This window comes from Daucus carota, chromosome 7 (assembly GCF_001625215.2).
Source record: "Daucus carota subsp. sativus chromosome 7, DH1 v3.0, whole genome shotgun sequence".
NCBI lineage: Eukaryota > Viridiplantae > Streptophyta > Magnoliopsida > Apiales > Apiaceae > Daucus > Daucus carota.
In genome coordinates, this window is record NC_030387.2 from 6,249,354 (window position 1) to 6,318,390 (window position 69,037).

At 34.4% G+C, this 69,037-nt stretch overlaps 8 protein-coding genes across 8 annotated transcripts; 6 read left to right on the forward strand and 2 right to left on the reverse strand.

Annotated features, from left to right (window-relative positions):
• Positions 1-5,170: 5,170 nt before the first annotated feature.
• Positions 5,171-15,364, forward strand: LOC108194478 (inositol phosphorylceramide glucuronosyltransferase 1). Its single transcript, XM_017361426.2, has 10 exons — positions 5,171-5,662; positions 7,600-7,720; positions 8,957-9,142; positions 10,130-10,293; positions 11,703-11,810; positions 12,001-12,138; positions 12,215-12,322; positions 12,545-12,830; positions 12,928-13,048; positions 15,043-15,364. Exons 1-10 carry the CDS (start codon positions 5,423-5,425, stop codon positions 15,185-15,187), a joined length of 1,617 nt encoding a protein of 538 aa, XP_017216915.1. The 5' UTR covers positions 5,171-5,422; the 3' UTR covers positions 15,188-15,364.
• Positions 15,365-15,592: 228 nt separating this feature from the next.
• On the reverse strand, positions 15,593-16,352 carry LOC108194503 (ethylene-responsive transcription factor 1B). Its single transcript, XM_017361468.2, has one exon. It carries the CDS (start codon positions 16,282-16,284, stop codon positions 15,739-15,741), a length of 546 nt encoding a protein of 181 aa, XP_017216957.1. The 5' UTR covers positions 16,285-16,352; the 3' UTR covers positions 15,593-15,738.
• Positions 16,353-20,701: 4,349 nt separating this feature from the next.
• On the forward strand, positions 20,702-21,178 carry LOC108194548 (protein LIGHT-DEPENDENT SHORT HYPOCOTYLS 1). The gene has a single exon (XM_017361509.1). The coding sequence runs from the start codon at positions 20,702-20,704 to the stop codon at positions 21,176-21,178; it is 477 nt and encodes a 158-aa protein (XP_017216998.1).
• A 5,029-nt stretch (positions 21,179-26,207) lies between these two features.
• LOC108194476 (uncharacterized) lies at positions 26,208-28,692 on the forward strand. Its single transcript, XM_064080764.1, has 4 exons — positions 26,208-26,550; positions 26,656-26,705; positions 26,888-28,416; positions 28,504-28,692. Exons 1-4 carry the CDS (start codon positions 26,464-26,466, stop codon positions 28,515-28,517), a joined length of 1,680 nt encoding a protein of 559 aa, XP_063936834.1. The 5' UTR covers positions 26,208-26,463; the 3' UTR covers positions 28,518-28,692.
• A 4,158-nt stretch (positions 28,693-32,850) lies between these two features.
• On the reverse strand, positions 32,851-33,908 carry LOC108194549 (protein PELPK1). Its single transcript, XM_017361510.1, has 3 exons — positions 33,723-33,908; positions 33,453-33,635; positions 32,851-33,330 (listed from the first exon to the last, which is right to left on the reverse strand). Exons 1-3 carry the CDS (start codon positions 33,906-33,908, stop codon positions 32,851-32,853), a joined length of 849 nt encoding a protein of 282 aa, XP_017216999.1.
• Positions 33,909-38,634: 4,726 nt separating this feature from the next.
• On the forward strand, positions 38,635-42,741 carry LOC108194550 (DNA-(apurinic or apyrimidinic site) endonuclease). Its single transcript, XM_017361511.2, has 7 exons — positions 38,635-38,790; positions 40,048-40,249; positions 40,834-40,912; positions 41,548-41,609; positions 41,745-41,831; positions 42,068-42,171; positions 42,495-42,741. Exons 1-7 carry the CDS (start codon positions 38,643-38,645, stop codon positions 42,566-42,568), a joined length of 756 nt encoding a protein of 251 aa, XP_017217000.2. The 5' UTR covers positions 38,635-38,642; the 3' UTR covers positions 42,569-42,741.
• Positions 42,742-49,812: 7,071 nt separating this feature from the next.
• On the forward strand, positions 49,813-54,099 carry LOC108194551 (lysine-specific demethylase REF6). Its single transcript, XM_064081901.1, is given in 8 exon segments — positions 49,813-50,942; positions 51,312-51,390; positions 51,506-51,573; positions 51,659-51,809; positions 52,127-52,431; positions 52,434-52,538; positions 52,797-53,036; positions 53,549-54,099. Coding segments are annotated over 8 exon segments (2,379 nt in total). The 5' UTR covers positions 49,813-50,062.
• Positions 54,100-59,117: 5,018 nt separating this feature from the next.
• LOC108194552 (lysine-specific demethylase REF6) lies at positions 59,118-60,162 on the forward strand. The gene has a single exon (XM_017361514.2). The coding sequence runs from the start codon at positions 59,263-59,265 to the stop codon at positions 60,160-60,162; it is 900 nt and encodes a 299-aa protein (XP_017217003.2). The 5' UTR covers positions 59,118-59,262.
• The last annotated feature ends 8,875 nt before the right edge of the window (positions 60,163-69,037 follow it).

A 69,037-nucleotide genomic window follows, 5' to 3' on the forward strand; every position in this document is an offset into this window, starting at 1 on the left:
AAAAATCTAATGCGAGTGTTGCCATCCCTAATTTTTACATAAAGTTGGTTGAAGGTCATGGCAAAAAAGATGTTCTATTATCGAAGCGGGTCCTCCATGAATTACGACAGAAGTTGGATACTGACAATGCTTCGGAGAAGGACTCGCATTAGGTTCTTGTAAACAACGCCTATGTTCCTTATTCCAAGAAGATACGCGACATCTTCTTCAAGTATTTGGCCCTGAATGTATCCTAATCTAAAACTCTTAGTGGCACAATCATAAGTTTCTACCAGAGCCTTTATTAGTGAGTTGCAAACATTATGCGGCTTGGTTGCCAGAATTTTGTGGAACTGCGAATCTCATGACTTCCAATTTCTTTTGTTTGTCTCTTTCATCACGGTAAGACTCTAGCAAGCTTGATCTTGATTCTATAGAGTAACTCATTTTGCAGTCTATGAGCTCGTCCTTCAGACCCTGTAAAACAATTATATGTTAATACATCTTCTTCAGCTCCAGAACATGTGAGTTCTTGTCTGATAAGCTATAGGCAGTTGCATAGACTAATAGGCAGTTCAAGAATTTGAATCAGGAGAAACGCCTTTGTTATGTACATGCATTTGCATTTGTTTTTTACATAGATATATCTTTTGTACATGCATAGAAAGAAACATCGATCTCCTCACTTGCAGATAAAAATTCAAACATGATAAATTATACAACATTCACAATTAAAACCCTAGTTTACATCATCAATAGAACAACAATCCTAATTACAATTACAAACAAGTAATGAGCGAGCCTAATTACAAACTTTACAAACAGTTACAGTTACAAGAACTACAAAAATTCCCAATCCTAATTACAACACAAGTAATGGTAATGAGAGGGTTTCGTTCCGGAGACCAGAGTAGGAGAGTTCGAGAGTGGGAGAGTTCGGAAGTTAATGTAAATAAATTTTGCTCGAGTTTGATTGTTCTATTTAAATTTAACTAACTTTTTAACCCGTGCAAAGTACGTGTTGTTTTGAATTATATTTTCAATATATCTTACTCCCTCCGTCCCAGTCAATAGTATACATATTGGGACGGGGTGCGGCACGGACTTTAATGCTTTAATATAGTATAGTTTTGTAAATTATTTTTAAGATTTTCTTTTTTTGTGTAAAAGTATAACATTTATATTTTTATACGAAAAAAAAATCTTAAAAATAAGTTGTAAAACTATATTTTATAAGAGCCTTAAAAAACGCGTCGAGCAGTGAAAAAGAAACGTATACAATTGACTATCTTTTTGTTCATCTTTTTTATATTGAGATTATTTGTAAGATAAAAGTAATTTAAATTTAATATTTATTTGTATTTTAAGTCATATTATGTTGATGTCTATATGTACATATATCCTCACTATTATGATATTTATTAAAATATAAATACAATAAATATATACTATTTAAAATTTTATTATATAATTAAATTACCACTCTCCTAAAATTATTGAAAATTTGATATAAAAAATGAGATTATTGCCGAAACAGAGTCTTTAATTGGGTGTTAGAATATGACATGAAGGACAAATTAGTCATCAAAGTGATAAAGATTGATATAAAATTTAACTTTTTTGCAATTTAATGACAAGTTTTCACACGTATAATTATTTAATTATATTTTATAAAAAGCATAACAAGAACCATATTTAACATTTATAATCTTCATTCATTTGATTCTCGCCGTATAATCTACTAGATGTATGTTCGTGACTTGTCCAAGTCAATATACCGCTTTCACCAACGTTCATGATTGCATGGTGTACAGAAAACAATACTAGACGGATGTGACAAACACGAAGCATGTCATGATTCATCAAAAAGATTGTTGATGACTCTAAATAAATTTTACCCTTAAAAATTCCTTATTACAGATTTTTCTTCTAACACTTATAACATAACCTTATATAAATTAGAAGGTTGTTTCCAATATTGTGATATATACCAGAGCCAGGTTACATCTTTAATTTGGATAAGATAAATGACAGATAGTTTCCGTTATGATTTCTCGGCCGACGCTTTCAATTTTCTCAAAAGATATTATGATTTTTGGAGCACAAAAATGAAGACATTATTTTAGTCTCAAGATTTTATGGAATATAGTGGACAAAGGTACTCTGATCATAGTAGTGATGCGATCATAATAGTGATGCTAGTAGATTGAAAGAAAATAGGGGAAAAGACGTGAAGGCCATGTTCCTCATTCAACAGGCAATACACGACATTATTTTTTCAAGAATCACATATGTAGTTACTACACAAAATGTGTTTGGAACTCTGTAAAGTATGTAGTATACACCAAATCAATTTATAATTTAACAACTATAGAACAATCAAGATATTCAAAACAAATACTCCCTCCGTCCCATTTTATGTGACCTCATTTCCTTTTTGGGATGTCCCAAAAAGAATAAAATACTTACTATTTTTGAACCCCCACTAACTCTATATTTTATACTCTTTTATTATTAAATAAACACTATTACACCCACTACTTTTCTCCACTATTTCAAATCTATTATTAAATATTGATAGGTCCCACCACTTTACCTACTTTTCAACTACATTCACTACTTTTTTCTTAATCTCCGTGAAATTCAAACCCGTTCACATAAAATGGGACGGAGGTAGTAGAACTCAATAATTATAAATTTAAAGATAAAAGTCACAAAAAAGAGATGAGATTAGAGAGTGGCCTGTGAAAACACTGCCCTAAGGAATCGTGCCTCTGTCATGTAAGGTTATTCTGACAACTCCTTAGCGGTGCAACACCTAAATAAATTTGCTCTTCTCTTACACGAATGATTAGAGATAAATGCAACGATTTTCCGAATGTCCACACCCAAAAGATACTATATGATGTTTGTATATGATTGATATCTATATCTATATATATATATATATATATATATATATATATGAATAAAAGCCATAAACAAGTTAAAGTAGAGAAATTTTTATAGGACCAGAAAATAGAGGTATAAAGAATACAAGTTGCAATTGGTATTCTGCTTTGTTGCTGCTTAAAAGAATGGCTATGTTCTTTATACAAGGTTAGAAACTGTAACTCATATACATAGTAATTAACACAATTAATATAAAAAATTATTACAATTTAAGAGAAAGATTTGTATAACTACCCACCGACGGGTTGTAAAGCAACAGGAGAAATTTTTATTGCAAAATGTTTGATCTGAATTTTTAAATTTTATTTTTTAAAATTATTAGATATTAATGACTTGATAATTGATATCAACCAGAATGTCCGAAAACTTGCAAACATATATTAAGAATTAACAGAATGATTTTAGTAAAACTTTTGAGACTTTATAAACTTTCGTGATTATGAAACCTTGCTGATGAAAGATGAAGAATCGTTTTGAGACTTTCTTTCCGGTACACCTACATTTATAAGTCAATTGAAGGCGCTTAAATAAACAATACTCACTCAGTCCGTCCCATTGAGTAGTATACATATGGGGAGTGGCACGGAGATTAAAAAAAAATGTAATTTAGTGAATAAAAATAAGAAAAGTGGGTGAAGTGGTGGTACCGATTAATATTTAATGTGTAAAATGAGTGTAGTGTGAGTAAAGTGGTGGAACTTACTAATATTTAATGTATAAAGTGGGTGTAGTGGAAGAAAATAGTGGGTGTAGTTAAGTTTTAATATTATAAAAACTACTATTTTTGGTATGTATACAATTGATGGGACGTCCCGAAAAAGAAACTGTATACAATTCAATGGGACAGAGGGAGTAACTTAAAAGAAGATTATTTATAAAGTATTGAGAGTCTCCTTATAAAAAATGATACATTTGTCTCTATAACAGAGGAATCAAAGGTCATGAGTATATTTCATTGATGAGTTTATACTGGTCCAAAAATTTCACTAGATCTAAGAAAAAGTTATATGCAGAATATAAAGGAAAAAATAGAGCTCAAAAGGGTAATATACAGTTACCGGTGAAATATGTTGTTTCAGTTTTTGTTAGTAGATTTATTAAATGTGTACATATTTAAGATATGTAAATATTTAAAAGATTGATTCTAAACAGTATAATTCATTCAGTGCATTGATTCCTTGTAACTAGATCGATGAAGTTCAAAATCAAAGGAGTCCCAAAAGAAATGGAACACATATTGTAAATAAAAAAAATTATTAACTAGATATGCTTAGTAATATCTAGAAGAAATGAGAAATACTGGTAATACAAATTTTATAAATAAAATTACGCTTCAATCGTGGGAAGCCCGATTTTCCACATAATTTAAGCATATAAAATTAATGTTTATCTTTGCGGGGTCTCACTCGACCAAGAGAAAGTAAGTTGGAAGCGGAGAGAGAGAGTACCTGTTGAGAGAGGTCGACGGCGGTGGAAAGACTTGCGAGAGACGAAGGAAGCAGCGAGGGACGACGGAAGCAGCGAGAAACGAAGGAATGGAGAGAGACGAAGTAATGCAACAATGCTTGAGAGAGTGACAAAGGAGAGGCCGTAATTTTGAAGAGAGTAAAGTTGAGAGACAATGGTGACGGTATAATTAAAAAATGGTAGTATAGAATTGAAAGTGCAAGTGAGGGGTAGTAAAATTGTTAACAAAAGTTAAAAAAATATATATTCTTGTAAATTTCTGTAATATTTACAAATTTGAGTTAAATATGTGAAAAATGTGAAATGATACAATAATTCTAATATTTTAACAATACATCTATATCGAAATAATTGATTACATCTACTAAAAATATGATATAATTTTACAAATTTGAATTTTTCAAATTTACTTTATTAACATGTACTACACGGGTCATGTTCTAGAGAGAACCATAGAACACTTACCTTATTTTTAGTATTAGCTAGGATTCTGCAGCAGAACTTAAGTATTGGTTCGGGTTCTACAGCAGAACTTCACATGCAAAAACATGTCAATATCTATGTATTATATTTTAAAATTATTTTTGAACACACACAACGATGAAAAAACATGTATTTAGATTTAGATCTTAAAAATCGATTTAAAATTTAGGCTTATGTAGTGGTTCTATAGTTCTATTTTAAGGATTGATTCTATCTTGAATGCAACCCTGTGCTACTAATCTACTACTATAATTGTACAAATTTGAGTTTCCGCCCTCAAGAAAAATCTACGAGAATTTTTCAGAAAAATGAGACATCACAAACAGGTTAGACAAACAGATTCCTAAAACAAATAATATTAAAGTCTTGCAACAGCGGAGAGACTCACAGAGCTCTGTCCAGCCAACACATAAAACACACGATCCATACATAGATTAACAATCTTCAGATTCAAACCCCATCTCAAACTCCAAACCCCCACACACCCATATTTCTATTACCTCATGTGTACATAATCTCGATTCATTTTCACTGAAGTACGATGAATTTGAGTGTTTCGAGAAGTGGGTTTGTGTTGTTTCTTGTATTAGTGTTTGTATGTAATTGTAGAAATGGATTAGGATCATCGGATGAAGCATATGTCACACTTTTGTACGGAGATGAGTTTGTTTTGGGTGTAAGAGTTCTGGGCAAGTCGATTAAGGATACTAAATCAACTAATAAAGACATGGTTGTTCTTGTTTCTGATGGTGTTTCTGATTACTCCAAGAAGCTACTTCAGGTATGTTTCTTACTTTTTTTCGATATTTTATGAGAGAACAAAGTATTTTCTTAAGTTTTTGCTGGATTGGGATGTGATAGTTTCGGATCATGTATTGGTATGTGCTTCCCAAGTGAAAATTGCAAATTATATGATAAGAAAGAACTAGGCACTTGGAACTGGTTTGGAAATTTTAAATTTTTCGGGGTTGAAAGTTAGGAGTCAATATGGATTTATCTTGAATTCTACGGAGCCAATTAACCACATCAGTATGAGGTCGTCTTTTGGGAGTAGACTTATAATAAGTTCATCAGAGCTTGTTTGTTGCTCAACCCAAATCGGAGAATTTCACACTATTGGGGAATAAAAGCTGCACTGTGTGGCCCAACTGAAAGTTGGTATGAGGAATTATTTCCTAAGTAACAAATACCTTCACGAATTATGATAGATATAGTTTAGTTTCACAGATCACTGTTTATATGGAATTAGCTCAAATCAAATTCTTTTTATTTCTTCTGTAGGTGGGGGGCTATACATATCTTATGCAGGCCATTTGATTAAAGTAAACCTACTCTTTACTACTTCCTAGAACTTGAAATTAAAATGTAATGAAGTTGAATATTTATGAATAAACATTGATTTATAAAGAAGCTCCAAATGTGTATACATATTTAAATTTATCTTTATTTCTCAGCTCTGTTACTGGATTATGATATGTTCCGGTATGATCACAGAGGTTATTGTGAACTGATACAGTATTATTGATTATGGAGTTATGGAGGCTACAATCCAAAGCATGGAGGCAGTTTAAAGTTTAATGATATCATGTCAGTTTACATTATTCACTGTAGGCAAACGATAATAAATAAAAGAAATGTATCAAAAAAAAAATAAAAAATCTGTGATTTGGTGAAGTAGGAAAACTGGGCCCTAAAGTTATATGTATAAAGATTAAAAATAGAGCCTTGCATAAAAAAAAAGTAAGGAGAGAGAAGAGTTTTTGGTCTCCTATGCTATATTTGTGGCTGTATGGTGATTATTGTCAATATGTCATATTTTAACATTAAATTGAGGTTCTGATCTGGGAATCATTTGGTCTTCTCCTCTGATTTATTTATAATTGTTTTAGTGCTTGTCAGTTGTAATCCCTTAGGCCTCTTGGTATTGCTGTTGCATGTTGCAGACAACAACCACAACTTTTTATTGAAAAGCTGGTGAAACTAAAGCAGCTTTTTCGAATAGTAGATTTTGGCTCAAAAACTGCTTTTTGTCCCCTCATGCTTTTAGAAAAAATTGCTTTTCAGCTTTTGCGGGAAGTTCTAACAGATTTCACTATCAAACCTCTTTAAAAACATTTTTTTTTTAATATTATAAGTTTATAACTCAAAATATGCAAATATTAAAAAAAGTACCAAATAGTTATCTGATACCTACATCACTTTTTCTATCAGCACTTTTCCTAACAGGACAACTGTTTTAAACAACACTCCCAAACAGATCCTTAATTGGGGGTATGATTGGGGCGTCAGTTAATCACTTAACTGAGGTTATGATCGTAGAGTCAGTTGTCTCCTCCACAGCTTTATTTGTGATTTTATTGGTGGCTGTACCATCCTCTGTAATCACTTAATTAAGAATAAGATCAATTTTTATATAGTTTTTCTTAGAATTAAGGGTATGACAAAATATATTTATAATATATTTTTTTGAAGTTTCTACTTGATCTGTCCCTTTTGTGTTCACTTGTCATCCACAAAGTATAAGTGTGCAAAATTAATTGTCGGAGGCTACTTCACTCATCTCAAAGGACAGTCAGGAAATGGATCAAGAGTAGAAAAAAATTGCTGCTCTGTACCTGAATTTTTCTTCCTGAGCATGCCAAGATTTTTTGATATGAACTTTAGTCATTAATTGAGGTTTTATAATATAGTATGTTATGTTTGATATCAAATTTTTAGGCGGATGGATGGATTGTGGACCACATCAGTTTATTGGCGAACCCTAATCAGGTCCGACCGACAAGGTTCTGGGGTGTGTACACAAAGCTGAAGATCTTTAACATGACAAAGTACAGAAAAGGTAAATCAACAATTTCTGCTGTATTGTCTTGCTTCCTCCATAATCTAGCTGCACTGCTTAGTGTTAAGTGTTAAGCAGCATATTAACCGACCTTTAATGTACACACACATATACCTCTTCTTTTTAGATAAGCCCGTCTAATGTATTTTCTTGAGATTTGAATTATAATTAGGAACTAATAATTATTCCACTTTTTTTTAAAAAAAAGAACTAATAATTATTTGAAAGCACCTATTTTAAATTGTATAGAATGGCATGATTAACAGCATGCCATGTTTAGAATGCATAAATCAGGATCTTAAAATTATTGAAGAGAAGCTGGCCATTCATAATTGAAATTTCACAAATAAATTTCTCGGAACTTGCAGTGCATGGGTGTATATCTTTGTTTTTTTAAGACAAGTTGGCCATTTATAATAAGAGAAATTCATGAACCAGATTTCTCAGAATTCTTAGTGCATGAGTGTATTTCTTTCAAAAACTTCTTTGAAAGTTTATTAGGTTTTCTTATAAATTGGCCTCCTGTTTTACTTTTCTGATTTAGGTGTCCCAGTTTTTTCTTGGCAGAAAGTTCAAGACTTTCTTTTTTTTTACAAGTTAATGATTTCTTATCTGGTAATCTGCATAATGTTTTGTGTTCTACTGTTTGTCTAGAACACACACTAAAATTATGCAAACATAAACATGCTAGGAGTGTTTGGTGACTAATGAACACACAAAAACAATCATATTCTTTGAGCAGACAAGGATTGTGTTTCTTCCATCCAGATAAATTTCCAGCCTCTAATATTCTGGATGTCAAGACTTCTTCTATTTCTTGTATGCTGTGCGCCATTCGACCTTAGATAGTATTTTTTTCTAGTTTGACTAGTATATGAATTGCAGTTGATGTAATATATAACATGGTTACTTATGGTACTTATCATTGCTTCCATTTACAGTGAGAAGCATCCTAATATAGACAATTAATTTTCCAAGTTAAAACAAGTCCTAGTAATTATAGTTTATAGTAATATTTAGATACCCAGAAGGTCAATATTCTTAAATCTAATGCTTTTCAAACTTTTACCTGACAAAACTAGAACAGAATAGTTTTCAAGGTTTTAACAAATAAACTCTATTTCATAGCCATCAATGAGGAGAATTGTTTGTCATGCTGTTTTTAGGCACCTGATAGACCCTGATGGCTGTGTTGTGTGTGTCAGTCAGTGACATTTATTATCTCTTTTTTGGCAGTGGTCTATCTTGATGCTGACACAATAGTGGTTCAGAGTATTGAAGACCTATTTAAGTGCGGAAAGTTTTGTGCTAATTTGAAGCATTCCGAAAGGCTAAATTCAGGTGTCATGGTAGTTGAACCGTCTGAGGCTGTTTTCAATGATATGATGAGCAAAGTGAAAACTTTGGCATCTTACACTGGAGGTATAATGGTATATTGTATTACTTTAGCATGGAATTATTAAGTTGGCATATGCTCTTACTAAATTGATATTGTTTTATTAATTTTTGATTACTTTTGTACTCATGTAATTAGGTTTTACTATTATTTGAGTAATATGTAATGTCGCAATATGAATAAGAAGTTGGTATTTAAGCATCTAAGCACAAAATTATTATGTAGCTATGCGACTAGAAACTGATCCCTATGATCAAAGTTATATACTATAACATAGGACTAAACCACACAAGTAATGAAGAACATACGAAAACTCTGAAATATTATTTTCAAGTGCTAGAATGAAATTACTTATCCCACAAGCTTTTAATAATATTGTTGTGATCTGTTACGTGTGACCATCACCAATATAGAAAGGAAAAAGGAATGATGGATTAAGTCCGTTAATAAGTTATAGAAACATAAAGGGTTGTCTATATATGGGTTGTCTAAAGTACTAATGATTCTAGAAACAAAAAGGTCTCTACATATGGGTTGTATGAAATAGTGTTTTTTGTTAGCTGAGCAAACAACAAAATGTCATAGAAATTAAAATGTGAAGTAAAAGTAACTAAATAGTTACAGGCATTTCGTAGATAGAGGAATGTGACTTTTATGATTTATTAAGTCAGCAGATTTTCAGTTACTATGAATTTCATTGTTGCCAATACTGACATGTAAAATGCGACGATCTGTATATATTACACAAGTAATTAGTTCTTCCCCGGAAGCACAGTTTGTTGAAAATGTTTAGTCAAATTGCATTGAGGCGAAATCTGTGTACATGTTAAGGTTTCTATCTTGGGAGGTTGTACAAGCAACTACATGGATAAAATTTATCACATGCCTTTAGTTCATCCACAGTTGTAGACTTTGTGCTCAATTTTTTCATATAATTAGTTACCATTACTGTATGGATTTCAAGCTTCTCCCTTATGGGTTTGCAAGTTTATATTCCTTTTACTTGGTAACAGGTGATCAGGGGTTCCTCAATTCATATTACGTCGGGTTTGAAAGTGCACGTGTTTTCAACCCATTTCTACCTGATGATGTGATTAAATCTAGACCTGTTCCTGAAATGGAGAGGCTTTCTACTCTATATAATGCAGATGTTGGCCTTTACATGCTTGCAAACAAGGTTCTTGCTCTTAAGCCTATATAAATAATTGTGGGTATCATAATGTGCTGGTGCCATCTTAAACAAAACTGCTTTGTGGTCAATCTCGTCCATTTGGTTCGATGTAGCATGCAGTTTGACTGTTTCAAAAAATTCGGTGTGATTTTTACTTCATTATGCTAAGTATTTTCATTTTACATATCAACATCAACAATATGTTGCAGTGAAATCTGGCTAACAAAGAAGCACAAATTGACTTCTTAAATTTGCTTTCTACCATTTTTAATATCTTAGGGTTATACCATTTTTTTACAGTTGGGTCTAATTGTGGATAATGTGTTGATTTTGATGAGAATTTAGTCATCATCTACTTTCAAATTGGTTCATCAGGAGGGGGAGAGGAAGGAACACTGGGACAGGAAGATAGATGCCTTGGCTTATAAGGCTTTGAACTAAATTCTGAAAGTATTTAAAAGCAAGCAATAAGTATTATATTACGGTGTATAAAACAAAACTTAAAATCCTGTGGAATTGCAGAAAGACCTTTCTAGGGTACAGCTTGCTCGTGTCTTTGTAGGAGATAAATTGCACAGAATAGGGGTGCTAGTGATTACATTGGCTAACTTATATGGAATAATCCATACTCTGAAATATATTGGGAGTATATAAAGGACTTAAACCATTACAGAGATCGAACTTTAGAAAAAGATTCAATAAATTTGAATTCTTACATAGCGAAGAGAAAAAGATAAAACATTGCTTTTGGCAAAAAAGTAAAAATAAAGGCTGTGTTTGGAAGTTAGAGGTTTGGGATAAAATTAGAGGTTTGGGGTGTTTTAGAGGTTTGACCATTTCAATATACTAATGTTAGTGTTTGATAGTTGGATTGAAATAGAGGTTTGTGCTCAAAAAGCTACTTTGAGGAGCTTTTAAGGTTAGAGGTTTTGGTATGTATCATAAAAATCTAATCAAACAGCTATTTACCAAACAGTTTTATAATAAACTGCTAATTCGATCCGCTAGTCAAAAGACTCAAAACATCTATTTCAATCAGCTAGTCAAAACATCTAATTCAGTCTGCTATTAGCTAACCGCTAATTTCCAAACAGGGCCAAAATCTTTGGATATTGTTAAAACGTTTAGCGATTTATAATAATAAAATCATTCTTTTAAGAAATGTTTTATCGTGTAGTATATAATCTGCTTAGTATAATATTGTCAGTATTGAGTAAGAGTTGTAGAATTATATTGAACCTAACTATAGAAAGTAACATGATGTGCACTTCTGTATAAATATTTGGGGACACTTTAAATGTTAGTAAAATATGAAGTACATCTGGTGAATTAAATATACAGTACAGGGTGAACCTTGGTTATATGTATATTAGCGAGTCGGTCTAGTTTTGAACTTGTTCTCTCCTTATATGCAGTGGATGGTAGATGAGAAAGAGCTTCGTGTTATTCATTATACTCTAGGTCCCCTTAAACCATGGGATTGGTGGACTTCATGGCTTCTTAAACCTGTTGATGTCTGGCAGGTAATTGTTCCATATTCCATAATTTTTTTAAAATAAAGCTTGGCCGGTTTACATTATTCTCATATCATTGATGTACTCATCCCAATTAAAGTATATTTATGGTGTATTGCTACCTCTACCTAATAAAGAATCAGCTAACAGTTCAACACGAAGCAGATGACTTATTTTGTACCTTTTATTTATGCTGCAGAATGTAAGGGACCAACTTGAGGAAACACTTCCTGGAACTGGAGGGGGCAGAAATTCTAATGAAACTCTTCTAGTCCAGTTTCTTTTCCTGCTCCCAATATTAACATGGATTTTCTTATACTATAAGTCTTTTCTTCAGGTACTAGTCTTTGCTTTTATGTTGAATGCTATTTACTTTTATGAAAGAGTTTACGAGCTATGTGATTTTTGTGCAGACACGTTCACTATGTGATCACCTCAGGCAACTGTATTTTAAATTCAGGTCTGGGGGTGCTCTTGCTTATACCACGGTTTCATCTTCTACCAGCAGTTCAAATAAAGAGGTTAGTTTTACGTGAATCCTCTTTTAAGATAAAAACATCTTTTATCTTCTTAACATTGGTATCTTATCTATGTTTGCGGGAGGAGAGGCATTTAGTTACAAAATCTCTTCATGCATATCTGTTGATGTGCACAATATGAGAAATTTGTTTTGGATATCATTTTATTTTATTTTATATCTTTATATTGATGTTAAAAACTTTTTTTTTTTTTGGTCTTGGTAGTTCTCAAATGGTGCACATTCCAAGGTTCCTATTTTCCTCGGGGGAATTTCTATATTCATCTGTTTTATGGCTGCTGTTGTGTCTCTTGCACTCTCTCTTTCCATTGTGCCTCGTCAGGTTACGCCATGGACAGGCTTGTTGCTCATGTACGAATGGACATTTACAATTTTCTTGCTAGTATTTGGGGGGTATCTGCACTTAGTCTACCAATGGGGAAAGATAGTGGCTAATCAAGGTGGATCTGTATCTTCTCGTCCTGAATCTGCTGATTATAGTACTGGCAAAGGTCAGTTCATATAGGTGTAAAACTGAATCTAGGTGTAAAACTGAATCTAGTGCTAAAGCTGCTGTTTTGTTACTTATTTTTTGCAATGATTTTGCAGGCCATCAGCGCCAGACTTCTTGTGATGTTGCTATGTGGTATTATGGATTGGGGATGGCGATTCTTGCTGTTGCTGCTCCGTCATTACCTTGTGTTTTCGGGATCACAGCGCTTTTTCTAAGGTAAATAGATCCATCCATCTCCTCCATTTTGTACTACTACTCTCCACAGATATCCAATTACATTTGTTCATGAAATTGATTGGTCTCTTCCCCTCTCTTTCCCTAGCAAATAAGTAAATTCTGTATACATGTATAAGAGGCTGCCTCTTCGTGTGTAGAAACAGACAGAGATATATAAACAAAACACATTCCTGCCTATTGTCTCTTCTTCCTTTAGTAAAAGTGTAACAATCCTCTTTTCCCTAATCAATAATGTACATACATGTTGAGATACTAATATCTGTGTGTGTGTCAGCAAAACTAAGTTGATGTAGATTTGGAATTGTTGAAGTCATAGATTTTTGATGACACATGCCCTGTTTACAAGTTTTTACATTGCCTACAGTCTTTTAGGGATCTATTATTTTCTTTCTCTTTTTATGAACAAAAATATACATGCATCTTTCTGACCAAGTCAATTATGTAGTGAGTGATGCTGCACACTCAGAAGGTACTTTGTTTGGGAGGGTACTGAAATTCTGTCATGGGTTTAGTAAGCAGAGGTTTGATAGTGTCCGGAGAGATTTTGTTTCTGGCTTTCCGCAGCTCCAGGGGTGTTACTAGAGGCACTTAAATAATATTTCCCATACATTAAATAAGCAGAAGAATCCATATTAAGTAGGCATTTCTTGGCCTCCCTTTTTGCTAGTATTAGCTGATCTTGCTGACGAATATGTAAATTTAGTAAATGCAAGTCAGGCTCGTGGCTGCACCACTTTACTAGGTTTGGAGTGTGTGTTTAGACACAAAGTGGCCAGAGCCATGTGCATGATGCATTGATGCTGTAAGGTAAATTAACAGAAATATCTATACATAGGTTTGGAGCATGTAGTAGTGGAGTTCCAAAGAATTGTAGTTAGAGATAGTGATGGATCTTGTAAAATAAACTAGGTTGATGTTAAAGAAATGCATAGCTGCATTTGGAAATTATTCGGGGAAGCATCGGGAGAGATAGGAAGATGACCTAGCCACCAATAAGAAAACATTGTGTTCAAGCATGTGGATCATGAAGCTAACTGGAGAGAAGGGCCTAGTAAGTGTCTTGAGAGTACATTAACTTGCATCTTGGAGCCATGTAAGAATGGACTTTGGCAGTTGGATAAAGAATCAATATTATTTTGATAAAATATCTATTTTGAAGATTCGCTAGCAAAATGTTGGGAAAAAGATAACGAAGATAGGGATGAGGCTATAGGTGAAGCAATGTATGTTCTAGATACCTTGATGCTGATAACGTGTAGTGGTAGATATACTGAAAAAAGTTTTCAAGCAGTTGAAACATTATGCTTCGAAATTTAGAAGAACCTAAGAGAACTGAAAGTAGTTCTTCCTGGCATCTGGTTTATCCCAAGGCTTTTAGGCAGTGATATATGTGTAAAAAGTCAACTACTTCGATGAGTTGAAGTTGCTAGTCATTAAAAGCATTTAAAATTATAGTCATGCAGACAGTCAGGCTCAGGCAGATATTTATATAAATATGTGCAGCTAAGTATAAGTTTTGAGCCTGTGTAGAATCATGTATGCTGGGGTAAATAAAAAATAATAATGCTTATGCTTTAATTTTTCCCATGTTATCGCCTTATCGGCCATCTGTTTCCTGGAGATGCCATATACCTCTGCTGGTTTATCGAGCCTTGAGGCTTAAGGGCGGGGCCCTTTTGTGCAACTTATATTTCTAATTAATCAATTTTCCATGTAATAAACATGCACTGTTTGTTTTTTCTACCTGGTGCAGCCAGGCTGCTAGCATATTAGCCCAAGGCCATGTGCACATATGAATCAACGCATATTAATCACCAGTTTAATTTGATAATCTCCTTTGGTTGGGTAGAGGCTTTGTTTTAAGATCAATAAGTACTTTGCAATCTTTATTTGGTTGTTTTTGGCACGAGATGCATAGTAACTTAAAATTTTGTTCTGACTCTCACTTCACATCTTTATGTATCATTGAACAGGCTAGGCTTGATGGTGGTGGGCGCTATAATTTTGGCATCTTTTATGACTTACGCCTCAGAACACCTCGCTATACGTTCATTCATAAGGGGTCTGGAGGACCGGGATAATTCTAGGTCAGGCAGGAGCATATGTTTGGTATGCTAGTTAGTGGTTAGTAACCTAGCCTTGTAAGCTATAATTATTACGTTTTCTCTTCCTAAATGTTATATCTTTGGGCGTAGAGGCCCTGTGATTTATTTATAGACATGTAAAAAACTGATTTGGTCAGTTTAGGAGCAACCACACTATAATTAAATTTCACTGATAGATTTTGATGTGTTACGTCAAGGACCAAGTAGGAAAGCTTGATGGTGTCATATAATTACTTCCCTTTTTGTTCTGTCGAGCATTTTTGAATGTTAAAAACTTAAGGATGTTCTATAACTACTTTGTATTGAGCTAGAGAGAATATTATCCTTGTGTGGAATATCAAATTTATAAAAATACTACAGTAAAATATTTTCAAATTAATTTTGCTTCCTTTCTGTATAAGAACTAGTTCTGTAGAAGTGGAACAAGTTGAGTACGCTCTACTTTCCGTTTTACCAAGAGTAGTTTGAGACTTGCTCTAGTTTCTGTTTTACCAAGAGTAGTTTGAGACTTTCTCTAGTTTCTGTTTTACCAAGAGTAGTTTGAGACATCCTCTAGTTTCCGTTTTACCAAGAGTAGTTTGTTTTCTCGGATAAAGTTAGAAGTTGTTCTAAATACTCAACACCTAAATCCTCCAACACCACCACATCATCATAACTATGCATTCTATATTCCATCTCTTGATTGTCTCTTGCTGTCTTCTCCTTTCTACTCTTCTTCATCATCTTCTTCTTCTTTGAAGAATGCATCTTCTTTAATGCCAAAACCGGGGAACACTTGCCCTGGAAATCATACTTAATGTCTAACAAGGACTGATAAACAAGGTGAGGAGGAAAGTTAAGCACTGCAGCTGAACCACGCATGGCAAATGCTGCTTGATCATACGCCAACGCAGCTTCTTCAGCACTGTCGAAAGTTCCTATCCATACTCGAACTCCATTTCTGGTAGCATCTCTGATCTCGGCAGCAAATTTGCCCCACGGACGCCTACGCACACCCCTGTAGGATACAGCTTGCTCTGCTGCTATATCTGTTGTTTCTAGCACTAGTCTATCTCCAGAGCCGTTCTCATTGGAGTTGTATTCAACAGATGATGAAGAGGATGAGTCCATGAGAAAATATTTGGTGGTTTGTGTATGAGCTTGGGAGTTGAAAAGGGTAGAGTTTTGTGGCAAGTGATTAGAAGCAAGAGGAGTGTAATGAATTTATATACATTCAGTAGTGCACATATACTGTGTTGTTGCAGATAATAATAACAATTGTTAAGGATTTGGTCCTGGAAAAAACAGTTGAGTTGATCTTGGTCAGCAGTTAGACCCACATAATTTATTGCTAGTGAGAGGGTCAACAGACTTTGTAGTCATGGCGGCCAGATCATTCAAACCATCCATGATCTCTGCTTCATACAATTCAGAATGTTTAAGCTAGGGCCACAGCCACTAAGGTTACTTGTAAGTATAAATATTAATAAAAAATTAGTTAGACATGTTAAAATAAAAAATATAAATAATTTTTTAAAGATATTACATTTCAATTAAATTCTTCCTTTTCTATAATTATAGTCAATCTTATATGAGTGATTATATATGTTGAAACTCCACAATTCTATAAGAAATCTATTGAAAAATTATGAATCATTTTATTATTATATTAAATTGGTATATTCAATTTATAACAATAAAAAAATATTAATAACATATTATTTTTAAATTATAACAAACATAACCAATACCATCAAAGTACAATATCTCAGTGTTTCAAATGTTCTAAATATTTAATATAAATGCAATCCAGGTTGTCTATTTTGTTAAATTTATATGTTTATTGTTATTAACTTATAAAGTATATTGGAATTAATTTTGAGTCGATTGCAAAACGAATCCTATTAGTTGGGTTCAACTGCATTTTATTACTAAAATTTTAGATAATTGCACGATATATTCCTTGACATATTTTAGCGTCGTATGTCGAATTCTTTTAGTCTATTTTCGTTTATTCTGACTTATTATTAAATTAAAAGGATAAAATATACTTAAAATCTATAACAACACATTTTAGTTAATTTTTAAGTTTATTTGATCATTTTGAATTTCACATTGATTGATTAAAGTAGATAAAAATCAGTTAATAGAATTCAAGTTGTGTTACGAAAATATGTTGAGAAATGCATTAAGTAATTATCTGAAATTTGGATAATAATATTTAATCTATCCAGAATAATATATTTTACGATTAACTCTTATCTTTTCTGGCTAGATCAAATAAATTTTATAGGGATAAATACACGACATTATAGTAATTATTTTAAAGTTTACTGATTAAAATATTGCGGTCGTTTCATTCTCGCCGTCAAAGTAAAATTTTGGACTACGATAATTTTAAATCTTGTAATTTGATATTTAAATTAATAAATCATTATTATATATTATTGTTATTTAAATTAATTTTAAAATTTGAAGAATGATGTATTTTCAATTTTGAAGGTATTTTGTAACTATCTTTTGCATTTAAAATATATAGGATCTATGCGTAGCCGTCACAGATAATGAATTCACATTATTAATTAAAATAACTAAATTAATTATTTTATATATGCGTTCCTTTTGTAATTCAGATTTAAATGAGTTGTTTATAATCTAACAAGTTACATCATAATCTTGTAATCGGAAAACTTCTCTAATTAGTTTTAAAACTAAATAATATAATGAATTCAAATTGCAATTTTTTTTAGAGCAATCAAATTGCAATTTTTGATTTATTAAATACCCAACGTCAATATCAAAGTATTCTAGTCAAACAATTGTTCGGTAATATTCTAAAGGAACAGCTATAATCGGTTAGTAATAATTTTTGTAGTCTGAACGAACATAAAAGTCTCACTTAATCTAGTGAGTATGATTTTCTAGAAGAAGTCCCGGCTCCTAAATTTCGCTGTTGCTAGACTTGGTATGCATATACACACTTTGAAAGCTCGAATAAACAACACTGAAACTACTAGATGCACGTATCAGCAAGATCATGTCATTGTCTATCGACTAGCTAGAGATGTGAAACTATTGCATTTAACATACGATCAGCCTGGCCATCTGAGTGGGGCTGTCAAAACAATCAAATAATTAAATACGCAAGCTCTATTATGTATAGTAATCTTTATTGGGTCATGTTCCTGACAACCGTGTGTCACGGAACAGTTATCCAATACATCATGTCCCAGCCGTATTTTTTTTGGTTGCGCTATTTTTTCCGCGGAACTAGTGGATTGCGCTCCCCATCCGCCGTTAATTTACGCGGATCTGTGAAATATCCTCCGCTGTAATTAATCGCGGAAGGGCTGGAGAGTCCCAGATATATCCACGACCACATACAACAGTTTAAATACACATCCGTTACCAAAAAACACAGTAGTTCCGACAATTGCGAACAGTGTGTGTGATTTTTCTCTGCGGTCACGCGATTTGATCCGTTGCTTGTCTCGTGTTCACTGTGAAGGTTGACCACTATCATTTTTTTCATGATTGTACACAACAAAAATGTAGACATGGTGTTTGTTTTAATGTTGGTATGAATGGGTGTGATTGTGATTGTTCTTCAGAATCCGCGTAACGTGTGTGCACTGTGTATGTTTGATTGTGATTGTGTATGTTGGGTTCAATCGATGATCTTTGGTAAGTGAACTGAGTCTTCATTTTCCGCGTAAATTAAAAGCGGAAGGCTAAAAAACAGCCAGGCGTTCCGTGTATATTATGCGCGGAAAGCGTGCGGAATTTAGTAGTTCCGCGGGAAAAAAAGCGCGGATCATTTAAAATTTTTGTTTTTGTCCCGGCCTTTGGATCGTAACGATCCAAAGGCTGGGACATGATGTGTTGGATAATCGTTCCCTGACATACACACGGTTGTCAGGGAACAGGACCCATCTTATTATATGACTAGAAAACATTGAGATATATTATCTGGACAGGGTGTCTCGTATATTTCAGTGTTAGTGTACTTTTAAAAATTCATATATATTTAATATGTTTCGGATTCGTGTATTTAATTTGAAATTCATATCCGTTTTAAAACGTTTCGTGTAATTTTTATGTACTGTTAATATAATTATAATAATAAAGTCTAATTAAAATATATTTTCGAAATACATTTTTGGTATATTATATAATAAAATATATATTAAATCCTTATATTTGTACAAATTTATAAATGTATATTATATATATATATATATATATATACATGAATATATATACTGATTTTCTTAAAAATATATTTATATCGTGTACATTTGTGTATGTATATATAATAAAAATCCAAACCTGACATTAAATTATATTGAATGTGTATTTTTACGTCGTGTACTTTTGTATTTGTTTATCAAATATTGAAAATTAAACTCAATTTTTTCGTGTCACGTATCAAATTGTCAGGTATAATATTATGAGCTACATGAGGTGAGTGAGAGCAGGTCCAGTCCTCGTACTGAAATATATAATTATGGGTTTAATATGAAATGAAAAAAGTTATTTTGATATTAAAATAAAATTTATACTCCCTTTGAAGAAAAATTATGTAAACTATAATTATATTTCACCTATCAAATATTTAAATAATATTATTTTATTCATCAATATTATTATAAATATTAATTTTAGAACTCTTTATATGATTATTATAATTACATTTATACATGAGGGTGACGCTCGAGAGAACCGGTACTTAAAATGAAATTAGGGAAACCTATGCTGCACAACCCTAAATTTAAATATATTTTTAGGATCTAAATTTGGATACATGTTTTTTTTCATGTTTTTTCATTGTTGCGTGTTTTCAAAAATAATTTTAAAATATAATATATAGATATTAATATTTTTTTTACATGTGAAGTTCGGAACCTAAGAGTTCTATGGATACAGTCACTAATGGTTACCTGTTTGAAGACTAGTTTAGATCAAGTTTTTGCATGTATCGCCGAAAAAATTGTTGTTAAATCTAATATAAGTTGTGAAAAAACATCCTATACGGTGATGTGATCAGATGGTGTGTCCTGTATACAATAGCAACACCATGCTTGTTTTTTGGTTTGAATATGGGAGGATCGTAATTCGTAGGAAGTTATCAATCCAAGTACCAAATCGAGTCAGAAATGAGAAAGCTCTCTTGTACATAAACAGTTACTATTAAACTAGCTAGCTATGAGGCCTTTTAAAATATGTCCAAAATCAAATTTATAGAGGCTCAACCGAAAACGAACAAATATTATATTATTGCATAGTTATCACTTTCTTGAGCACCCTTGCACAAATATATATAGTGCAGTACACTGCTCAATTCTCCATGCCTTCCATCTTTTAAACACCCCCCTTCCACACCAAACTCATCACATCTCCTAGTTTCTTCTCTTGTTTTTTGTTTAGCAAATATATCAGTTCATATGAATAGCAAACTCTGTTTATAAATCAATTTATAAAAGAGTCTTTTTTTTTTGCTAAATAATTTACTCTATAAAAGTCTCTTGCTGATATTATTGATCCATTCATGGATGGTACCATTTCACAAGCAGCCTCTTTGCCCTGGTCCGAAGCTCCAAGCCGGTACGAGAAGCAGAAGCGCCGCGACTGGAACACATTCTGCCACTACATCCGCAGCCACAAGCCAACCGATGTTCATCAGCCTGTCTGGACTAGTTCCCATATCCTGGAATTTCTGAGGTACCTCGACCAATTCGGCAAGACCAAAATTCACAACCAGACCTGTCCTTATTTCGGGGTCCCGAAACCCCCAGTGCCCTGTCCTTGCCCGCTTCGGCAAGCATGGGGCAGCCTGGACGCTCTCGTTGGACGTCTCCGGGCAGCCTACGAGGAGAATGGCGGGGCGCCAGAATCGAATCCATTCGGAGCAAGGGCTGTTAGGGTTTTCCTGCGTGAGGTGAGGCGATTCCAGGCCAAGTCAAGAGGGATTACTTATGACAAGAAGAAAAGAAAGAGAGGTTGTGGTTTCCAAAAGGTCATGTGATTCAACAAACAAATGCTGATCTCTCCATTTCTTAACAAATAAATGTATAGATAGAGATGGATTTCATATAATTCTGTTTTCGTAAACCTTTAACAACCTGTGTTTATGATAAGTTATAGTTCTTATCCATGATCCGGTACATAAGAAGCATATATATATATAAGAATCTTTTTATGTGCTGCTTGTGCTGAGAATTAGAGAATGTTGATCATTCAAAGGCACGTTAGTTTCAAGTATATTTTTTGTCTGGATATGCATAACACTTACGGCTACAGAGTGGAGTCCTCATAGTGACCAAAATAGTAAAGAAAAACTGATACAGCAAGCGCTGATACTCGCTCGGTCACAACCATTTATCTTCATTTTCTTTTTTAATGTCTCATCTAATTCGATATACCTTTTAAATTTTATCAGATATAATAAATTTTTATAATATAAAAATCAACTATACTCACTATATTTTTTCATTATATATACTTATCTTATATATTAAATATCAGCCGATCTCGTTATTATCCTCACTTTTACGCAGTACTATATTTATTTACTTAACAATATTGGTGGTCAACCCAAATGTATATATTTGAGTGGGAAGGAGGAAGTAGTTTTTCGTGACACAGTTTGTTTGGTATGGATATGAATTATTGGTTGAGTTCTTAAATAAAAATGTTCGTCATTTTGAAAAAAATTAGTCATTAATTTTGATTAATTCAAAAGATTGATCAAATTATTATAATTTAGTTTTAAATTAGTGATTTAATTTAATTTTAAATATTAATATTTAATTATTTATATATATATAATAATATGAAAAAAAATGATACAAATATGTGTCGAACGCTCTTAAAAAGTTCAATTATTCACAAAAACTTATCAAGAATATGTTATGTAATTATATATATAATTATTGATTAGAAAATTAAAAAAATGAAAAGTTTGGTAGATTTGTAATGAAGATGAAATCTACAATGTCTACTATTGACATCCCAGGTTCAAGCTGAGAAAATAAAATACTTGACGACAGAAGCGCAGATTGATCAAGTTTTAAGGAGAATGTTTCACATGTCTCATGTATGGAGAGTCAAGTGCATTATTTCATGTACTTTATATCTGGGAAAAGGCATGAAAATTCCTAGTTTGGATTAGCTGGGATGTTGTCCATATAGGGAACGATTCTGGGCAAGTGTGTTGTGGTCCTTACACTTGGGAATTCTCAGGTGTGTATCGTTGCTTGCATTACTCATGTGCAAACTACTCTCTGCATCCTTTGGACCACCTTCTTCTGCACGTAAAAACACAAACTAATTATCTATTATTTCACCCCATTCATGTCTTTAACTTGTACTCTTAGATGTACAAGTTAGGTAAAAGAGTTGGTCCTACAGTATAAAGCTTTATGTATCTATGAATTGTTTTCATACTTATAATAGTATAATACGATTTTGCGTAAAGTTAAACTTTAGATTGTATTTGCAGCATCTCCAAGAGCTTCTTTATAGTGGCTCTTAAGTGAAATTTGAAGAGCATTATAATTTTGTTTGCTCCAATAGATTTCTCTTCTCTCTCCTCAATTGTAAGAGCTACTAGTCACTCTTAACTAATATTTTATAATAAATTTGTAAGCACTCATTCTCTCTCCATCCACTTTCTTTTGTACTTTTGTGCACATGACTTGCTTTTAATAATATAAAACAAAATAAGGAGTGAATATAAGAGGTGTTGTTGGAGTTGAACCTATATTAAATCACTAAGAATCAATATTTTATATTATATTTAAGAGTGATTTAAGAGATTATTGGAGATGCTCTTACTTGGAATTGGAATAAGTTAGAGAATTTAGAATGGAATGAAAAATTGCAAATTTAGAAATTTTATCGAGAAAGAAGAGAGTTGAGAAAACGGCGATTAAATATGAGTGAGTATTTTCTATGATTAAGATTGCAGGAAACATGATATTGAAGTGGAATGAATATTTTTTTCGTAAACATGCGGGGTTATATTTTTAGTTCAAATAATTGGAATGACATGATGTAAAAATGAAAATTATTGACCTTTTCAGTAACAACCACAATTCATAGGACAAATTACATTGGATCCTCCCATTCAATTTCATCCAAGTGAACTCTGCCTAAGAGAATTATTACATGTACACCTAAGGCTCTGTTTGAAAATGTTATTGAAAACAGTTGTTAGAAAAAATGTTGGTAATTAAAAAGTGTTGTCGTCGAAATCAGATAACTATTTGCTAACTTTTTCCATATTTGTATATTTCGAATTATAATATAAAAATTATATTTTTGATGGATTTAATAATGAAATCTCTTATAGATTTCGGAAAAAATTAAAAGTAATTTTTTCCAAAAGTACGGGAGACATATTTTTTCTAAAAGCAACATTTGGGTCAAAAACTGTTCCTCGAAAAGGATGCTTTTTGATTTACCTAACAATTTTTCACCTTTTTTTTTTGTTGCAAAAAACTGATGTTATTATTTCCGAGACTAATACCAATCATGGTCTAAATGATGTTATTTAAAGATAATTGACTAAATTAGACATGCAAGACATTGTATAAAATTTGTTGAATCTGTAATACATTTTATTTCGATGGTACTAACTATATTAATTGCTTATATTTTAAAAATGATATGTCATTATTATAAATAGAACATGTTATTTTAACATAGTAATAGATTATGTAGAATCTTGTCAAACGTATGTAGAGGTTGGTCAAATATAGTCAACATCATCAGGTTGGCTAAAATATGTGACAACGATGTTTCAATATTGGAGTTTTCTTTTTACATAATCTCTATAATTTATTATTTATAGTATGTATTTATTACTTTTAGTTAAGGATTCCACCGGATTGGAGATCCTCTAAAATAAGAAAAATTATATTAATCTTTTAAAGTAGAATTTTACAACGCATGTACGCGAATAAGATCTAAAGTAGAAAAAAAAGAGAGCAAATTTCTGGATAAAATATGAATGTCAGAATATATGAGTTTTAAAAGAAGTTTATTAATAATTTTTAAAATTTTAACCAAACTAATATAATAATCCCTTACGCCATCATAAACATAGTTTTTCTCATCACAAAAGATTATTATTATATATCAAATGTTCGTAATTAAGCAATGCATAAAAAATAATTTTATTTGGATAGAGAGTTTAGCAGTCAATTAGTGGTTTAACTTGTACTAGTATCTAGTGTTTTATCATGTATTGCTGCTTACATTTTAAAAATAATATTTCTAGATGACTCAACCGTAAGGATGTGAAGATTTATATATTTTGATAATATTGAAAAAGTTTCATAAAAAAATAATTTTATTTGGATGAAGAGTTTATCAGTTCCACTAGTATCTAATGTTTTATCATGTATTTTTGCTTAGATTTTAAAAAAAATATTTCTAGATGATCCAACCATAAGGATGTGAAGATTTATATATTTTGACGATATTAAAAAAGTTTCATAAAAAAATAATTTTATTTGGATGAAGAGTTTAGTAGTCAACTAGTGGTTTTGACTTGTACTGGTACTAGTATTTTATAATGTATTGCTACTTACATTTTTAAAAAAATATGTCTGGATGAGCGAACCATACGGATGTGAAGATTTGTATATTTTAGTGATATTAAAGAAGTTTCAGAAAGAAAAAGTGATATTATAGAAATTTCTGAAAAAAATAATTTTATTTGTTTTGAGATTTTAATAGTCAACTAGCGGTTTGACTTGTACTAATAACTAGACAATATCATGTATTTGTGTTTCTATTTTTTTGAAAATATTTCTCGACGATCCAAACGTACGGATGTCAAGGTTTATATTTTTTGATTATATTAGAAAAGTTTCAGAAAAAAATAACTTTTTTTCGTTTGATATTTTAATAGTCAACTAGTGGTGTTTGACTAATATTTTAGTTATTTGTAAGAAATTCTTTTTCAAAAATATACTGGATGATAATAAAAAATATAAATTATATATTTAGTTATAAGTGATGAGTTTTTATGTCAAGCAAAATAATCATGTAAACTGAAAAGATAATATGTGTTGTGTCGAGCTTGTGCAAAATTCCATCTTTTTCATTTTATTGTTCTTCAAAAATCATGGACTTAGTTTTTTTCGTTAATCATAGATATAACGAAGCTCCTATACCTTATGTTAATCAAATACTAAACAAAAATCAACATTTTTTTTTTGAGTTTACTTAAAATCATGTCAGTGACTTGAAGTCACTAGTATTTACTTGGAAATTTTTTTCCCGTGTAGCTTATTTGTTATTTGGGATTCTTCCCAAGCCTCTAAATCAATCCCCAGAATTACAACAATGACTTAAAGTTATTGATTTTTTTTACTTAGAATTTTTTCCAAGATTACATTAGTGCCTTCAACTCACTAATGTTCTTTACTTAGAATTTTTTCCAGCCCTCTAGTTTTGGGGAGCTACTGTAACGATTTCATTAGTGACTTAAGGTCACGGATATCTCCAGAATTACATTAGTGACTTTAAGTCACTGATGTTTTTTAGCCCTCTAGTTCTGAGAAGCTACTGTAATGTTTTCATCAGTGATGTAAGGTCACGGATGTAACGATTTCATTTATCGGTGATCTTATTTATGATTTTTTACTAATTAGTTGGGGTGTTGGTACGTTGTTGGCTGGTGTAAATTAAATGCAATATCAGTGATCTCATGTCACTGAAGGTCTGAGGGATAATACCAACATTTTAGATTTTTCGCTCAACGTCAGTGACTTCTAGTCACTAACGTAGCACGAGATGTGTGCACATACTGTGACTTCAAGTCACTGATGGTGGTGTACAGCTACCTCTCCTGTCCAATTGTGTACCTATAACCGGCCCCATTATAAAGATCTGGACAGCGGGAAAAGAAAATAGTTGTAATTAATGCTAGCAGCACAGACATACAAACAGAAAAAACAGCCAACGGTCATATTTTTCAAAAGTTTCAAATCTTTTCTTACAACCCTCTTCCTGTATAAAACTTTAAAGAAACAAAATCACTTTCTTCCATCAGGAGAAACTATGGGGTTGTTTGGGAAGCAGAAGTCATTTCTGCTTCTGGCTTCTGCTTTTCTTGACCCGTTTGTGTAAAGAAGTAGGAGTACTTTTAATAAGCTGAGAATGCTAACTTCTCTCTCACAGCTTCTGCTTCTTTTCCAAACACTTTATTAACTTATTTACTTCTCACTTCTACTCCACTTCTTCACTTTAAGTATTGAATCACTTTTTTTAAGCTTGGCCAAACGGCCCCTATAGCTAATGGGTTGCTTTAAGATCTGCTTCGGTACTTGCAAGAATCAAAAAGTACCCACAAAACAACTTCTACCAGCTCTTCACAATGATAAGGTTCGAATCTTGTTCTTGCTATATATCTTTCCATTATCATAAATCTTAACTATTGTTTCTTTTAGCTTCTGCCTGATTACAATTAATTTTCTTCTACCCTTTCAGCCCACCAAGCCGGTAGTGCAAGTACCAAAGTCTGTCATTTTTGAATTCAGGTAAGAATATTTATCTTTTTTTTTTTGGAGATAATAATTCTTGGGCCTGTTACATATGTTAAAATTTTATAGTTTCTCTTTACTTCTGCGTATATTTTACCCTCGTGATGCCCTACTTTCCAAAGAGATATATTTGCTTTGGTTGAATTAGTCTAATTTTAGCTCTTTTATCTTTGTCATAGCTGTAGAAATAAAATTGATGTTCTGGCAGATGGTGATAATAAAGAGAAAGAAAGTGAAATTTACAATCTTGGAAATCAGAAGTGTACAAATTTGGTGAATGAGAAAGAAGGGAATGTTATTAGAACTGATAATTTTTTGGATTATGGTTTGTCTAAACTCGAAAAAACTGCTGGTCTTGAAGCTCAGGAGGAGTTAAATGAATCACTCAATATAGCGAAAATTGGTGATTTGTTACAAGTTTCTTCGGATAAGCAAGTAAATGGTTTATACAATGTCCGTCAGTTACTACAAGAAAGATCTTCAGATTCATTATATTCCGCGTCTGCTGGGAATTCAAATGGTTTAGATGATGTATTAGCTCAAGAAGAGTCTTCTGAATCTCTATTTTCGGTGTCTTTGGGATCGAAAAAGAAAGTTAATGCAGCTGAAACTGATGATGATGTTCGCGAAGAGTCATCTGATTCGCTATTTTCAGTGTCAGTTGAATCGAGAAAGCAATTCAACTGTGTAGATAATGTGGATCAGTTAGTCCAAGAAGAGACTTCTGATTCACTATTTTCGGTGTCTGTTGGATCAAGAAAGAAGGTAAAAACAGCTGAAAATGGTGAAGTTTTAGTTCACGAAGAGTCTTCTGATTCAGTATTTTCTGTCTCAGTTGAATCGAGACAGCAATTCAATGGTTTGGATAATGTAGATCAAGAAGAGTCTTCTGATTCGCTATTTTCTGTGTCAGTTGGATCAAAAAAGAAAGTAAACATAGCTGAAAATGGTGATGTTTTAGATCAAGAAGTATCTTCTGGTTTGCTAATTTCTGCATCAATTGAATCGAGAGAGCAACAAAATGATTTCGATAATGTGGATCAATTAGTTCAACAAGAGTCTTCTGATTCACTTTCTGTTTCTGTTGGATCAGATAAGAAAGTAAATGCTGCTGAAAATGGTAAGTTTTTCGTTCAAGAAGAGCCTTTAGGTTCGCAATTTTCTGCATCGTCTGAATCGAGAAAGCAAGTGAATGCAGTTGAAACAGATGAAAATGAAGTTACTAGTCCAATATCATTGGAGGTGAAGCACATTTGTAAACATGATAATTTGAGCCCTGTTTTTGCCAATTCGGTTTTGGGTCCTATTGAGAATCTTACTAACTGGAAGAAGGGAATCAAGGTAAAAACTGATAATTCTTGCGTAGAATTGAAGGAGAGTGAGAAGGAGAATTTGATACCCTTCAGCGTAGAGGAGCCTAGTTTGAACAAAACCATTCCAAAACAGCAAAAGCGAAGTCATTTGAAGGCAGGAGGCTCTCCAGTTTCCGTTGACACGAGCCTCTCCAATTGGTTGATCAAATCTGATGGCGGAAGTTCAGAGAATACACCTATGTTAGCAGCATTCACTTGCGAAGAACTAAAGCAGCATTCTCCTGCTTTATCGCCAAGAATTGGTACTGCTGGGAGCTACGGGAGCAATGCTGAAAAGATTAAAAATTCTTCAGATTCAAACTGTCTCATGGTAGAATTTCAACAAACTTATAAAGGTATGGCCAGTTTTTTACCTCATTGCTTGTTTTTACAATATGTTTTATGTCAGTGAGGTTCTTAAATCTATGGTTGTGGTTTTGTAGGACAATATATTTAACCATCATTCGAGGCCTTTTCCGGAAAGATTGGAGAGTGCCTGATGGTTATAGCTGCGGCAACTTAAGCAGTTGAAGTTATTCAGAACATTCATACAATTTGTTTGTTGCAGTGTAAAATGTCTTCTTCTTGTCTGATTTTTTGATTAGCCCGTTGTTATAAGGTCCCTTATTTTTTCACTTTTGTCTAAATTGTAGAAATTTACATAAAACCCATCTAAAGTATAAATTTGAAGAATAACATAATGTATGTGTGATCTAGGTTCCACTTGGTTAATCATAAATGTTTAAGCTTTTTTGTCCAGAAAAATGAAACAGATTGTAGTGAGGTAAAAGAAGAAAAGAAAATCTTGAAAGATGGATATGATAATGGCCTAATTTAGTCTTCAACATTCCCAAATTAGGCTAAATTAAGATTGACCAAAAATCCTGGACCACAAACGATCACTCAACTACCATCTCTCATTCAGTTTTCAAATTTAGAACAAGAGATAGATTAACAAAATAAGAGGGGAAAATTAAGGAATCTCATCTTTGCATCCTCATAACCAATTCCAAAAGCTATCTCTCTCTCTGCAACCCTTCTGTTTCCGTCCTCAAATATGGGTGACGACAAGGTTGCAGCACTTCCTCCAAGCGGCAGGGCTAGTGGGTCGGTGCTCACACGGGCCATGACAAGTCCTGCCATGTCAAGTCCCTCGCTGACAACGTCATTGAACAAAATCCCATTCAAACTTCTTGAACTCAAGGTCATTGCTGCCCAGGACTTGCCTCCAGTTTCTAAATATTTACACACATATGTAATGGCATGGGTGCACCCTGATAACAAGCTGATAACACCGGTAGATCACAAGGGAAACACCAATCCCACGTGGAATTTCCGGATGGTATTTGGCGTCGATGACAACTTTTTGAACTCCAAGTCATCAGCTGTTATGATGGAAATTTACAATATTTCAAAATTAAGTAATAGGCCTATTGGAACCACCTGTCTACCTGTCGACATTCTGCTTAATAATTCTCATTCTGAGATCATGAAAAGACCTTTGAAGCTGCAGATCTCGCGCCCATCAGGTGATCTTCAAGGCTATCTCATTGTTACTCTTAATCTTGTCAATACAAAAATCAGGAACATACATGAAGGGTCTGAGAACATTCCAAAAGCATTTAATCGAAGAATTATGATCAGGCAAATCAGCCGACGATTGACTCATTCAGAAAGCACCAAGCCAAGGACAACATATTACGAAGAAGAGGAAGAACAGGACGATGCTACCACAGTGAGTGACCTTGATACTACTTCATTGGGTGACCCCGATCTTGCCACATTGATTGACCCCAATATTATCACTTTGAGTGACTCCGAAAGTGGATCTATGGATATAGAAACAAGATCATTGGCATCAGATCTTTCTGCAGCACTCAAGGACAGTGGCATGACTTCGCCACATGGAGAGAACTCAGGTCCAGAAACCGGTCTGAGTGGAGAGAATTCGGGTCCGGGAATCTCGCGAACCTCGTCAATTGGAGAGAATTTAGGTCCGAGAACCTCACATACCTCGCCAAATGGGGAGAATTCAGGTCTTGCAATGTCGCCAAATGGGGAGCATTCAGGTCTTGCAACGTCGCCAAATGAGGAGAATTCCGGTTCGTCAAATGAAGAGAATTTAGGTTCAGGAACATCGTCAACCTCGCCAAAAGAAGAGAGTTCAGAGAATCCATGCCTATCAAATAAAGAGATATCAGGTGTAGGAACCTCACCAACCTCACCAAATGGAGAGAATTTAGGTAAGTCAAATAAAGAGAATTTAGGTCCAGGAACCTCGCCAAATGGAGAGAATTCAGGTCTAGGAATGTCGCCAACTTCACCAAATAAAGAGAATTCAGGTCTAGGTACCTCGACAGATGGAGAGAATTCAATGTTGCCAAATGTAGAGAATTCAGGCCTAGGAACCTCGTCAACCTCATCTAATGGAGAGAATTCAGTTATGCCAAATGGAGAGAATTCAGGTCAAAGAACCTCGCCAACCTCCCCAAATGGAGAGAATTCAGTTCTAGGAACCTCGCCAAACAAAGAGAATTCAGGTCTAGGAACCTCGCCAACCTCGCCAAAGGAAGAGAATTCACTTCTGCCAAATGGAGAGAATTCAGGTTCAGAAATCTCGCCAACCATGCCAAATGAAGAGAATTCAGGTCAAGGAACCTTGCCAACCATGCCAAGTGGAGATAATTCATGTCTAGAAACCTCGTCAACCATGCCAAATGGAGAGAATTCAGGTCCAGGAATCTCGCCAACCATGCCTAAAGAGAATTCAGGTCCAAGAATCTCGCCAACCATGCCAAATGAAGAGAATCCAGGTCAAGGAACCTTGCCAACCATGCCAAATGGAGATAATTCACATCTAGAAACCTCATCAACCATACCAAATGAAGAGAATACAGGTACAAGAACCTCGACAACCTCATCAAACGGAGAGAATTCAGGTCAAACAACCTCGACAACCTCTCCAACTAGAGATATTCCACGTCAAGGAACCCCAAAACTTGATGGCCGGAGTGAAGCCGAAGAAAAGAACAACAATGACAAGGCCAACAAAGAAAAGAACACCAAGGAGATGGCAAATGGTGTCGTCGAATTACTAGACGATAAAGTCTTAATCACAGGGAACGAATCGAAAGTGACGGCACGACGACATAGAAGGCACTCAGATGGTGGAGGACTCCTTTCATTTTTCACAACTGCGATAATGTGTGGAAGTGGTACTATGGGTAAGACCAACAAGCAGAAGAACCGGAGGTTGAAAAAGAAGTCGAAGAGTACCAAGAAGCTCCAGGCCCATGATATGGATTATCCTCCTGATCAAAAGAAATTGCCACACGATATATAACTGCAGCAACGAAACCAAGTTTTTATTAAGCTAGAAATTTTGTGTTTGTCTTGCATCAAAATGTTGGTGATGCAATTTCTCTGTAATTATTATATGTGTCTTATGCCTTTTGCAGTACATGCGAGGTATTGTAGTATCTATTTCATTGAATTATTTGTTGTAATAAGACTTATAACATTTTTTTTTCACCATTTTTTTCAGACGTTTCTAGCTTAACTTGTGAAATGGTACTAGTATAAACTATGTTTGACCTCACATTTTATATACACACGCTAATAATGGAGGCTTACAGGGTTAATACTTTATTTCATCGCTTTACTGGATCAAAACTTTTAGTTGTGTTGTTGAGGGAAAAAAATTCTAAAAAATTCCATTTAGATAATAAAATATCTAAAAACTTACAATCAAGAGATTAAGCTTATAAAAAATTTCAGCGTTTTTTAGTAGTCTTTGACTTTAACGGGTAAACGTTAATTTTACCGGAATTGCAATTCTTTTTTTTAAGATTTGCATGTGTAAGTTAGGGGATTAATTGAGTATTGCTAACTTTCCCCAAAATAGCTATAAAAATAGGGTTTTTAAGGTTAAATTGGGGATTTGCTGCTTAATGATTTGATTGTTAAATTGATATGGGGGTTTGGTTTAGAGACAGGGGGAGTAATCGGAGGGTTTAAGTGTGGATTGTGTTATAGCGGAGGTGGGAGTATTATTGGAGTTGTGGGGTCGATAACGGAGGAGAGGAAAATCGCTGGTGGTGGCGAGTGAGAAAGAACGAGATAAGGTAGCTGTGGAGTTGGGGTGATGAAAAGGAGGGTGGCTAAGGCAGCGGAGAGAAGCCGGCGACGTCTGGGTTACACTGCTGCAACGCGGTTGTGTTGTACGAGGGACGGAGGTGGAGAGAGAGGAGAGATTCCGACAGGCAGATGATCAGAGGCTGGCAGTGGCTGCCCCCGCGGGTTATCGAGTTGTGGTGTCGAAAACAGAGGGAGAGGGAAATTGCCGGCGAGGCAGGGATTAGAGAGATTAAAGTGGATGTGTTTTCAGTTAAATTTTGATAGATATCGATAGAATAACTTATTTGAAAGTTTTAAATGGTATAATTAGTTGACCGGAAGTTTTTTCCAATCGGTAGGTCAATTAAAAATTATCGATGACTACGGTGATGAAATAGAGCATTAACCAGTGTCTTATATAGTGTCCGGTTGGAGTGCATTTTAACTAAAAAATAGTGCAAAAGCTCACCATTTTGGCACGTGACTAGAGCTGTTTTGAGGTTTGTGTATTGGTTATTTGGCTATTTGCTAATATATGTGGCTGGATGGCTTTGTATGAAGTATGACTTGGAAAAAAATGACAAATAAAACCTAAAAAGAAAAGCTTACACTGAAATGGTTGTTCTGAGAATATGGGCCACTTTGTCCTTTAAAACTTGTCACTGATTACAAAATTACATAATTACTCTAACCTGTAAGTTCCTGTTTAGAGTTCGTATCATCCTAGCAAATGGAGAGAATTCTAGGACATTAACCTCGGCAAATGAAGAGAATTCGGGTCCGGGAATCTCGCAAACCTCGTCAATTGGAGAGAATTTAGGTCTGGGAACCTCACAAACCTCGCCAAATGGGGAGAATTCAGGTCTAGCAACGTCATCAAATGGGGAGAATTCAGGTTCGTCAAATGAAGAGAATTTAGGTTCAGGAACATCGCCAACCTCGCCAAAAGAAGAGAGTTCAGAGAATTCATGCCTATCAAATAAAGAGATATCAGGTGTAGGATCCTCACCAACCTCACCAAATGGAGAGAATTTAGGTAAGTCAAATAAAGAAAATTTAGGTCTAGGAACCTCGCCAACCTCGCCAAATGGAGAGAACTCGGGTCTATGAATGTCGCCCACTTCACCAAATAGAGAGAATTCAGGTCTAGGTACCTCGACAGATGGAGATAATTCAATGTTGCCAAATGTAGAGAATTCGGCCCGGGAACCTCGTCAACCTCATCAAATGGAGAGAATTCAGTTATGCCAAATGGAGAGAATTTAGGTCAAAGAACCTCGCCAACCTCCCCAAATTGAGAGAATTCAGTTGTAAGAACCTCGCCAAACAAAGAGAATTCAGGTCTAGGAACCTCACCAACCTCGCTAAACAAAGAGAGTTCAGGTCTAGGAACCTCACCAACCTCACCAAACAAAGAAAATTGAATTCTGCCAGATGGAGAGAATCCAGGTCGAGGTACCTCGCCAACAATGTCAAATGGAGAGAATTCAGGTCCAGGATTCTCGCCAACCATGCCAAATATTGAAGACAATTCTGGTCAAGGAACCTTGCCAGCTGGAGATAATTCACATTTGGAAACCTCGTCAACCATGCCAAATGAAGAGAATTCAGGTCTAAGAACCTCACCAACCTCGCCAAACAAAGAGTATTCAGGTCTAGGAACCTCGCCAAAAGAGGAGAATCCACTTCTGCCAAATGCAGAGAATCCAGGTCCAGGAACTTCGCCAACCATGCCAAATGAAGAGAATTCAAGTCAAGGAACCTTTCCAACCGTGCCAAATGGAGACAAAACCTCATCAACCAAGAACCTCGAATACCTCATCAAGCGGAGAGAATTCAGGTCAAGCAACCTCGACAACCTATCCAAATAGAGATATTCCATGTCGAGGAACCTCAAAACTTGATGGCCGGAGTGAAGCCGAAGAAAAGAACAGCAATGACAAGGCCAATAAAGAAAAGAACACCAAGGAGATGGCAAATGGTGTCGTCGAATTACTGGATGATAAAGTTTTCGTCATAGGGAACGAATCGAAAGTGACAGCACAACGACATAGAAGGCACTCGGATGGTGGAGGATTCCTTTCATTTTTCATGACTGCGATAATTTGTGGAAGTGGCACTATGAAGCCCAACAAGCAGAAGAACCGAAGGTTGAAAAAGAAGTCAAAGAGTACCAAGAAGCTCCAGGCCCATGATATGGATTATCCTCCTGATCAAAAAAAGTTGCCACACGATATATAACTGCAACAACAAAACCAAGTTTTTTATTAAGCTAGAAATTTTGGGTTTGTCTTGCATCCAAATGTTGGTGATGCAATTTCTCTATAATTATTATATGCATTTTATGCCTTTTGCACTACATGCGAGGTGTTGTAACATCTATTTCGTCGAATTTTTTGCTGTAATTAATAAGACTTGTAACATTTTTTTCTTTCCATCGTTTTCAGACGTTCCTAGCTTAACTTGTGCAATGGTACCAGTTTATCCATGTACTATGTTGGCCTCACATTTATATATTTACACAGTAATAATACGAGTCTTAGAGGGTTAATAATGCTCTATTTCATCGCTATACTGCCTGCCGAGTGAAAAAAATTCATTTAAATAATAAAGTATCTAAAAATTTACAATTACAAGATTAAGCTTAAAAAACATTTTAGCGTCGTTTAAGTAGTCTTTGACTTTAACGGATAAAACGCTAATTTAAAAGAAATTGCATATATTTTTAAGATTTACATGTGTATATAGTGTCCAATTGAAGTGCATTTTACTCAAAAATAGTGCAAAAACTCACCATTTTGGCACGCGACTAGAGAGCTGTTCTGAGGCATGTGTATTGGTTATTTGTTAATATATGGGCTGGAGGGCTTTGTATGAAGTATGACTTGGAAAAGATGACAAATAAAACTTATAAATAAAATTTTGCACTGAAATGGATGTTTTGAGAAGATGGACCACTTTGTCCTTTCAAACTTGTCACTAACTACATAATTCCATAATTACCTAACATGTAAGTTCCCGTTAGAGTTCGTATCATCCCAGCTTCTTCCCTTAGTAATGTATGTCCTTACTTTGTGTTTGGCAATCATTGCATCCAGTTTTACTTTCAGCTTCTCATTTTCTTTCTTCAGATCTTCATATGAGCTCTTATTCTTTTAAGTAACATTTTTTTTCTCTTGTAGGAGTTGCTTTAGATCTTCTGCACTCAGTTGTGAAGTACCCAAGATCATTGCAGTTTTCACCTCACCTTGCTTTTGTCGACCATATATGGTTTTAAACTACTGCTCTTAGAACCATAGCCTAATTCTAAGTAATTTCTCTTGTTCTGAATCTTATTTGTTGTGCTTTTTTATACCGAGGATTTTGTTTCTCTAATATTTGATATGCTTGAACCTGGCTGCCATTATATCATGGTCTTATCTTCCATCTGGTCCAGCTCCTCTAGAGTATAATACTTATCCTCAGGATCAACAGAAACATCATATGTTTCAGCTTCAATTATCTCAAACTACTTCTTCTTTATCCTGAAAAGCAACATGCTCATTTACAAATAGAGTAGTAGTCTTTTGCACTGTAACATTATTATTCTTTAGTGATTTAGTTCCATAGATGATCTCTCTTTGGTCCAGCTCCTTTTCATAGGTTTTTAACTTCCCCTTTTCAAGGGACATGTTGTTGAAGTTGACACTTTTCCTAATCACGAAAGCTTGTTTTCAAGGTGCCCTGGCATCACTAATGGAAACTTTCTGTTTATTTTTCTTTGTGGATATCTTTTGTCATTGAAAGTCAACTCATCATCAACATGAATCTCTCAAAGACTTGAGAAATTTACAGTCTAGTTTGTGATTCAAATGCTTCATATATAAAGATTCACATATCAAATTTGTTTTCTTTCACTTCATTAGTTTCTTCCATCATTAGTTCAATGACTTCCCACATTGGCTTTGCATTTTAATAGCTAAGGATCAGATCGGTTTTTCTTATCCGATGGTGAGACATTATTTTGTCCATTGCTTCAACTATAATCACCTGCGCAGTCATGTGTCAAGCGCGACGAATTCCTTATCCGAATCAGTAAATTTAGTCGGTTCCTTTGGAGTAGACTGTAGATCTTTGAGGAATCATGCCTCCATTCTCAACGGATTTAGGAACGATCTTTATTGGGACATAAAGATCATTCTCTATCATTCTAATGTACATGGAATTTGCAGCTTTAATGAAATGAAGCATTTTTTCAGTTGTTATAGTCTTCGAGGTCAAATGGAGAAACCTTAATTCCGAGTTTCTCGGAGTTCATGAATTGAGTTTGTGGAGATAGCTTTTCTAAATGTATAGAAATGTATGGATCTTAGATTCGTATGTCGATGAGCAAGCTCTAATACCAATTGTTATTCAGAAATACATCTCTACCAAATTATCGAATTAAATCATTTTCAGATTAACCAGTTCAATATTCGTTAAATCTTAATCCAACTCTAAGAAGTTCAAGGAATATATCTGTATTATATAAACCTCGAGAGGGTGCTACGAATTCTGGCACGGAGGTTAGCTACAATGACAACAATACACTAATTAGGGATGGCAATCGGGACGGATCGGGTCGGGTATCGCAAAATCCATACCTAAACCCGAAAATTTTATCCAAACCCAAACCTGACCCGAACCCGAATCCGAAAAATATCCGAAAATGAATACCCGAACCCGATCCAATGGATTTTGGATCATATTCACGTATATCCAAAACCCGTTTTTTTTGGATTGGCTATCCGAAACCCGAACCCGAAATCTAAGAATATTTATAATTATAAATATTCCAAGCACTTGAAATCACAAACGCTACATGGAGCACCAGGAGGAGATAAATTTTATTATTTCAACTTCAATCATTTTATCACAATATTAATTTGGTTTATATATGTATAATTAATATTTTATTAATTAACCTAATTAATAATATTTATCATTCGAAAATATTTTATTCACCACATTAACCTTTTGAATAATGCTATAATTTAATTATTAGTCAATTTTTAGGTCAAAGATAAATATATGTTCTAAAAATTATACGATAACATATATATAATGTAATATGTAATACATAAAGTTATACATAAAATTTTATATATATATATATATATATATATATATATATATATATATATATATAGGGTAGCACTCCATAGCATACCCTCTTATAAAGAGTTACGTAGCACACCATTATAAATATATACATAATATATATTTTATTATATTTTTTATGAAATATAATTGCAAATTTTGATTATTAAACCGAAAACGAAGTTATACAATTTTTTTATTCCAAAGATCATCTAAAATTATGCAATGTCTCAATATGATTCTATAACAGAATAATAATCATCCAGAATTATTCTGTTGTAGAATCAGTTTCGAAAATATACTTTTTTAAATCAAATTTTAAGTGTTAAATTAATTAAAATAAATTATTTTTATAGTATTCTATATTAGAATCACGTTTTATATGTATTTCATAACAGAATTTATAATAAAATTGATGATTTATAGTGGCGCACTATGTAACTCCATATAAGAAGTCCCTCTCTTGAATGTTGGCCTATATATATATATATGCAATTACTCAAATAGAAATTACTAAAATAAAAACTAAAATGGAAACCAAGAGAATCTCCATATCTGTTCACGTTTTCGATTCAGATGGTGGAGACGGTGGAGGTGAAGGTGGAGATGGAGGAAGGATGATTGTAGCGGAGGTCTGGGCGGCTTGAAGTAGGGGGTTGGAGCGTTGCCGGAATAGTGGCGGCTCCGCCGCGTTTTGAAGTTAGGCCGAGGTGGAGAAACAAGTATGAACGGGGCTGAAGAAGGTTGAAGCAGCGACCAAGATGGGGCTGGTGAAGATGGAGGTGGAAATTGTGTTGTTAGAGAAATAATGGAGGTGGAGATGGAGGTTGTGGTTATGGAGGGGGCAGGCGGCATAGAGGTGGTGGTGGTTATGGAGGAGGCGACGATGGAGGTGGCGGCAGTGGCGGATGTGGAGGTGGGGTTGGTGGAGATGGGGTTGTTTAAGAATTTAGTGGTATTTGCTTTAGGATTTAGTGATATTCCATCTTGATTTTTAGTTTCTAGAATAAGGATGTTTCTATTGGAGTAAAACTCTCTCTCTATATATTATATTCGGCTTTTTTTCGGGTTTCGGGTTCAGATCGGGTTTGGATCGGGTTTCGGATTTCAGATTTTGATCGGCATACCTAATATCCTAATCCAAATCCAAAATTTTTCGGGTTTGAAAATTAAATCCATATCGAAATCCAAATCCAAAAAATCGGGTTCGGTAAATCCATATTTTACTTCTTAGTAGTATAACCTTATAGCTTTTGAATCTTACAATGCCTCACTCTCAACTCTCAAAAAAAAAATACAATTCCAGTTATCAGACTGAATCCCTTGAACGGTTCTATGTTTGCAAACTATGCAGATTCTAATGCGCGCCATCTCAAATTCACCATTAAAAGACTATAACTTTTGGTGGTCTCTTTCAGATACAAAGTATGCTGGAACTGCATTATTTGTGAAGAAGTGTTTCAATCCAAAGGTCTCTTTCTCTCTTAATCAAACAGGTATAGTACTACAGTAAATTTACGTATTAATGTAACACATGATACATATTTCCACGTGTTGTGGTCTGCTGAACTACTTCCATTTCATTGCTATTGTATACATGTCTGGAGAAGTAGAGTTCCTCTTTTATATAACCTCCAATAATAAGGGATATAGGGTCTGTTTGGGAGTGCTGTTAAAAATTGTTAAAAATTTCTTTGTTGTCAGAAAAAGTGCTGGTAAAAAAAGTGATGTTGTAGAAATCAGATAACTGTTTGGTAATTTTTTTTAATATATGCTTATTTTGAGTTGTAATATGAAAAGATAATGTTTTTCGTGAGGTTTAATGGTAAAATCTGTAACTGTTTCACGCAAAAGCTGAAAAGCAGCTTTTTCCAAAAGCATGGGAGGACATGCTTTTTCTAAAAGCAGCTTTTCAACTAAAAGCTGATATTCGGAAAAGCTACTTTTGGATTTACCAAATAGTTTTTCACCTGATTTTTAGCGAACAGCAACGCCAAATAGTACCATAGAGACTGCAATATCCAGTTCTATAAATTTTTAGTTGCATCTCTAGTTGAGTTTACTAAGGATGCGAAAAACATTACGGTGTTGTGCTAATGAGGGGTATAGTATAGGATCCTGCAGTGTGTTCATGTCAGTTTGTTTTTAATAAGGAAATCCACTCGTCTATAATTACAAAATGCAAAAGGGAATGAGACTTTACTTCTCATGAATGCACGTCTTCTTTTGCTTGCATCTACATTCAATTGATTCCCCTAAATAATTTTTATGTCCTAGACTGGCTTCTAGGTAACGACCTTAAAAATGTTCTTTGGGAACAAAAAGGAACTAGAAGGTGCTTTCATTATGTGGGTTGGATTGTGGAAGACGATTAATAACTTGTGGACTATAAGCAAACTAATTTTATCTAAAATAATTTTATAATCCGCAAGTTCCTATCATTTTTTATATTATATAGCCTGCTAAATTGTCTTCCTTTGACCTTTGTGTATCTGCAATCTGATTTGGCTGGCTGCACTTTTGTGCAATGGCTCATGGGCATCATAGAGCTATCTAAAATGTAAACTGCTGCTACCAAATTGTTAGGAAACGGCTTTCATTTTAGAAATTCAGTGACTAATTATGTTCTTCTCTAAAGTAGTTACCATAAATTGCACTCAAGTAACCCTAGAGCATTATACACTTTCTTTTAATATTCCAACTATTTCCATTGAAAACTGGGAGAATTTGAATTTATAAATGTATCTTTATAGGTTCAAAGCACGAACCTGATGGCCGGGTTATTCTAGCTGAATTTGAATCCTTTCGTTTGTTAAATACGTATGTGCCAAACAATGGTTGGAAAGATGAGGAAACCTCATTTCAGAGGAGAAGGAAATGGGATCAGCGAATGCTAGACTTTGTTTTGCAAAATTTGGATAAACCCCTTATCTGGTGTGGGGACCTTAATGTAAGGTATGTTTTCTTTTTTAGCTCGTGTTATTCTCTAATTGCTTAGTTCCGCAATTTTATTTTTGTTTCTGAATGTTTACCAAGAACTCTATTGATTTAGTTAGTGGGAACTGGGCATATTATGCTGTAGAGTTTCTTTGCAAAACACACAATGCATATACGTGCAAGAATTACTGATTAATGAAATAAGACTTTTAGTTTTGCAGACTTTGTAAGTTAAACAAGACCTGAAAAACCAATCCAACTTTAAAAGACTTTAAGAAAGCCAACTCACAGTACTACAGTAGGACAAAGCAGCTGTACAGTGGCGGAGCCAGAGCTTATCACCAGGGAGGGCTCCAAGAGGAATCGAACGCGGCTCTCCGTGATAGTATACCCCAATTTGTACCAACTGATCTACAGGTCACTTGTAATTATATATTATATAATATGTATTTATAATTTTTCATGTTTCATTTTATTGCAATATTCTTGAATATTGTTATTGTATAAGTAAATACTCACTGAGTTTAGTTTCCATTTCTAAGAGAACAGCGCAGAATTACTTATTATCCTTTATTAACCTGTTTTACTTCTGGCATTTGTAGCCATGAAGAGACTGATGTGAGTCATCCAGAATTTTTTAGCTCGGCCAAGCTCAATGCTTATACTCCACCAAATAAAGAGGTGCTTGTTCATTATATGCTTTCTGTGCAGTTTAATCACTTTTACATATTGTCTTTTGTTTATGTAGCTATAAAAGATTTATTGCCAGAGACTGGTTCTTTAATCTCCTTGAACTACGTATGTTGCTCTCATGAAAACCTGGGTTTGGTAGCACTCCGTTCCTTACAAAATTAGTAGGAAGCTTATGCCATTTATATGACATGATTCATCTTATCAAGATTGATTCTAGTTTAAATTTTATTGTAAATTTTACTATGATGTTGGTTGAATAAAGACGTTCTTAAACCATAATTTCAAGGTGACCTGTGTATTCATGAATAGATATGGAATGAGTTTTCATATAATGCTAGTTGTAAAAATACATAATTAAATTACAAGACTTGTGTTTCTTGTAAATAGTATTAATATTGTATTTCTCTATGAAGAGTATTTTCATCTCCCAAAACTCCAATATGCTCATCTTTATCAAATAAGGTAAGAGCATACTGTGATTTTACAATTAAATGATGGAGTGATACTGGTTAAACAATTGTGATCAATACTTTAAATATCTTAGCTCTTTCGAGAGTATATGCCATTTACACTTTTAAATTTCCAACTTTTAAGTTACAGGATATTCCTCTCTGATTGTGCAGGACTGTGGGCAACCTGGATTTACATTGTCTGAGAGGAAGCGTTTTGGTGCGATATTAAAGCAGTATGTAACCCCTTTTTTATTGTAGAGTAACCTGTTGCTGTTTTATTCAAATATCCCTGGCCATCTTAAAATAGGTGATCTTTAATCATTATGCATATAAAGTTTGAATTTTTCATTCCGTCAATTCTGCTTCAGGCGAAAACTTCTAGATGCCTACAGAGTCCTACATGAGGACAAAGGTATGGAGCGTGGCTTCTCTTGGTCAGGAAACCTTGTGGGGAAGTAAGTTTTTCTCGATGTCTTAACATTTGTGTATGCTGTAAATCCTTCATTTGGAAATCACATCTTTGATAAGAGTACAAATCTTTGAGGGGAGAATGCTTGGCCGCCTGCAGGGATTCCAAGTATACCTCAGTTGGCTAGTCATAACTTTTTTATGAAGAAAGATTTTATTTGCAAATCACATCTTTGATAGATTTTATGTAAATAATGAACTGCTGACTTTGCATTTCTTGCAGATATCGTGGAAAAAGGATAAGGATAGACTACTTCATTGTTTCAGAAACGCTCAAGGACAGAATTGTTGCATGCGAGATGCATGGAAAGGGGATCGAGTTACAGGGTAATATAACTTTTATAGTTTATATAGAAATATACTTTAATCTTAAAACTAATTACTAAATACATCAAAATTGCCACGGCGGTGGTAAGGAGAGCCATGATGTCATGACAATAATGTGGAGTCGTGAGATTGGATAGTAGTTAATAATTGCAGTTTCCCAGAGTTTGCACTGCAGTCTGCAGGGTAATTTTTTTATTTTTTTTTTGGAAGGCGGAGTAACCCTAATAACCTTTTTGTTGCTATATACATCCATCTATTCCCGCTGCCTGCTGCCTTCTGTTTAAATATATTTCTCTTATATGTTTTGGTTGAATTTTACGCAGGTTTCTGTGGAAGTGATCATTGTCTTGTATCGCTCAAGCTTTCAGAAACGGACTCCAATTCAGACCAATGCTAAGCATTTGACATACCGGGATCATTGCTACTCTTGTGTTTGTATTGTCAAACCATCAAGGCATCAATTTATTTAAGTTGAACTTTCGATGTATTTTCAAACACATTTGTCTGTACATCATGACAATTAGAGACAAAATCAATATAGTTTTAAATATCAGTTTTTGTTAATTTACATATATTTATCCAACATTCTTCGGTGCTCGTCGCAAGACATAGCCCTTTTTTTCTCGATGACACCATCAGCTAAGATTTTTTGGTGAATGTTATGTGAAATACTCTGCAACCTTTCAATGCAAATAATACCCGTTCGATCACTACTCTGTAAGAGTTAAGTTCTATGAGGTACACAAAAACATTGGAGTATTGGAGTACGAGTTACAAATTTTTAATTTAATCAAAAATAATATCTTTCATTATCCAAATATTTATGTAATTTATCATTTATAAGTTGTACTCCCTCCGTCCCACTTTGTATGAGCTGGTTTGATTTTCACGGAGATTAAGAAAAAAGTAGTAAATGTAGTTGAAAAGTGGGTAAAGTGGTGAGACCTGTCAATATTTAATAATAGATTTGAGATGGTGGAAAAAAGTAGTGGGTGTAATAGTGTTTATTTAATAAAAGGAGAGTATAAAATATAGAGGCAGTGGGTGTAATAGTGAAAAGTAGTGTTCAAAAATAGTAAGTATTATAGGTTCATTCTTTTTGGGACGTCCCAAAAAGGAAATGAGGTCACATAAAATGGGACGGAGGGAGTATTAAACAAATTTATCAATCCCTTAATAATATTCTTCAACTTTAACAAGTATTAAGATTTATGTTCAGCTTATTACTTATATTGCAAAACATAGTATTCTCTGATTTATAAAAGTAATTGTTCTACGTTTTGATTACAATATTTATATTGCAGAACATAATCTGCAGGTTGTCGAATGTTTACAAATATTGTAGGACAAAAAAAATTAACTTTAGATGACTAGATTATATTTTTTCCAATTTTCTACTCCAACACTCCAATATTTTTGTCTACTCCATAGAACTTAACTCTATGTACGTATGTATGTATGTATGTAAAATATTGTTGTTATTCTACATATAATATGGATTGTAGGGTGTCAGATTCGAGTAATTCTAAATATATCACTCCACCTGTTATTCATCAACTACCTACTCATAGTTTTGTCATCAAATTTTGAACATCATATGCATGAAATTTTGTCATTTATTCTTTAATTGGATCTTATCTTATAAATTTGTTTCTCAATCTTATCTCAACTGCGTATGATTATCATCTTAGGCGATAGAGTTTTTTTTTTGGATTAGTTTTGGTTAAAATTTGAAATATATTCAGGATCATTATGAGTTTTTTATTTACAAAAAAATATCGTTATTGGATCTTTATGTGATGAATGAAGTGTGCATTGAATTTCTTTCGTATGTTTATGTGAAGTTTACAAGATTTTTCTAGTAATAATATCATAAAAGTAATTAGAATATCAATCGGAAAAGTTCAAAAATTCTGATGATTGAGAGGAAGGGATTTAGATGTCGGAATTCTGAGACAGTGAGTATCATATTTAACATATATAGGTTATAAATGTAGTATCTAGTTTCATACATTTAATTTGGATTGTAAGATGTCAGATTCTACTAAATACCCAACTTAAGTGCTTTTTTTTTTTTTGAAAAAAGAAAACAATTCAATAACAAAAGTCATATGACATCTCCACATATAATTGAAATTGAACAAACGCATAATCATATTGATATTGAATCCTTTCTTCTTGGATAGACAACTAAGCGATTTTTTGAAGAGATATGTACATGATGTAATCATCCAATTGTTGTTTGAGCAATCGGCCATAAATACATCGCCATAAAAAAATTTATCACTGAATCAACACCTTGAAAATCCCGCAGATTTGTAATTCCAGACATGATGAACAACGAAAACGCCAGAATAAAAACCAAACTCTCACAAGGAGAGACTAAACAAAAACTAAATAACTTGGAAACTTGTTGATGAAAAGTAAGAGATGAATTAAAAGTAATGAAAAGAAGAGTCCATGACAGAGAGTTTTTTAGGAAAAATATATATGTATGACAATATTGAGATTATTGATTATGAAATGATAATTATTCGTAAGACTTGAGTGACATATATTTATTCAATATTCTTCAAATTTTGTTATAGGTTTAATCTGCTTGTCATGTCTTGCCGATAACTAATACTTCTTAGTCGACACTCTTCAATATTGTCATACACATATTTCTCTTACAATCGCTCTCTACGAATACATATTTGCATATCTTGCATGTCATATACCATACAAAAATTTTCTCTAAAGATAATGTCTGCAACTTTTCCTTATAGATAATACTGTTTCTGTATAGAATGGTCATTTTATATGTTTGCAACTTTTCCGTACAAATAATACTATGTAATCCATACTATATATATAACACGACATGATATCGAACAATCTCATTACATATGAAATCCGTCATCTCAATTGTTTTCTCCATATATGTAGAAAGATTCTTGTTGCTTGTATGTCAAGAAGCTAACACCAAATCAAACTATGTGAAAGTATTTATTTCAACTATTTACAAATCTTGTTACATGATAAATTCTATTTCTCACGTCACCAGTAAATAGCTAATACTTTTCAGTATTACCATACACATTTTGACAATAATGAGTTTGAGGGTGCCGTCGTATCGTTCACCTAAAATTATTGTTTAAATTTTAAAGGGTAAATCTAAAAATATTAATTCCGTCCTCTTTATTCAAAAAAAACTCCTAATTTATTATGGCGACCACCATGATGTCACCGTTAAATCGAGCAATTTACCAGATTATTCCCTTCAACATTCCCAACAAATCATAAATTTCAAGAATACACGCCAGTTTGCATATGATTTAGGTTATATGCTCTACAACTTTATTCTACGATAACGTTAATTTTATCAATATTCTTCAATAACAATTCTGCTTCTCCGTTCTTATCGACAACTAATATTTCTTAATCTATACTCTTCAATATTATCATACACATATTTCACCCCCTCAAATGCTTTATGCAAATCATGTTTTCAGTCATATATTCTGTAATGTTATATATTCTTCCAATCATACACTCTACAACATTTCATTGTAGATACTATTTATAATAACAATCTATGATAACATTCATTTTGCTTGTCTATCATAGTAATTAACGTAAAGCTGAGGTATTTAATTAGAAATATTAACATACTACAACTATAATATTATACCCAGTATCTGATATTGGCAATTCGTACTAGATGTAAATGAGACACTAACATGTATATGTGAATCTTATACCCTGTAATCCATTTTATATGTAAAATATGATATCACTCAGTAATCCACATATATATAAAATATGATATCCCGAAACCAACATATCTTAAATTTGATACTCTGTAATCCACTTATATATAAAATCACGCATTATATATATTAAATATGACATTATGCAACCAACATATCTTAAATATAATCACATTATATATAAATCACGCTATGCAACCTACATATGTTAAATTTTGATACTTTATGATCAACATTATATATATTGATTTTTCTATGGTGGTCCATGGGCACATACTAAGTAACAAATTCTATGCTTTTGACCCATTTTGATTAGCTTCCATTTCTTTATAATGGTGGATCTCTTTCATATACAACAACCACACCAATCAAATGGAGTTAAATGCATAAAATTTAACTTTTAACATGTGCTCATGGGTCATCCATACACATCCAAAACTAACAAACTAAAAGAAACATATAAACCAAAAACTCATTATGAGCATGAATAACATATTTCAGTTTTTTTTTTTTAAAAAAATAGAACTACAATGCTCTTTCATTCATCTAAGCTGATAATCACAAAAAAATGTAACGTATACAGTCGTAAGCAGTCTCAAAGAAAATGCAGCATACAGTCGCCAATTGAGATAAGACTAGGGCCAAATTCAATAAGATGAGATCCAATTCAAGAACAAAAGATACAAATTCATGCGTACAATGTTCAAATTTTGATAATAAAATTATAAATAGGCGGTGGCTGAACAACACGTAGGGTATAAAATCATCTAATTCCCTTCGTCCTTATCCTTAAAATTTACAAAATAACCGTTTCTAGTTGTGAACTTACAATTAAACCACGGAAACACATTTATTTGCACATTCTCTATTTTTTTCTGTAATCTTAAATCTCGGTATAATACTGATACTACTACCCAAGAAGAATACAATATACCAGCTCATATTTTCTCTTTATTTTCACTTTGTCTTTCTCATTTCTCTGCCTTTAAAGCCCTATATCAAGCCTTACGCTTTTGACCCATAGACACATACTAAGTAACAAATTCTATGCTTTTGACCCATTTTGATTGGCTTCTATTTCCTTATAATGGTGGACCTCGTACATATACAACAACCACACCAATCAAATGGAGTTAAATGCATAAAATTTAGCTTTTAACATGTGCTCATGGGTCATCCATACACATCCAAAACTAACAAACTAAAAGAAACATATAAAACCAAAAACTCATTATGAGCATGAATAACATATTTCAGTTTTTTTTTAAAAAAAAAAAAATTAAACTACAAAGCTCTTTCACTCATCTAAGATGATAATCACAAAAAAATGTAACGTATACAGTCGTAAGCAGTCACAAAGAAAATGCAGCAGACAGTCGACAACTGAGATAAGACTAGGGACCAAATTCAATAAGATGAGATCCAATTCAAGAACAAAAGATACAAATTCATCCATACAATGTTCAATTTTGATAATAAAATTATAAGTAGGCGGTGGCTGAACAACACGTAGGGTATAAAATCATCTAATTCTCTTTGTCCTTATCCTTAAAATTTACAAAATAACCGTTTCTAGTTGTGAACTTACAATTAAACCACGGAAACACATTTATTTGCACATTCTCTATTTTTTTCTGTAATCTTAAATCTCGGTATAATACTGATACTACTACCCAAGAAGAATACAATATACCAGCTCACATTTTCTCTTTATTTTCACTTTGTCTTTCTCATTTCTCTGCCTTTAAAGCCCTATATCAGGCCTTTCGCTTTTGACCCATAGACACATACTAAGTAACAAATTCTATGCTTTTGACCCATTTTGATTGGCTTCTATTTCCTTATAATAGTGGACCTCGTACATATACAACAACCACACCAATCAAATGGAGTTAAATGCATAGAATTTAGCTTTTAACATGTGCTCATGGGTCATCCATACACATCCAAAACTAACAAACTAAAAGAAACATATAAAACCAAAAACTCACTATGAGCATGAATAACATATTTCAGTTTTTTTTTATAAAAAAAAAATTAAACTACAAAGCTCTTTCACTCATCTAAGATGATAATCACAAAAAAATGTAACGTATACAGTCGTAAGCAGTCACAAAGAAAATGCAGCAGACAGTCGACAACTAGATAAGACTAGGGACCAAATTCAATAAGATGAGATCCAATTCAAGAACAAAAGATACAAATTCATCCATACAATGTTCAATTTTGATAATAAAATTATAAGTAGGCGGTGGCTGAACAACACGTAGGGTATAAAATCATCTAATTCTCTTCGTCCTTATCCTTAAAATTTACAAAATAACCGTTTCTAGTTGTGAACTTACAATTAAACCACGGAAACACATTTATTTGCACATTTGCTATTTTCTTCTGTAATCTTAAATCTCGGTATAATACTGATACTACTACCCAAGAAGAATACAATATACCAGCTCACATTTTCTCTTTCTTTTCACTTTGTCTTTCTCATTTCTCTCCCTTTAAGGCCCTATATCAGGCCTTTCGCTTTTGACCCATAGACACATACTAAGTAACAAATTCTATGCTTTTGACCCATTTTGATTGGCTTCTATTTCCTTATAATGGTGGACCTCATACTTATACAACAACCACACCAATCAAATGGAGTTAAATGCATAGAATTTAGCTTTTAACATGTGCTCATGGGTCATCCATACACATCCAAAACTAACAAACTAAAAGAAACATATAAAACCAAAAACTCATTATGAGCATGAATAACATATTTCAGTTTTTTTTTTTTTTAAAAAAAAAAAATTAAACTACAAAGCTCTTTCACTCATCTAAGATGATAATCACAAAAAAATGTAACGTATACAGTCGTAAGCAGTCACAAAGAAAATGCAGCAGACAGTCGACAACTGAGATAAGACTAGGCACCAAATTCAATAAGATGAGATCCAATTCAAGAACAAAAGCTACAAATTCATCCATACAATGTTCAATTTTGATAATAAAATTATAAGTAAGCGGTGGCTGAACAACACGTAGGGTATAAAATCATCTAATTCTCTTCGTCCTTATCCTTAAAATTTACAAAATAACCGTTTCTAGTTGTGAACTTTCAATTAAACCACGGAAACACATTTATTTGCACATTCTCTATTTTTTTCTGTAATCTTAAATCTCGGTATAATACTGATATTACTACCCAAGAAGAATACAATATACCAGCTCACATTTTCTCTTTCTTTTTACTTTGTCTTTCTCATTTCTCTCCCTTTAAAGCCCTATATCAGGCCTTTCACTTTTGACCCATAGACACATACTAAGTAACAAATTCTATGCTTTTAACCCATTTTGATTGGCTTCCATTTCCTTATAATGGTGGACCCCTTACATATACAACAACCACACCAATCAAATGGAGTTAAATGCATAGAATTTAGCACTTAACATGTGTCCATGGGTCATATATACACATCCAAAACTAACAAACTAAAAAAAAACATATAAACCAGAAACTCATTATAAGCATGAATAACATATTTCAGTATTATTTTAAAAAAAGAAATGAACTACAAAGCTCTTTCAGTCATCAAAGATGATAATCACAAAAAAAATGTAACGTAACAGTCGTAAGCAGTCACAAAGAAAATGCAGCATACAGTCGACAGTTGAGATAAGACTAAGGACCAAATTCAATAAGATGAGATCCAATTCAAGAACAAAAGATACAAATTTCATGCATACAATGTTCAAATTTTGATAATAAAATTATAAGTAGGCGGTGGCTGAACAACACGTATGAATTAAAATCATCTAATTCTCTTCGTCCTTATCCTTAAAAATTTACAAAATAACTGTTTCTAGTTGTGAACATACAATTAATCCACCGAAACACATTTATTTGCACATTCTCCATTTTTTCTGTAATCTTAAATCTCGGTATAATACTGATACTACTACCCAAGAAGAATACAATATACCAGCTCACCTTCTCTCTTTCTTTTCACTCTGTCTTTCTCATTTCTCTGCCTTTAAAGCTCCTGTATCAGGCCCTTCTCAAAGCTTCACAGATCTTGTACGTATTAATTTATTGATATATACATTTCTTCTTGTGTGTTTAATTGTTGTAAGCTTTTTTTGTAAATTCAATGGCAAGAATTAGAGGCAGAGCAGGGTACAAACCACGCCCTTATAAAAAAACAGAGGTTTTGCAATGGCTTAAATCCCTTCCTTTAGCACCCGAATTTCATCCGACCCTCGAGGAATTTCAGGATCCTATTGGTTATATTCGTAAAATTGAGAAAGAGGCTTCTGTGTTTGGTATTTGTAAAATTATACCCCCTGTCTTGTTGCCCTTGATGAAAACCACATTTGATCAACTTAATAAGTCTTTGTTGGCCTGTTCTGCCTCCCCGGAAGGCGAATTAAAGCCAACATTCACCACTCGGGTGCAGGAAGTTGGTTCTTGCCAGAGAAAACACTACCCTGTGATTAAATCTGTGAGGGAGAGTGGTAAGACTTACACTGTTGCTGAATTCGAAGCAAAGGCTAAGTCTTTCGAGAAAAGCTTTTTCAAGGGAAGTTCGATAGAAAAGGGGGCTTTAAGTCCTCTGGAAATCGAAAGCCTTTATTGGAATGCTAATGGTGATAAACCCTTTGAGGTTGAGTATGCAAATGACATGCACATATCAGCTTTCGTGGAGTTGGAGAAGCGGAGGGGTGGAGATGGATTGAATGAATATTTAAATGTGGGAGATTCTAATTGGAATTTGAGGGGAACTGCAAGGTTAGAAGGATGTCCCCTAAGGTTCATAAAAGATGATATCCCCGGAGTTACATCCCCAATGGTCTATATGGGCATGCTCTTTAGCTGGTTCGCGTGGCATGTAGAGGATCATGATCTGCATAGCCTCAATTACATGCATATAGGGGACAGGAAGACTTGGTACGGAGTGCCTCAGGATTCTGCAGCCGCTTTTGAGGAGGTCATCAGAAATCACAGCTATAGAGCTGAGATGAATCCTATCTGTGAGTTTGGTTATTATTGAAATTATGCTACATTGTCTCAATTTATGTTTATCATAATTTGCTCTTAACATGTGTTGTATGCAATTGATATGATTTTGTGGGGTGGCAAAATTGCCATTGCCATGGTTAACAAACCATTTCTCCAATTTGTATATCTAATTCAAGGTTTAGTTCAAGATTAAAACTTTATGCATTGTATGTGGGGAAGCACTTATAAAGTCTTTAAGGCCATAGTATTTTGTTGAACCTCCAAGTATGTCGTTTCAGCTTTATATTAGTTCGAACTGTTATATATTAGTCTTTTCCATTTTGTAAGGGTTTTGCATATTTTTTCTCAGTACTTACTAGTTTTAGCATGTACAACTGCAGCGACTTTTGCTAGCCTTGCTAAAAAGACCACGGTCATCTCCCCGGAAGTGTTTCTTAATGCTGGCATTCGATGTTGCAGGTAACTGTTTTATCTTTTTCTACTGAATGGTTTAGAACAAAGGGTATGTGACTGTATAATTTCTGGCGATTTATTCATATATTTCTTTCCCGCCTTTATTGCTTTGTGAAACCAGGCTGGTCCAGAATCCGGGAGAATTTGTTGTCACTTTTCCAAGGGCTTACCATTCTGGATTCGGTCATGGTCAGACATCTTTTTACCTTGGATTTTGTTTGTAATATTATTATATCAATACTATATCTATCTTGACATTAATTAATGCACATAGGATTCAACTGCGCGGAAGCTTCAAATATTGCAACTCCTGAATGGTTACGGTTTGCAAGAGAAGCTGAAATACGACGAGCTGCAATAAACTATCCTCCACTTTTTTCCCATATCCAATTGCTCTATGATCATGCCCTGTCATTCTCTTCAAGGTTTTCCCAGTTCATTGATTACTTCGAGTGTATTGAGTATGGCTTTTTAAGCTAGCTTATTTGCAAAAATCCATATTCGGAATTGGACTAAAATATTAGTCAATAAAGATTCTGTCATTATAATTGTTGCATACTTGCATTCTAAACACAGCATTATTCTCATATGTTAGTATCTTTAAGAAGTTTAGCATAAACCTTTATAAGATAGATGGTAATATTTTGGTTCCATGAGCATGATTTAGTTGAACAGTCATATACGTAGTAAGTATTATAATTGCTTCATGATGAAGATTTTCTATATGATCTTACATTCTCAGGGTACCAGTGAGCATGGAAACAAGGAATTCGGGATTAGAAGAGAAGCATAAAGGTGATGGGGAACGCCTCGTGAAGGAGCTCTTTGTGCAAGATGTGAAGCATAATACCAACCTGCTTCATAGTCTTGGGAAAAGATCTCCACCTATTCTTTTGCCCTGTGATTTTTTCAAGGGAAATTTTCCTGATTTGCATAATGGTAAGAATATTCCCTTGTTTAGCAAATACATTAATTTTTATTGTGAACCCTGACTTCTCAGAACCTGAACATTAACACTCAAAAATACGGACCTGATCAATGTGAGTGGTTGCCCGATGCAGGTCATTTTTCATGTTTAGCTTGTGGGGTTTTATGTTTTGCTTGTTCAGCAATCATAAAACCTAGTGAAGTGGATCTGCTGGATTCCGGTTTAGGTAAAGAATACTACATACCAGTTTACAGCTTCTCCCTTTCTCAACAAAGACATGTTAACACTCCCTTTATTTTCTGCATACCATAGATAGTTGTTTCTCGTGCAGTATATCTAAGGGTAAGCTTTCAGAGAAGTAGGTAAAATGCATATTGTATTCTGTAAGAAATTCATGACCTGTTGTGGTTTATTATGTCAGTTAAAATGAAAATATGTAGATATCACGAAGGTAATCTAATATGGAAATATATATTAAATGCAGGGCGGATGGAAGCTTCCTGTAGTAGTAGGCCTCCAAAGGATATATCCTCACTGGATCTTATAGCTCTGACCTATAAGGATGCCTCCGACTCTGAAACTGAACTGGGGGAAGTTTCCCCAGTATCCGGCCTTGATTATGATTCCTCTCGATGGCATGTCTTCTGTCTTCAGCATGCTTTAGAAATTAAACAGAAACTGGATGTGCTTGGGGGCATGCATATGTTACTCCTTTGTCATCCAGGTAAGTTATTAGTTTTGATAATTAGTACTTAATTATGTGATTTAAAGTGAACACTTGTAAATCTGTTGTCTGATATCCTTGTCAGTATGATTATGGATCTTTATAGTTTGTACAATGAAGCAAAAGCAGACTAGACACCTTCAAAAATTTCCAAAAATGAAACTAATTGCCATTTCTTACGTTAAAAAATGCAAGAACCCAAGCCAAACCCTAAGACCACAATTTTTATATATAACCCTGTCATCTGCTGTAAACCTGTATTCAATTACAGTAGAGAGATATCCTGTGCTCACAACTTTGCCCTCATTTCTTTGTAACGTTTCCTTTTGTTTTTTTGGCAACTTCATTAGCATACAGAGAGTAAAATGCATTATATCTGTCGATGAAATGCATACTGCCTTTACAATTTGGTGCATATGGCAACAAAATTTTTAAAATTAATCTACTAGATAGTACTCGTGCCTTCTTTGCTACCAGTCCTTTTATAATATTTAGCGATGCATATTTTGCAGATTATCCCAAGTTTTTGGCTGAAACAAAATTAATGGCTGATGAACTTGGGGAGGATCACATTTGGAGTGACATTTCCTTCAGGGAAGCCGCGGAAGAAGATGAGGAGAGAATCAAGTCGGCTTTAGATAGTGAAGGGTCTTTTCCTGGGAACGATGACTGGGCTGCCAAGCTGGGGGCTAATCTTTCTCGCAGTGCCAACCAAAGTCAACATACTTCAGCTGACGTAACTCCTAGAAAATCTTCAAGAAGTCACACAATTTGCTTATCCTCTGAGAGAAACAAAGGCACATTGAAGATGAAGAGACTTGCTGACATTGAGCCTTCCTCAAGGGGCAAGTCTCCTGTAGCTGAAGAATCTGGGAAGGCCCCTAAAGATCAACGTATTATTGTATACAAGAGGAGAAATAAGCTCAAGGTAAATCCAGTCCAGGAGGAGACTCCTCCACCTAAACAGGACCAGGACCATGGCACTGGAAAGTCGGAAGGTGGACCGAGGACTAGACTCAGGTCAAGAACAAGGAAACACCCTCCAAAGAAGGCTACTCGGTGAAAAGAGGACCTCGTTTCTAGTTTAACATGTCCTTGGAATTTCCTTCACATTACCGGTGATTCAGGCCGCTTCATTAAGCCTTTTCAGTTTTAGAATAGAATTTTCAGCCACAAAGGAATGTACATAATGTTGTCTTACATTTTATATGAACCAAACTACATGATAAAAATTTGTATAGTTATGGACTATAGTTCTCATATCTTCTGTCTATTAATTTTTGTTATCTTGTCTATATGCCATGGATTTTGATAGATGGTTAAGCATGGTTTAAGTACACAATCACTGTACATTCTGCAAGGAGCTGCAGGAGGTTCAGATATGCGGAGGTAATCAGGGAAGGATTCACAGTGGGGCAAAGGGTACCTACCATGTATGATATATATCATCCAAAAAAATGTTAGTTATTGTCCGCCATCAAAGATGACCTAAAATTGACACCGAGATCACGTTTTTTCCTCAAAATAATTATCATTTTAATTGCTTTTGTGCCTAAATGTTTTCCTATATTATGTTTAAATTGATATACAATCTCACGGCCGGTTATTAAGTTTAAATTTCCCCCATACTTACCAATTTCTAGATTTGTCTTCCAGAGGTTGGTAGTAAATGTTGCATTAATTACTTGGATGCCACAACCACTTCTTTAGAAAATAATAAATAAATAAGTGCCAGACTGATGCAAATATTTTTCTTATTTTATAATTTATATGTATATCTTGTAAAAGTAGAAAATTGAGAACAAAACATTTTTTTCACTTCTCAAATCTCATTACACGAAAAATCCGTTTATTATTTACACCTCTTGCAACTAAAACTTAAATAACTTCTACAACATCATTTCAGAAAAATTATAGAGCACAAAGAAATATTAAAGATATTCAATGCACATCACATGTATCATACACATATCCAAAAATAGCAAACAAGAAGAAACACATGAGCATGAATAACATATTTTTAATTTAAAAAGAAAACTGAACATGAAAACTCTTTCACTCCTCTAAGGTGATAATTACAAAGAAAAGTAGCACACAATCGTAAGCAATTGAGATAAGACTAATGACCAAATTTAATAAGATCAGCTCAAATCCTGCAGAACAAAAGACAGAATTTCATGCATATATTATTCAATATTTGATGACAAAATCACAAGTACATGGCTCTACAATAAATAGAATAAAAATGACATTTATTTCATTGTCCTTATCTTAAAACCCCATTCTTTCTTTACCTATTTGTAAACTTGTGGTAAGCCACCGGGACGTATTTATTGATTCCCCCATTTTTATTATATTATTAAATAATAAATAATAAAAATTAGGTTATGTGATTCGAAGTATAGTATGAGGAGTTATAGTCGTTATATCTCTCAATACAAATAGTTCATAACCGTGAGTATTTATAGAAATAAAATTGTATATTTTGATATCCAAAATGTTGACAATGGTTTAAGAATCAAATCATGTCAACAGCCTAATAAAATTAAAATTTTATCTTATTTTTACTTACATAAAAACGTAATATATTTTATATTATTTTTTAAAATTAATTAAAATTTATATCTTATAATTTATTATTAAATAAAATAAAATTATACTCCATATTAAATTATTCAAATATGTAAAACATCAAATAAAACTTGTGCATTGACAAATTATAAGTTTGGTTTCATTATTTCACATAGGAAATAGGCCCAATCATGATAAACCCTTGGGTAAGGTCGAAGCCAACCACAAGTTAGAGCCAAGCCGACCTACGGATTCTCCCGAAGATGGGCCGAGTTGGACTCTGATCAAGCGAGCCTGACCGAAGCCAGCCTGGAGACATGTTAGATGCCCGTGACAAATTCAAGTACCAGGAATAGTGGACTAAAACACAGCTCATATAGACGAAAACCTATTCTTTGAAGTTTGAATACATGAAGACCACGTCTTCGTGGAGCAGAACAAGACATTGGACTTCAACATTCACACCCCAGATTTTGCGAAACAACTTTTCCCACCTCCAATTCCCTTCGGCCATGACCGATGGAGAAGAGAATGACCGGAATAAAAGAGCTAGCAGAGGTTTGTCTTCATTCACTTCTATACACACACACATAGCACTTGGCGTTACCATCTCACACACTTTTGAACCTAGTTACTATTCTCGCATCGCAAGTGAATCGGGGTACATCCTCTAGTTCCAGCACATGTATATGTAATTTTTAATAATATGTAATCCACATTATGTATATAACACAACTCCATATCATGTAATCTCATTTACTGAAAGTATGTCATCTCAAATCTTTTATCTATATATGTCAAAAGATTCCTCCTACTTGTAAAAAAAATAATATCAAATCAAATCATGCAAAAGTTTCATCTATTTACAAATATTTATTCAATATCCTTGGTTTTTTTTTGACGAATTATGCTTTTCACATCACCAAAAATTATATATATATATATATATATATATATATATATATATATATATATATATATATATATATATATATAGGCTCTTGCTCAAATGAGAACCCCAAATAATGTGAGATATGAGATCTAATCTCAGCCCTTTATTTTACATAAAAACTTTTAATCCAAGCCTTTTGTTTCTCCGTAACCTCTATCTTTCTTCTCTCTCCGTGTCTTCATCCTGCTCCCATTTTGTTTTTTCATCTCTTCACCAGCCACATCCCCCACCGCCCACCGCCCACCGCCTATATATATATATATATAGGCTGTCGCAGCGTTGCCGCCACCAGTTCTGCAGCCGTTTCCCCAACATCTCCACGGATGAGCGCCATCATTTCGCTCTCCCTCGCGAGCACATCGCCGACCCAGCCTCCATCCCCGACTTTCCACCGGCGGTTTCTCTCCCTCCTCCCTCTCTCCTCAGCCTGCGGCTCCATTCGCCGACTTCACCGCTGCGTTCCGTCTGAACGCCAGATCTATACTACTATTTTTGTCGCTCAGATCTGGAGCAAATCATCAGTGGTGATTAATGCTTGTCAACATAGCTACTGGTGGAAAGAAATGGTTGTTGCTGGTGGTGATTTTTTTTTCGTTTTTTGGCGATTTTTGTTTTCTGATGGTGTTTTTGATTTTTCGACGGTGATTTTGTTTTGTAGTTGGTGATTTTTCGGATTTGAGGGTGGTGGTGGTGCTTTGTAGATGGTGGCGGTGTGGTTATTTTAATTTTCAGGCGTTTATTTTTGTTTTCTGACGGTGCTTTTCGATTTCTGGTGGTGATTTTATGTTTTCCAGTGGTGATTTTATGTTTGCTGGTGGTGATTTTCTGGTGGTCGCCGGAGATGGTGGTGGTGGTCAGCGGTGGTTGAAGGTGATAGGTAGTTGAATTAGAAGTTGGTGAAATATTAAAATATTAAATAAATGGTGAGAGATGAAAATAATGTATTTAAATGAGTAGCTGAGATTAGATCTCATATCTCCCATGAGAGTGGTTCTCATTTGAGTAAGACCATATATATATATATATATATATATATATATATATATATATATATATATATATATGTGTGTGTGTGTGTGTGTGTGTGTGTGTGTGTGTTATTTAATACTCTTCTATACCGACATGCACATTTTTCTCAAAGACTCTCTACAAATCATATCTTTAGTCACATTCGTAGATTTGCATTACGTTGTATCTGACACTTTGCAACCGTATCATATACGAAATCTGACGCACTACAACCTGATTAATTGCAACCTAATATGTATATGTAAAATCTGATGTGAACAAATATGAAAGCTGCAATCTTATTACGCGCGAAATCTGTCATATTAATTCTTTCATGCATCTATGTCTCGAAGGATTCCTTTTATTTGTATATAACATAATTAACACCCTAAAGTATATTATGTATTTATTTTATCTATTTACGATTATTCATCCAATATTCTTTGATGACAAATTCTATTTTTGAAGTCTTACAAACACTAATCTTTTTTAATCCGTACTCTTCAATATTGCCACACACATATTCTTTCCTCAAATACTATTTGCAAATCATAGTTTTCTGTCATATATTATGCAGTTTCGAAGAAAATTTCAGGTCGTATGCTCTGCAACTTTTCAGCGGAGATGATATCATATATATTATCAATTTTTAATAATGTTCATTTTACTCGTTTATCATTCTAATTAACGTGGAATCAAGATATTTAGAAATATTAATGAACTACAACTGACTATACGTAGAATTTGAAACTTTCATTCTATATTAAATATATAAAATTATAAACTACAACTTACATGTTAATTATGAAACTTTATAATTCTTATATATTATATATATAATCTGACACTCTAAAAGTTACATACCATGGAATTATATATAGAATACGATATTCTACGGTCTCATTATACCGAAAATTCAGAACCTCAATTCTTTCCTCCATGTCAATAATATTTCATTTACTTTCACGATATTCTTCCAATAAAATTTTTAAATTTTGACAAATACATACGAAAGAAAGTAAATATACATTTCATTCATCACATAAAGATCCAAAATCAACAAACTAAAAGGACATATGATCATGAGTAACATATTTCAGTTTTAAAAAAATGAATTTGAAAGCTCTTTCGCTCCTCTAAAGTGATAATTTCAACAAAAAAAAAAAATGATAGCACACAATGGTAAGCAATTGAGATAAGAGTGTGAATCAAATTCAACAAGATGAGATCCAATTCAAGAATAAAAAACGATAATACATACATATGATATTCAAAATTAATGATAGAATTAAAAGTAGGTGGCTGAACACCAAACACGTTAAAAAAATACTTTCATTCTCATGATACTTAAATCCAAAATTCATTAAACAACCGCTTTTATTTATAAAATTTTGTCTAAAACACATTCACAGATCCCTAGTCTCTCTCTTTTCTGCAGGTAAAATCGAAAAGAAAAAAATTGAATCGAAAATGAGGAGCACCCTGTCTATATATTACCGGTACTAGTCCCCAAAAAAATACAATATACCAACACTGCTTCTCTCTTTCTTTTCACTCTGTCTCTCTCGTATCTCTTCTTCAAAGCCCCTGTATCAGGCCCTTCTGAAAGCTACACATATCTTGTATGTATTAATTTCTTGATATATTCATTTCTTTGTGTCTGTTTAATTGGTGTATACTTTTGTTGTAAATTCAATGGCAAGAATTAGAGGCAGAGCAGGGTATAAACCACACCCTTGTAACAAAACAGAGGTTTTGCAATGGCTTAAAACCCTCCCTTTAGCCCCTGAGTTTCGTCCGACCCTCGAAGAATTTGAGGACCCAATTGCTTATATTCATAAAATTGAGAAAGAAGCTTGTGTGTATGGTATATGTAAAATTATACCCCCTGTCTCATTGCCCTTGATGAAAAGTACTTTTTTTCAACTTAACAAGTCTTTGGTGGCCTGTTCTGCCTCCCCGGAAGGCGAATTAAGGCCTACGTTCACTACCCGGGTGCAGCAAGTTGGTTCTTGCCCAGGAAAAGGGCACCCTGTGATTAAGTCTGTGAGGGAGAGTGGGAAAAGTTACACTGTTGAGGAATTTGAAGCAAAGGCCAAGTGTTTCGAAAAAAATTATTTCAAGAAAAGTTCGATTGATAAGGGGGCTTTAGGTCCTCTGGAAATTGAAAGCCTTTATTGGAATGCTAGTGCTGATAAACCCTTTGAGGTTGAGTACGCGAATGACATGCACATATCAGCTTTTGTGGAGTTGGAGAAGCGGATGGGAGGAGCTGGATTGAGTGATGATTTGAATGTGGGAGATACAGATTGGAATTTGAGGGGTGCGGCGAGATCCAGAAGGTGTCTGCTGAGGTTTGCGAAGGATGATATCCCCGGGGTTACATCCCCAATGGTGTATATAGGAATGTTATTTAGCTGGTTTGCGTGGCACGTGGAGGATCATGACCTGCACAGCCTCAATTATATGCACACCGGGGATAGGAAGACCTGGTATGGAGTGCCTCAGCATGCAGCAGCCGCTTTTGAGGATGTGATCCGTAATCACGGATATAATGGAGAGATGAATCCTATCTGTGAGTTTGGTTATTATTGAAATTATGCTCCATTTGTCTCATTTTATGTTTGTTATAATTTGCTTTTAACATGTGCTGTTTGCAATTGATATGATTTTCTGGGGTGCCGAAATTGCCATTGCCATGCTTAACAAAGCATTTTTCTTATTTGTATGACTAATTCAACGTTTAGTTCTGTGGGTTGAAGCTTTATGCATTTTATGCGGGAAAGCACTTACAAAATTCTGCATATTGTTCAGAATACCATAGTATAGAAACTGCTGAATTGTTCTGCATATTTTTGTTCATCACTTACTAGTTTTAGTGTGAACAACTGCAGTGAGTTATGCTACTCTTGGTCAAAAGACTACCGTCCTGTCTCCGGAAGTAATTGTAAATGCAGGCATACCGTGTTGCAGGTAAGTGTTTCATATCCATGGTTGACACTTATCTTCCATTAGTTTTACGTAAATGCTAGCTTGCAATTATCTTTTTCTGCTGAATGTTTATAACAAAAGGCCTGATTTTTTCTTCCTCCCACTCTTCACATGTAGACTTGATCATTAGGACCTTTTCACAGAGCATCAATTGTATTTATGTAATTATAGAATTTTCTGGCAATTTTACATATTTCTTCCCCCTCCTTTATTCCCTTGTGAAACCAGGCTCGTACAAAATCCCGGAGAATTCGTAGTCACTTTTCCAAGGGCTTACCACTCAGGATTCAGTCATGGTTAGACATCTGTTTACATTGGATTTTGTCTGTATTATTATTATATCGATACTATATTTATCTTGACATTTATTGTGCAAACAGGATTCAACTGTGCGGAAGCTTCAAATATTGCAACTCCTGAATGGTTGCGGTTTGCAAGAGAAGCTGAAATGCGCAGGGCTGCTATAAACTCTCCTCCATTAATTTCCCACATCCAATTGCTTTATGATCTTGCGCTGTCATTCTCTTCAAGGTTGTCCATGCTACATGACTTACTTCGAGTTTATGATTGCATCTTGCATGATTTAGCTGAACAGTCATATATGTAGAAAGTATCATGATGAAGTCATTTATGTAGTCATAATTACATTCTGATGAAGTCTGATTTCACATTTTCAGAGGACCAGCGAGCATGGACACAAGAAGTTCTGGATTAGAAGAGAAGAACAAAGGTGAAGGGGAAAGGCTGGTGAAGGAGCTCTTTCTGCAAGATGTGAAGCATGATATCAGCCTGCTTCACAGTCTTGGGAAAGGATCTGCAGCTATACTCTTGCCCCGTGATTTTATCCTTGGAAATTTTCCTGAATTGCGTGATGGTAATAATATTCCTTTATATAACAAACACATTAATTATTCGTGCACCACGACTTCTCAGAACCTGAACATAAATGAATTTGTTCAATGTGAGTGGTTGCCATATGCAGGACTTTTCCCATGTTTAGCTTGTGGGGTTTTATGTTTTGCTTGTGCTGCAATCATAAAACCTGGTGAAGTGGATGTTCACAATCTCATGCTAGCTGATTGTGGCAATATTGGAGGTAGTGGTGTTGCTTCTGACATTGCTGCTAGTAATTGGTGGTTTCGTTCTGCCGGATCTGCCAAGAATGCTGTGCTGGATTCTGGTTTAGGTAATGAATACTACATACTAGTTTAGAGCTTTGCTCTGTATAAATTTCTAGTCAAACCCGTTGTAAACATTTCTGTAGCTTTATAGTGTGTCTAAACTTGTAAATGCTTACGAAAACAGATCGGCTCCCTTTCTCAAACACAGACATGCTAAGACTCCCATACTATATTTTGTGTGTGCCATAGTAGTTGTTTCTCGTGCAGTGTATTTAAGGGTTAAGCTTTCAGAAAAGTAGGTAAAATACATATCATGAAGGTAATCTGATATGGCAGTATAAAGACACCCACATTTTGTAGTGTGATGGCGTGCTTTACTTCACTTTAGCAATCAATTTAATCTTACTTGATTAAATGCAGGGCCGATGGGAGCTTCCTGTAGTAGTAGACCACCCAAGGATATATCCTCACTTGCTCTTATAGCTTTGAATTATGAGGATGCTTCCGACTCTGAAACTGAAGCGAGAGAGTTTTCCCCAGTATCCGACCTTGCTGAGGAGTCCTTTCCATCACATGTCTTCTGTCTTCAGCATGCTTTTGAAGTTAAACAGAAACTGGATGCGCTTGGGGGCATGCACATGTTACTCCTTTGTCATCCAGGTACATAATTAGTTGTAATAGTTAGTACTTAATTATGTGCTTTTAAGCAATTGCTTGTAAATCTGTTGTCAGGTCTGATGAGATATTCTTGTGAGTATGATTATGGATCTTTAAAGTTTCTACAATGAAGCAAATTCAACAGGCAAAGTGCCATCCTTTTGGCCCCATGATGCATTTTTAACTTATGAACAGGCAACTAATTTATTTATCTATTTTACGTAAAAAAATTCGGAAATGGAACTAATGCTATTTCTCACATTTAAAAATGCGAGAACTCAAGCCACGCTAGACCTCAGTTATTGTATATAACCCTGTAATTTGCTATACACTTGTATTCAATCACAGTAGAGAGATATCCTGTGCTCACAACTTTGCCCTCCTTTTTCCTCTGTAACATCTTCGTTTAGGTTTTTTGGCAAATTAATAAGCATATAAAGAGTAAAATGCATTATATTTATTGATGAATTGCATACTGTCTTTACAATTTGGTGCACACTGGAACAAAATTGTTAAAATTAATCTACTTGTCCTTTTATAACATTTAGAAATAATTATTGTGCAGATTATCCCAAGTTTCTGGCTGAAGCAAAACTAGTGGCTGATGAACTGGGAGCAGAACAAATTTCGAGTGATATTTCCTTCAGGACAGCCACTGAAGAAGACAAGGAAAGAATCAAATCAGCTGTAGATAGTGAAGGGTCCAATCTTTCTTTCAGTGCAAACCCAAGTCCAAAATTAAAGAGAAAGGGTATGGATGATCTTGAGCCATCCCAAAGAAGCAAGTTTCCAAGAGTTGAAGAGTCAACCGAGGCGACAGACCAGAAACAGGTTAGAGTATCCGAAAATTTACCTAAGCCACCAGAACCTGATGTAGTGCCTGGCAATTTATCAAGAACAACTGATTTGGCCTCTGGGAGTAGAAAAGACAAATGTATTATACAATACAAGAGGACTTACAAAAATAAGTCCAAGGTAAAGCCAATCCAGGAGGAGACTCCCCATGACCAGGCCACTGATAATTTGGAAGGTGGGCCGAGCACTAGACTCAGGCCAAGAAAGTTAAATCAGCCTCCAAAGGACCCGAAACATGTTACACACAAAGTTGTAGCAAAAGATGAACTGACGACATCCAGTAACAGAGGAAAATCGGCTTCTGGAATTCAAGCATCAGCTGGTAGCAGCTCCAAAAAAGCAGAGGCAAAGTATTCATGTGAAGTATGCATGATGAACTTTGGCTCCAAAAAAGAGCTGGGGCTCCATGAAAAAAATATCTGCTCGGTCAAGGGGTGCGGAAAGAAGTTTGCATCGCACAAATATCTGATCCACCATCAGAAGGTGCATCGTGAGGACCGCCCCCTACAATGCACTTGGGAAGGCTGCACCAAGACGTTTAAATGGGCTTGGGCTCGGACGGAACATATCAGAGTTCATACAGGTGCCCGTCCATATACCTGTGCTGAGACTGGCTGTAGCAAAACATTTCGCTTTGTGTCAGATTTCAGTCGCCACAGGAGGAAGACCGGACACTCAGGGTAGCTCGAAGAATGAGCATCAAAAGGCATGAAGAAACAGAGAAATGAAGCAAGTTAACATTATCTAAGCACCTCGTTGCTCATGTGCAGAGGTAGGTGTAGTTTCTAGTTTAACATGTCCTTGGAATGTCTTTCATAATACAGTTGATTTAGCCTTCTTAATTTCAGAAACAGACTAATCAGCCACATTGGAATGTGCACAATGTTGTCTTACATTAGATGGTCGAAATTTATGTATAATTCTGGAGTTTAGATCTCATATCTTGATATATCATAAATATATGTATTTTACTTTATTTTGTTATCATGTCTATATACAATGGACTGTTTCTGTACATGTTAAGGAGGTTTTAAGACAGTCATCCTGACATTCCGGAAGGAACTGCAGGAGGATCAAATATACGCACTACATACACCCGTGTTTTTATGTTATGCATTTCCCTCTTATGTGATCAATTTATTATCAGTGTCATGCACCATAGTCACATATTTATGTGTAGGATTTGTTTTATGAGTAAAAGCATGGTGCCGAAATTGATAATCGGAACTAATCGGTTGACCTGCCGATTCATGATTTATTGGAAATTATCGGAGATTTTTTTTTTTGACAAATTGGGGATTTTTAGTCAAATCGAGTGTAATCGATAAATCGATAAAATATTTCTTCAAGATTAATTGGGGATCTTGAAAAAAATCGGGATCTTCAAAATAGTGAGTAAAAGGAAAAAAGATAAGAAAGCATTTTTTTAAAGAGAAAGTACATTATTATCCATGCATATTTTATTTTAATTTTTATTGTCAGGATTTTCCTTTTCTACTTTATATTCACACAAATACAATAAATACCCACATAATTAGAAGCAAAAGATAGGCATTTTGTTACAGGGAGAGCAGAGCAGAAGTGTGTAATCACCCTGTAAAAAATGAAATTAAGCCAGAAAGCCTAGAGCTAGGGTTTCAGAGTCTTGATTTTGGTGATCAAACCCTAGATAATGAATTAATTGGTGATCAGGAAGCTAGATGGGTTTAAGTAGTGAAGATGAGGGTTCTGAGTTGGTGCTTGCTATCGAAACAGAGAGGGGTTCTGATAAAGGTGGGAACTTTGAGGAAGGAATTGGTGGTGAGAATAATCAAGGTGGTTTGGGGCGATTTAGAGATGGTGATGAGTTTGGGAGTAAGTTGTGTGAGAATGAGAATCAAGTCGGTGATCGTGATTGGAAAGGTTTTATTAATGATGAGGCAAAATTCGAAGAGAGAAAAAGCGAAAAGTTAGGCGGTGTGGAAGGAAATGAAGGAAGGGGGTGAGGGTAAGGACGGGAGTAAGTGGAGTGAGATTGAGAATGAAGGCGGTGATCGTGAATTGGAGGGTATTAAAAATGAGGCGGAAATCAAAGAGAGAAACTCTGAAAAGCGTTGTGTGGTGGAAGGAAATGTAGGAGACACTAAGGAGATGAAGGAATGGGAGGATAACGAGGGGAGTAAGTGGAGTGAGATTGAGAATGAAGACGGTGATCTTGATTTGGAGGGTATTAAAGATGAGGCGGAAATTGAAGAGAGAAACCTTGAAAAGATGGAAAAGGAGGTGGTTTTAAGGAAATAAAGGACGGGGATAAAGATGAGGGGAGTAATAGGAGTGAGATTGGGAATGAAGGCGGTGATTGTGATTTGAAGGGTATTGAAGATGAAATGGCAATGTTATAGTATCACAGATAAATACATTTCAGCTGACCAATCAGAATCAAGAAGCATTTGGCGGGAAAAACTGTTGAGAAATTCTGTTGTAATTGTTTTAGTCAAGTTGTATATAGTTGATGGAACACAGATTGTTTCAGTTATGAAAATAGAAAATGAATCCTTCTTTTCTCTCATCTCTGCAAATTCTATTCTCTCCTCATCTCTTCCTATATTCTGTTATCTCATAATTTCACCATTGTTGAACATCTCTCCACCATTGTTAGATATCTGAAGATTGATTCTTAAGGGATAATAATTTCTCCCTTAACATTGGTATCAGAGCCGTCAAATCCTCTTCTCTTTCTTTCAAATTACACATCCGCTTTCAATCCTGGCGACAGGCACTCGGAAAGCTTCAGCAGCTTCCACCATGGATGAACAATTCAAGCTCCTGCTTGACAACAACACCAAGAAACAAGAAGCGCAAATTAAACGACTCGAAGATAATGTAATGAAGATGATGCAAGCCATTACAGATATGAAGGAACAAATCAAGAATTCAGAGAGTGGATCAGGTCATGCTTCAGACTCACTTGTCATCACTAATCAAGGTACTCGTTCTCTCGGTTTTGTGCCTAAACTTGAGTTTCCAAAGTTTGATGGATCTAATCCTCGAGTTTGGATCAAGAAAGCTAGCAAATACTTTGAGTTGTGTAAAATTCCAGATGAACAGAGAGTAGATTTAGCATCATTGCATATGTTGGATAAAGCTGAGAATTGGATTTCTAGTTATCTGGCTGTTAGAAAGAATGTAGAATGGGGAGTATTCACATCTGATTTGACTGCTAGGTTTAGAGATGAAACTGGAATAAACATAGTTGAGCAGTTTAACAAATTGACTCAACAAGATAGTCTTGAGAAATATATTGATGATTTTGAAGATTTGAGGGCTGTAATGCTTCAGATAAATCATATTTTGCCTGATAACTACATTCTTGATAGTTTCATTGGAGGTCTTAAGCCATCTGTTAAACCGTTTGTAAGAGCATTCAAGCCAAACTCTATTTCTCAAGCAATTGAGTATGCTAGGTTGCAAGAAGAATCTCTTGCTGTTATGTTACAGAGATCCTCCAAATTCACCTTCAACTCTCCTAAACCAGTTCAATCTGTTCCTTTATTAGCAAACTCCAAGCCTCCTTTATTACCTACTCCTCAGACTAAACCAGATCAGTTGTCTGTAACCAAATTTAATCCAAGGCAGAATAGAAATACTAAGTTTGTTCCAGCAGATATCAGGGCTGAGAAAATTGCAAAAGGATTATGCTATTTTTGTGACCAGGCTTATGAGAGGGGTCATAAATGCAAGTTTAGAGAGAATCAACTATTCACTGTTGAAGTACCAGGAGAGGTGGAGCAAGTGATGGAAGAGGATATGGTTGAACAAGAATTGGTAGAGGAAAATGAACCTTGCATTTCAGTTAATGCACTAGCAGGAGGTCAGAATTTTCAGACAATGAGAGTCAAAGGATTAGTTGAGGATAAAACAATTTCTGTTTTGATTGATTCTGGAAGCACACACAATTTTGTTGATATCACTCTTGCTCAGTCTTTGAAGTGTAAATTAGACACTATTGCACCTCAGGCTGTGACAGTAGCTGATGGTAATCATATACCATGTACTCAAGTGTGTAAATCATTTCAATGGAACATGTCTGGACAGAAGTTTGTGACAGAAGCTATGCTGATTCCATTAGGGGGCTGTGACATGGTTTTAGGAGTCCAATGGCTGAGCACTTTGGGACCTGTGAAATGGGATTTTAAGAAATTAACAATGGAATTTATTTTCAAAGGGAATTCTATCAATTTACAGGGAGTGCCATGCCAGAAGGTCAAGATTATAGACAAACCACCCTCCCTTAAAATGCTACAAACTGCAGCTCACTTGTGTTTTATTGAAGTTAAGGAGTTGTCTTCCTTGAAGTCAGTACAAGTAGACAAATCTGCTACAAATAAACAGTCCAAGGAGGAGTCACAGTGGCCTGAATTAACACAGTTAAGGGAACAGTTTGCTGCAGTATTTGAAGAACCAACAGAATTGCCTCCACACAGGGGAATTTATGATCATAAAATTCCTCTGGAACCTAATTCATCACCAGTTAACATCAGGCCATATAGATACCCTTTAAAGCAAAGGGATGTTATTGAACAATTGATCCAAGAAATGTTGGACAGAGGCATAATTCAAGATAGTTCTAGTCCTTTTGCTTCTCCAGTTGTATTGGTGGGGAAGAAGGATGGCACCTGGAGGCTTTGCATAGATTACAGAGAGCTTAATAGGAAAACTGTAAAAGACAAATTTCCCATACCTGTGATTGATGAGCTTATTGATGAATTAGCTGGAGCTCAGTATTTTACCAAATTGGATTTAAGAGCTGGATATCACCAACTCAGGTTACATCCAGATGAGGTCTTCAAAACTGCATTTAAAACTCACACTGGACACTATGAATTCTTGGTGATGCCATTTGGATTAACAAATGCACCTGCATCTTTTCAAGCTTGGATGAATGCAGTTTTTAAACCCCTATTGAGGAAGTGTGTATTGGTTTTCTTTGATGATATTCTGGTGTATAGTAAGAATTTAAATGAGCACTGGTCACATTTAGCTGAGGTGTTTACTCTGATGAGAACAAATCAAATGTATGCAAAGCTTAGCAAGTGTACTTTTGCTCAGACCAAAGTTGAGTATCTGGGGCATTTCATTTCTGCCACTGGAATTGAAACAGATCCAAATAAGCTGTCTGCTGTGGATAGCTGGCCAGTACCATCAAATGTGAAGGATTTGAGGAGTTTTTTGGGGCTTACAGGATATTATAGAAAGTTTGTTAGAGGATATGCACTTCTCAGCAGGCCACTAACAAATCTCTTAAAAAAGGGGAGTTTTCATTGGACTGAAACAGCTCAAGAAGCATTTGCAAAACTCAAAGTGGCTCTAACTACAGCACCTGTACTAGCCATTCCTGATTTCAATAAGCAGTTTATAGTAGAGACTGATGCATCCAAGACTGGTATTGGGGCTGTTTTAATGCAAGAATCACATCCTCTAGCTTTTATTAGTAGAGCTTTGGGTCCTAAATGGCAAAAACTATCAGTTTATGAAAAAGAGTTGCTTGCTATTGTTTTTGCTGTGCAAAAATGGGAACAATATCTTACTGGTAATCACTTTATCATTAAAACTGATCAGAAGAGCCTTAAATGGCTACTTCAGCAAAAGATTTCCACTCCTTTTCAACAATTCTGGCTATCCAAGCTCCTTGGTTTTGATTATGAAATTCAGTATAAACAAGGCAAGGAAAATATAGCTGCAGATGCTTTGTCCAGAGTTAATGGTGCTGAAATATTGTGTCTGGCCATTTCTACTGTATCTTCAGATATTGAGATCTTGATTAATCAGAGTTATGGTTTTGATAGTCACTTAAAACAAGTTCTGGA

Coding starts and splice junctions, on each gene's coding strand:
- LOC108194476 (XM_064080764.1), top strand. CDS start 26,464: ATGGGTTGCTTTAAGATCTGCTTCGGTACTTGCAAGAATCAAAAAGTA. Junction 26,551..26,655: donor CAGCTCTTCACAATGATAAG/GTTCGAATCTTG, acceptor CTACCCTTTCAG/CCCACCAAGCCGGTAGTGCA. Junction 26,706..26,887: donor TCTGTCATTTTTGAATTCAG/GTAAGAATATTT, acceptor TCTTTGTCATAG/CTGTAGAAATAAAATTGATG.
- LOC108194548 (XM_017361509.1), top strand. CDS start 20,702: ATGGATGGTACCATTTCACAAGCAGCCTCTTTGCCCTGGTCCGAAGCT.
- LOC108194503 (XM_017361468.2), bottom strand. CDS start 16,284: ATGGACTCATCCTCTTCATCATCTGTTGAATACAACTCCAATGAGAAC.
- LOC108194549 (XM_017361510.1), bottom strand. CDS start 33,908: ATGGTTGGCGAAGTTCCTGGACCTGGATTCTCTGCATTTGGCAGAAGT. Junction 33,636..33,722: donor AATTATCTCCAGCTGGCAAG/GTTCCTTGACCA, acceptor ATTGTTGGCGAG/GTACCTCGACCTGGATTCTC. Junction 33,331..33,452: donor AATTTGGGGAGGTTGGCGAG/GTTCTTTGACCT, acceptor CCATCTGTCGAG/GTACCTAGACCTGAATTCTC.
- LOC108194552 (XM_017361514.2), top strand. CDS start 59,263: ATGGCAAGAATTAGAGGCAGAGCAGGGTATAAACCACACCCTTGTAAC.
- LOC108194550 (XM_017361511.2), top strand. CDS start 38,643: ATGCAGATTCTAATGCGCGCCATCTCAAATTCACCATTAAAAGACTAT. Junction 38,791..40,047: donor TTTCTCTCTTAATCAAACAG/GTATAGTACTAC, acceptor GTATCTTTATAG/GTTCAAAGCACGAACCTGAT. Junction 40,913..41,547: donor ATACTCCACCAAATAAAGAG/GTGCTTGTTCAT, acceptor CTGATTGTGCAG/GACTGTGGGCAACCTGGATT.
- LOC108194478 (XM_017361426.2), top strand. CDS start 5,423: ATGAATTTGAGTGTTTCGAGAAGTGGGTTTGTGTTGTTTCTTGTATTA. Junction 10,294..11,702: donor TTTACATGCTTGCAAACAAG/GTTCTTGCTCTT, acceptor CCTTATATGCAG/TGGATGGTAGATGAGAAAGA. Junction 11,811..12,000: donor AACCTGTTGATGTCTGGCAG/GTAATTGTTCCA, acceptor TTTATGCTGCAG/AATGTAAGGGACCAACTTGA.